This window comes from Thunnus thynnus, chromosome 4, assembly GCF_963924715.1.
Source record: "Thunnus thynnus chromosome 4, fThuThy2.1, whole genome shotgun sequence".
NCBI classification, from domain to species: domain Eukaryota; kingdom Metazoa; phylum Chordata; class Actinopteri; order Scombriformes; family Scombridae; genus Thunnus; species Thunnus thynnus.
Window position 1 is genome coordinate 14,295,968 of NC_089520.1, and position 60,950 is coordinate 14,356,917.

Below are 60,950 nucleotides of genomic sequence, written 5' to 3' on the forward strand. Positions count from 1 at the left end.
GATGTCACTCCCGTTTTCATGTTGTGGGTTTTCCACTTCGCTTTGAGCGCATCCGCCCGCCTCTGACGTCACCGCGAGCTGGAGGAGACACACTCTGACGTCACGATGACTGCCGTGACCATAGCCTCGATAAGGCATGAAAGGGATTGCGTCTAGGGATTTTTTGTCGCATAGACTGCACACATGTAGACTCTCTCTCTCCGCCCCTCTGGAGTATAAATGCTCGCACTGTAGGGTTAAGTGCACTTTGGGCAAAAATAGCCGCGCGCACACGTGGGGTCTTTGTGCGTAATTGGATAATTGATGTGCAGTATTATATAAAAAATATGATTGTCAATTATTGTTCTATCTTCTGTGTTATTTATTTCAGTCTGCGAATGCAAAACAATACTGGAAAAAGGTCAAATATGACACATTATACACTTTTGCTTATATGTTGCGTAAAAAATGTCTCCAGACATCGTAGCCCACTTCCCTACATAATCTCTATGTTATAGCTGCAATTAGTTTAGGTGCCTTAAGCCTTTAAATACCTGTTAAAATAGAATAGTGCTCTATAAATACATTCATTTGACTATAAGACACCCAAAATCTACAGAGTAATGATGTTTCGCTTATAGATTGATGTATTAATTGCCCTGCGGAATATCAGGTGAGCGGTTATCAGTGACGTTCATCGGTGACACTGGACATCACTATACAGACAAAGAATGTGTGAGTTGAGGAGAGAGGAGGGGAGGGGTACACAGGACATCAAATACCTCCCTTTTTTCAGCGCACCGTAACACCTTGGCTGTTCTTAAAACCTCTGCACTGTTCCAATAACATTTCATGACAATATTATTATAACAAAAAGGTGTTCAAGATTTTTTTTTTGAATATTTTTCAACTTGACAAAGTTGCAACAAAGGCGCAGAACCTGCTGATTTTTGTTCTGTGCATGAATATTTTAATGGCATAATGTTAGGCGGTCGCAGGTGCGCGTTTATCTCGAATTTCACAGCTGCTTCGGAGGCGGCTCAGTCAATTAGCACCGAGAACCGGAACCGCCCGTTTATAATCCGCGAAGTGCGTCTTTACCTGGATTGCGTTCGTGACGTTCCAGCCCGCCTCCCAAGCGGTGATTTTTGGTCTGACTTCAGACAACTCGTTCGTCGAACCTCCGTCCTTTGAGGCTGAGGGCGATGGACCGGTGCCGTCCCTCTGGTAATGGCTGTCCCCGTCCAGCGCCTCTCCGTCTCCGCTCGCCTCTCCTCCCGTCTCATCGGATGTCAAAATGTCCATCTGCATGCCTTGCCGGTGGTCGTAGTCCAGGTCATCGCAAGCGGCGAAGCCCAGAGCCTCCTCGTCGGTGGCGGCCTGGAACCCCATCCTGGCGAACATCCCGCTCACCTTCGCCTGGGATTTGTTGGATACAGCGGTGGCTGCATTTGACAGTTTATTAGAAAGCTTGCCTCTGATTAACGTCGCCATTTTTCCCTCTCTCGACTCTCAACGGTCTGCAGCTTAATTAGTGTTTTTTTTTTTCTCCTCCAGTGAGTAAAAATTTGAGGCTACTTTGGGTTGCAGCTCTTGATTCTCTGCATTAGACAAAGCCACGAGGAAGAAAAAAAAAGCGCAAGTTTAGTTTCAAGACACCGACGGCTCTCAGTTGCTATCTCCACTTCTTAATCAGTGTACGCCTGCTGCTCTTGATTATCCCCAGGTTCATGTCACCTTCAGACGTCGCTGCTCCGTTTCTGCATCTTGGCACTGCGCTCTGATGCTCGACGAGTAGCGCACCTTTTCAGTCTTTGAGGCAGTTGAGCGGTGTGCGCAAAGGCTTTACGCACGACAAAAAAAAGGCGAGCCACAGGTTTCTTTTAGGGCCTATAATATCGTTTTCTTTTGGGCTATAAGGTGGCAGGCAGCCTTTTGCATGAGTTGGTTGTCGGTTTTCAGGTGCCTTTACTGATGCCAATGCGGTACCGTGGAGCCCAGGGGGGGAGGCAGGGAGGAGACACGTGTCCTCATCAGCCTGCCAATGCAAAGCACGTCTCCAGCCCTCCCAGTGCCCCACCAGGAGAAAACGGGAGAGATTTGCTGCATTTCTAGGGGAGGTGCTTGCAGTACCCCAACCATCCCTTCCCCAACCCATAATCTATAATACCTCATCCAGACATCCAATGACATTCCGGGGGCCTCAAATCTTGCATAACTTTACGCATATAAAAGGAGGTTGAAATGGTCGAAACCCCCAACTCTTTGGACCAGAATATATAAGATACAAAACTAGGATTTGTTATTAAAAAAAATCTAATTTTGCGCCATCTATTTCTTTTTAACGAGAAGAGGACGTGGAGCATCATCATAGTCACCCAAGTTATTTTTGGGATTATCGGGTTTAAAAACGTCCTGGGTTTGTTGATGATGAGAAAAAATATATTCGTACATTTTATTTTTGCTTAAAAAGATGGTAAGATGTAGAACTCGAGACTGCACATATTTTAATTTAGCTTTTGCAAGACGCAACCTCTTTTTTGAAAAAAAAAAATGAAATGGAAAGTTTAAGATTTCCTTTCATTGCACCGGTTTTATTTCCAGTCTGAAGTCTTCATTCGGGTCGCTCATTCATTCATTCATTCATTCATTCATTCATTCATTCATTGAGTGACTTTGATTGTGTCTGAGAAGAGGATGTGACATGCCATGGCGGTGTTCCCGTTGAGAAAATGTAGGCTGCAGCCTGCAACGAGATTATTTACTGTAAAATAATATGCAAGCATGAAATGTTGAGGATGTGGAGCAAATCAAATTATTGCTTGATTTAGTCTGAGGTGAGAATGTGTTATACATTTATTTTTATTCTTAAATCGAGCTTTTTTCTGATGAAAACGTCATCATGATGTGTGTTATGAAGTAAACTTTCCTGCAGAGCCACAATCTCATACATTTATTTATTTTTCTTTGCAACATTTTATTCGTCTCTCTAAAAAAAAAAGTAGTTAAAAGGTTTAAATGCATTTCAAGTTTTTTTCCCCCCATTAATGTAACCTAAGTGATTATAGTAACCGAGGCCCGTGGTGCTGTAAACAGTTTGTTGACATTGCCTTGTCACTAGTACTTTGTGTCCACCATGTTGAAGGTTTCCTCAGGCTGCAGTATCATAGTTCATCACCCTGATACAAAGCCGCGGCCTAACTCGGTACACTGAAATAGCCTCAAACACACAGTCTACTGTAACACGGTCTGTTGCTGTATACATGTAGGATATTTACTTGAGAAAAAAAAGACCCATTAAAAGCTCCGAACCTGTTTTTTCAATAGGCTTTAACCTGATAAGAGCAGTGATAACAGAAGAGTAAATTGTCATCTCATCAACAAAGTCAATCATGTTAGATTTCTTTTGCTCACAGCATCACTTAGATTAGTCTGAGAGGCCTGCAGTGAATTTGTGCCAGCGATTCAAAGGAGCATAAAATGACTTTAAGTGGCTACAAGACCACAGATAAGCCTTTCTGTACTGTCATTTTAATATTTGGAAAATAAGTAGATCCTAAACGTGTATCAATTAACCCCTTTGGTGCGAATTAAAATTGGGAAAATGAGCAATTAAACCTCCAGTGCGCACAAAGAGAAACTGAGAGAAAACATTTGTTTGCTTTCTTGTTAGTTTTTAAAAAAATATATCATTTAAATGATCTTGAGCTGAAATCCAGAATAACACCAATCTGCGCCACAATGATTTCACAGACAGGTTCAGACGGGGAGGACAGGCCGAGCTGCTGTGAATCACTATTAAACCTCAACACGGATTTTAAGCGACAGCGTTTGAATCACAAAATACGAAGCAAATAAAGAGGCGCTCCTGCTGTGTGTGTGTGCGTGTGTTTGTGCGTGTGTGTGTGTGTGTGTTTCTTGGTTGTAATTTTCAGCTGTGGGAACGAAAATGGCTGCTTTATCCTGTCTGAGTGAAAGAGTTAATGACAGAGGCTGTTATCAGCGGACTGCAGCCCTCCTCTGATCTGCGCTCTGCGCTGTCTGATGGAGTGTGCTGCAAGATGAAAAGAGCAGCTCTGACACCAGCAGCCAGCAGGTTACAGCGACTGGACACCTTTCTACGACCTGCTGTACACATAATAATAACACATATAATAATAATACAAACAATGTTTTATTTTGCTTGTCATGACTGTGTTGGTATTTAGACTGATTTCACTTCATAACCTACTATGATCACACGATTGAGGACAAAATATCTCTTCTGTCACACCGTGTAAAAGGCAAGTTTTGGTCCATGTTATTGTTTCTCATCCTGATGGGATCCACAAGCTTGGAGGTTTCAGACGTCCCTCATACATATAGGTAACAATAAGATCATCTGTAAGTTCTTCTCAGGCCTTGTTGTGAATAATTTGGAACATTTTGATCACAGTTTACTTCGGTGTCTCTGATCTGAGAGAGCTGGTTATCTTTCATCTGCAATGAGAAGGAAAGTGATTTTCTCAGTTTATCACCCATCCCGAGAGTCATTGGGGGGGTCACGGTGCCACGTCCCAGGAGGATCCACATCTCTGTCGATACAGATATGGCCAATCAAAGCTCTTTATCTGCGTCCGAGTTTGCGGCTGCTTTGTGCTCGGGCCGCATGTTCCACGAAACAAAAGACGGAAACGATATCCACCGGTGAGGCTTTTCTTTTTTTTTGTGATAGAAAGCCAAATCCAAAATGGCATTGTAATCTCGCTGTGTCCTCATTCATTTCCTCCTGTGTCGCCCCCCCTCATCCCCCCCCCCCCACCTCTCTCTCTCATGCACTCTCACGTACGCGCGCACGCACATTTTCCTCTCCTCTCCCTCCTCAGTATTTCACCCACGGCTCTCCTTTTTCACATTACACACATGGGTGAGCTGGCACAAGGTTCTCCTCCTTCATGTATAACCCCCCCCCCCCCCCCCCCCCCCCCCCCCCCCCCATCCCCCCCAACCCCCACACCTCCCTCCTGCCGCCGACGTGAACCCAACCCCCCATCTTTCCCTCCAATCACAAAAATAACATTTAATTTTTTTGCGGATTTTTCCAAAATGGCATTCTGATAAGTAACAACAAATAAAAAACTGGGCAAAGTAGGACCACAGCCTTCTGTTGGTAGAAAAAAAACAATTAAATGAAGGTGAAAACAGCATATTTCAGAAAAGATGTGATCCAGATGAGGTGATTTTTTTACTGTAAGCCAAAGATTTCTATCTAGGTTTCGTTTCCATGGCATTGACTGCAATCAAGTAGGTCTACAGTAGCCTGTGCCTTTCATTGTGGGCTATCATTACCTCATCCATTAAATGTTTTCTCTGTGTGTGTGTGTGTGTGAGAGAGAGAGAGAGAGAGAGCGAGAGAGAGAGAGGGAGAGAGGGAGGAGTGTATTACATGAATTGATTGACGCACGACCCAAATTGAGCCAAGAGAGTATTTCAGGGAACAAAAAGGTGTTGTAAAAGTAATTTTTTTGTATCGGATAAGATTTACAGATCTATCAGGAAACCGAGGCATTAATCCTGTATACGTTACCTGTCATTTAAGCCATGATTGGCTGACTGCTGGCTGAAAATACCACCCAAACACTTCTCAATTAATAAGGGACAGTGAAAAGGCACTCCAGGCTCTCTCGAGACTGTAGAGGAGGCACATTAGCCCACATCCGACTAATCAGAGGACCTCAGACTCCATTAATATTTGCATCACAATCACAGGTAGCACACTGTCTGTGTTATCGACTGGATTATTGTGCTGTCTGCGCTCAACAGTTTTGTGCAAATCGTTTTCAAAGAGGAGAGAAAGAGAAACATTTCAGTGCCTGCGCATGATGCGGTCGAGATTTCAGCACCACGGACAGCGTTTGGGTGTTTCTGTCCGGCCTCTTTAAAGGGAAAATCCACCCTAAACAGAATTAATAAGACTTTATTGCAGTGATTTTCAAGCATTAACGTCAATGTGTGTAAACATAAACAAGTAGCAGAAACGAGAGAGGCAAAACTTGAGTTTTTAATAGCATGACATGACACGTGATGACATAATGCTTGATAAAAGTGGTTACAATGACTTAAGCTTGGGCTGAACCATCAATGTGTCTTGTGAGCTGTTCCATTATTATTATTATTATTACAGCTAAAGGATTTGTGTCCAGATGATGTTGTATTTGCTGTATAATTACCTTAATGTATCTGTTTACTGTTCAGTTTAAGGAGAGACTGCTTTAAAGTAAAATATTAAAATGGAGGATTATAGATATAACCCCACTTTAAAGGATTTTCCTTTAAATAATCACATTTACCTACACCCAGTCACATTTCAAGGAAAAAATATAGACTAAATAAGAATAATACCAACTAACTCATCTAATAGTCTAGACAGGTGCAAGTCTAGACATTTCTGGGTGGGGGTGCTCATCAAAATGGGGCTACATTGATGTTATGTTACTATATCACTCCATATAGTGGTTAGAACAATGATAATATGCCATCTTCCCTCTGTTCACCCTATCCCATACAAAAATTATTTATACCAAATCAGGCGCAGACATTTCATTCACGAGCACATATCTGAATGTAAAAGTTGTACAAACACGTGCTAAAACCGCCATAGCTATAACTGAAAACAGCCTGTGATCCATGCAAACATCATCACATTCATCTTCTCTGTTTTCACTCTCCTCAATATGGAGCTGCAAGCCAAACCATCAGGCAAATCACAGCCGCCGCCCACATCCAGAGAGAGAAATCCAGGTGGCCCGCAGTGGCAGACCACTAAGAGCCTTTTCATTACTCCTAATGCGCCTGTTTAATGGCTTATTATGGGCTCCCGAGAGACTTCCTCGAAAAAAGGGGTTTGCATTAGTCCTGCATGATGGCTTCTGCCTGAGAAAAGAACACTACAGTGACAAATAGCACCAGAAATTCTTTTACTCCTCTATCTATCTATCTATCTATCTATCTATCTATCTATCTATCTATCTATCTATCTATCTATCTATGGTAGGTGAATTAACAATACTAAGTATGTCTATTTGTCTTTCTCTCCACTTGGGGAAGGCAAATTTAATCTTTCAAATGATTTGTATCAACCTAAAAAAACTGTATCTATAGGTGAGTTTATTCCTCTCAGCCTCCGTGTGTGTGTGTGTGTGTGTGTGTGTGTGTGCGCGTGTGTTTGGTAGGAAACGCTCCCCAGACGCCGTTTTGTTGTTAACCCACAGTGACTCTGCTCTCTCCATCAAACCTTTGACGCGGGTCGGGTTCACCCTCCTGCTGCGACACATTAACATTGTAATTGCCTTTTTTTTGAGCACAATAAACTGAGCCAGTCCGCGGGGACCTGCAGGGCCCGGGGGCTGGCACAAAGCTATGCCATCGATTTTTCACATACACACACACACACACAAAAAGAAAAAAAAAAACTGTGCATGCATGTTTTTCTTTCCCCTTTTTTTCATGCTGAAAATCTGCAGATGATGTAGGGTATCTGATGTACATCTGACATTTGCCTTGGGGCAGGGGTGGAGGGGGGCAAAAATATGGAATAACAGGCCTAATTATTATTCGTAATGGTCTAAAAATGACTTAAAACATTAATATTATTATTTATTATTATTTTTTGGACATATTTTGTTAGTGCAAGTGAGTAGTTGAGCAAGGAACATGTTTCCTTTATTGATCAGGACATGAGGTAATGGAAAATCATTAATATCACACCTAATCTACAGTGAAACCTCCTTCAGTTGGTAGTATTGATGTGGTTGTCTGTGTGCATATTTGCAAATGCATGTTTAATAGAGAGAGTGTATGTGTGTCACCCAGAACATGTACAGTATAGTGTGTTTATGTGTGTGCATATGTGCAACTTATAGTCTGTGTGTGTGTGTGTGTGTGTGTGTATGTGTATGTGTATGTGTATGTGTATGTATGTGTGTGTGTGGTCTTGTCACCCAGAGCAAAGTCAATAAACGAGCAGACCTCAGTGACCGGTTAGCTGACATCTAATAGTTTTGTTCTCATTAAAGTTTTATGCTACGGGAGCAGCTCTGCTCTCACTGGGATTCCCACACTTGTATCAAACTGCACTTTGACTGAGAAAGTTGAAATGTTCACGTTGTTTCATCCTGCTGCTCTCGGCAGTCAGAATTACACATGGCGACTGGGAGTTTGCCACCAGGACAACAAGCCTGATGAGCACAGATTGTCATGTTTTCTGTGCACTTTCTTTAATTTTAGACTTGGCCTCATGCACAAAAGAAAACAAAACAATTCAACAAAAAAAAACAAAACAACAGAAATCAAGCAAAACAAATGGTCTCCCTGTATCCATATGTATTAAAACATAGCATATCAGATAAAGGCAGAGTTTTTGAGTGTTAATGAATAAACATTAACTTTGCTAAAAACCAGTCCTTCTCCAAGTTACAGTTTGCTTTTGACGACCTCCAGATCGCTCTGTTTAATTAAAAATAAAAGCTTGTAAACTCCAAAAAGACAAAATGTGTGCATTTCACAAGAGCACAACCGTTTGATGTTACTACACATATCCATGCTATAAATGGAGATCTCATTAATACAGTATGGCATTATAAATACTTAAGAATCAGATAGCAAATTATATGTCACAAAGATATTTGAAACAAAGTTTTCAGGGGCTTTAACAAATTAAACATACAGCGCTCTCATACTGTATGTTGATGATATATGCTTTTAAACTGGGCTAAGTCAAACACCTTGTATGTAAAAATGTAGTGAAGTTAACATTCATCTCTCATGACATTTTCAGGAAAAGCTTAACCTGAAAAATATAAAATGGACAATATTATAAAAGGCATTTTACAGACTGACACTATTAAAGGAGACATATTATGCTTTTTGTAACTTTCTGTTATTTATATACTGTTATGATGTTGGGTATCTATGTCAAAACTTGAGGTTAACATATGTCAACATGCTTCCTACAAGTCAAAAGCCGGAGCTTCAACTTGCTCTGAATGCTTCTTTTGCAATGTTTTTTTTTTTTTTTACCTTGATGACAAGCTGACGTTGGCTCATCGTACACGCCCATAAACAGCCGTCCATTCTGTTGCCTTGGTTGCTAAGGTTGTTGCTAAGGGCTGTCCATGCATTGTTTGCGTTGTCCACTCTCATATTTCGGATCAGATTCAGACTCGAACATGTTCGGGTGTGTTTGAGAAGTTGGCATTTCGAGTAAAGAACAAGAAAAAGAAGTGAAATCCTACTAATACGGTTTGTTTAGTAGGATTTCACTTTCACTGAGAGGCAGCTTCCACGAGCTAACCAATCAAAAGAGAGGGGGGCCTTAAAGAGACAGGAGCTAAAACAGCCTGTTTCAGACAGAGGCTGAACTGAGGGGCTGCAGAAAGAGCCAGTATAAAGATAAATAAGGAGTTTTTTTTAACTGTACTCATGCAAAGATATTTCAGTAGAGCCCCAGAATATAGACATAGGCCTGGAAATGTGCATAAATTGTTTGTTTGCTTGTTTTTACAGTTATGGATAAAATTTTTAAGTAGTCACAAATATATAAATGTTACAGCACCCAGCAAAGCAAGACTGGTTCAGGAGGAGGCTGGTTTTGGTCATACCCAGGTGCAAGTAATACTTTAAATTTGCTGCTATTAGTGTTATTGAAGTCTATCTTCAATTTGACTTCATGTCAGACACATATCCATATCAGTATAAAAATAATGATAATAACTTTATTTGTATATATAGCACCTTTCATACAAGAAATGCAGCTCAAAGTGCTTTACAATAAAATAAATTAATTGCACCAAGTGCTTCACATGAAAAGGACATAAAAAGAACATAAAAGCATGTAAAAAATACATGAATGTAACATAAGATGGAAAATAAAACCCACTTGATAACATTAATAAAAAACAAGATAAAATAAAGTGAAAATACAATACATAGAATGTGCACTTCAGTGGTAGTAATTTCAGACTTAAGTAAAAACTAAGAAAGTATTTCTCCACTTGTATACAATCTGTGAATTGACGCTTAGGTGTCTGAAGCCATAAGAAAACAGAACTTCCCTTTTATAATAAAATACAATACGAGGACAACAACACGGAGATATAATCATTGTAGTTCACAAGACCACAGTGATTAAAACACATACAAACATTTGTTCCACTTCTTGTAGGCTCAGTTAAAACCATTATGATTACATTTTTTTTAATCAATTAATTGACACGTACATTTGTACAAAGAATTCCTCAACAACATTACTAGTCACAAACATATGACTTGCACTCGTCCATCTTGGGAGTTGGAGTAAAATTCTGAATCCATCATTAAATGCCACCTGAAGCTTTTTCATTTTTGCTTTACTATAACTGAACCACAAGCGGGTTGTATAGAGTGGAGCACAGTAGGCTTAAAAAGGGCTGTTTTAACATCATCTGTACACATATGAAATTTGCATGTCAGCATATTGGCTTGTACATAGAGTTTTCAACACTGGCGCTGCACATTGTCGTCATCACATAGATCATATCTGATGATGTGACCCAAATATCTTAGTTTGTATAATTAAAAGAAGTGTCAAAATCAGTTTAGGATGTGTAAGGGGCAGAAACAAAACATTTTGTTGTATATTGATTGCAACTATTAATTAAGCAAATGCATTTTTTAGGATATTTTTTCATATTTTGACTCATTGAGCTACATGCATTCAACACTCATCCTTCATATTTCTAAAAACACATTTTTACTTATGTGTATTTTGTTTAACAAGTGTTTTTTTTTTTTGCAGGAGCATGAATCACTTTCTTTCTTTTAACTGGCTGCTGCATCAAAAGATGAGATGAAACAAATAAAGCCTGGCAATACAGGGAATCCCTTCTTCAAATTAGCATTGATGCTTTGTTTATTCTAAACGCATCCCTGTGTTTTTATTAGTATAACCCATCCATTTCCTCTCCCCATCCAGCCTGAATGATTCATTGAAATGCACATCTTGTTTGCAATTGACTACATTCACAACCTGCTGAAAGCTTTTTGTTCTGTCCCTCTGATGTCGGCAGGCCTTCCAACAGCTTTGATTTAATTGAAACTCGCACTGCTACTCATGGAGAGTGCTCATAGCTTAATAAAGGCAACCGCTGGCCATGTTGCATACAGGTTTATGAATATAAACCATGTATGCTTTTGAAAATGGGTTTTTCCCTCCGTGTTCCCCCCCATCCCCCACAGTCGTACTGTGCAGCCACTCTGGGCTGTCATTAATTGCTATTGTCAGTGGCACAATCAAGAGCAGGAAAAAAAAAAAAAACTCCAGCACTTATCATGAGCTCAACCACAAGATCCACACATATACACACACACAGGAACACACAAAAATGCTCAACACACACCAGGAGAATAGATGTTACTATTGATTTCTGGGCTGATGTGCGAGACGTCGCACAAATACAGAAGCCAGGCTACAAAAGGTGTTTTTGTCTTTCAAGAGCTATAATCGTTCTGCAACACCAGGCCAATGACTGGCTCTGTATTTAGACAGCAGGTCAATACAGCTATGGAACAGACAGAAATGTTGTATCGCTTTAATCTTCAGTTTTATCTGAGCCACTCCTGCCTGCAAGACTCCTTTTAGAGCCCAAAGTGGCTTTGAAAGCACATAAAGAGACCAGACACTAAATGTATAAGATATGGAATATTCTGATGAAAACAAGGTGCTGAAATGTTTGTTTTCAATCAATGTTACTCGTTTTAACCCTGTTAAAATCCACTTTCCCACTTTAGTGGCTTTAAAGGATAAATCAAGTGGTGTTCTGTATTTTTGTTATTATCTATGATAAATGGCTAAAACCTAGGCTGAATCGATCCTACTAACCAGTATTGCCTGTGTAAGCAAAGTCTGATATAGCTTCTTCCTCTGTGCCATAGACCTCCATTGTTGTTCAAAAACAATGAAAAACATGTCAGTGAGCCACAGCCAAGCTACAACCTCCGGGGCTGAAAAATGAAGCCAACATGAAAGTGCCAAAAACTGCAGTTCCTTGAATGGCCACCTGATGCTGGCTCCAAATGTAGTCCCCATACACCCCCAAGTTAAAATGCCCAACTTTACAGCACAAATAAACATGTTTACAGCCTGGTACAAACAACGGTTTTGGTCTCTATAGCTAATTTTCCCTTGTATGACAATTGTAGATGGGGTGAATTTTTATATAACTCACCAGTTTAAATTTTATTAAGGCTTAAAGTTATGCATAATTAAGGCTGTGGCCACGTTGAGTGACAGGTGGGTGCCGTCACAGGCAAGTCGCTACCAGGGCGACAATGTTGCTTAGGTAACTTAACCATGGTGTAACTCCAGATTCACAGAGTATAGGCATAGCCGTAGTCGTCGCCGTTTTCAGTTTTCAGTTCATGAATTCATTTTGGTCTTGTTCAGCGTTTGGTTGTACTAAAAGAGTGTTTTTCCGGTAAGTACATTTTGTTTTAATGGTTTTAAGCCTGTTGTTTCGCTAGTGAAAATTAACATTAGCATTGGCATTATCACAGTTAACCATAGACTGTAAATGCACTGTGCTAACCAAGCTAGCAGCTAGCGTTAGGGTCAGCTCAAGGCCTCAAAATAGGAGTCCACAAACCAATGGCTGACATCATGGTGGTACGTCCTTTATTTTTTACAGTCTGTGGCCACAGCATGGTACTGAGTGACATGTTCTTGCATTAAAATGAACATGGGCACTGTAGTTTAATTTTACGAGATAACACATACACCATCCTCCAAAAACTACAGTGCCCACCTTTTTCATATGAAACAAACCTTCCCTTTTGCCCTGCTTTCCCCCTCTCCTCCCCTCCCCTACCATCTTCCTCCCTCTCTTCTTCCCTCCCTGGCTGTGTCCTCTCTCCTCCATCAGGCACCTGATTACAGATAATCACCCAGAAGACAAAAAAAAACACATTTCCCAAAAATTTAGTGTGATGTTTTTGGCATCTTGGGGTACTTTGGGATCTCTGTTAGTCTTTAAGACAAAGTTTTGTGGGCTTAAACAATACTTGGCTGCAAAGCAAGAGTTTGTAAGTTGCTCACTGGGGTTAAAGAAGTTAGAATTTGTTTTATCTGTAAGAGTGAAAACTTTTTTGATTTTTAATCTTTAATCTTTTCTGTTTCCTGACTTTTATGTCAGGGAGGAAGAACTCACTCCAAGCATTTTAGCACAAACAAAAATGTTTTCATCCATGATGATGAAACTAAAACTTGTATTCTTATATACACTGTTTTGACGGCTCAACAATCAGTTTTAAAAAAAAAAAAAAAAAGCATGCGCAAAAACTCAGCCAATATGGTTTACTCAGATTTGATTGACAGTGAACAAACAACCCAACAACTGTCACCAGATTGTGATTCAAATATTGCGAAATTCTGATGTGACGTCACCTTTTTCCACCTGAGTCCCGCCCACTTAAAACCAGTGAATGGAGCCCTGAAAAAATTAAATACAGAAATCTCTCATGTTAAATAACCAAAACATTTTCTTGTTGGACCCCATTACTCATAGTAAGAAGCTGATCAAAACAACACATAGTGATGTCTCACACACTTGTGCTTCTGTCTTATTTTGGACACATCTTTCATTCACTCTCATTGACAGACCAGAGGTTAATCCAGCCTGTTGGTTCCTGCTGGAGTTGTGCCACAGTGAGCCGTGTCCCCGAGGGCAACTGCAGTAACACGTCTAATACAAACCTGTCAATATACTCAACTTCTCTCACTTCTCTCAACAGCGGCCCTCAGGCTTTCTCTCCCTGTGTGTCTACAATTCAGCACTGATTGCTTTCTGATCTCCCGCTTGTACTGTTTAAGCACAACATTGGGGAAACACATGCACAGCTGCAGAGGGCACGCAGGCCAGACAGGGACCACACACATACACATTTTCAGAGATTCAGATTATTTTCTACATCTCAGAAGACTCTGTTAAATGTCAAATGAGCCTTTTCATAACGGTAATTTGTCAACTAATTATATTTTTTATATTTTATATCATATTCACTGAATATTTCTTAATTCAATAGCTTTACTGTGCACAAAGGCCAAATGTTACGACTTTTATATACTTACAGCAGCCATTCCCTGTTGACATTAACAGTGAAAGGACATTGTGAAAACAACAGATATATATAGAAAAGGCTGATGTTGGTGATTACTGTATATTATGGGCTCAAAATAACTCCAACCTGTGATATGCAAAGCAGGACGTCTCCATTTCCACGCTCATTTCTCTTCACTCTCCCTCTATCTTCGGGGTTTGACAGAAACACAAATCAGGTCCTGTCAGCAGCCTCCCTGCTGTCTGACCACAGGCTGATGTTTTGGTCTCCAGTCTGCACGGCTAACAGAACTGCATGCACCCCTTTAATGTGTTATTTGGGGGAAATGGTTAGATTTCATTATCCTGGGAGTGCTGTGGGTCTTATTTGACAAAACCCGAAGCTCTGTGCCGGTGGGTTAATAAATTTTATTCAAATCCTGGCAAACATTTTCCAAAGCAAAGTGCAATTCTTTCATTAATTTCCTCCCTAGATGCTTTCAGTTCATGCCAGCATGGTGCAGCATGAAAATCAACTTGCAGGGAAGGATGACATCTCTTTAAGTTGAGGTAAACAAGTAAACACAAGTTTCCTACAACCTCTTAAAAACACCAAGAAGGAACGATTTTAAAAAAACAATCTTCTCTCGATTAAGCGTGTAAATGTAACTAAATGAATCAAATGTTCCCTTTATTTGATTATTTATTTCAAACATTTTATATATCTGTAAGTGGCTCACTGGAATAAAGGAAAGTGATCTTAAAACTGACGGTATACTTCGGAAAATGATCAGTTTTAATGCAGTGTTCACAAGTTACAGTTTCTCTGGTATGGTCCTTTAATATCAAAAGAACACAAAACAGGAACTTTTCATCAAAAACTCCTCATAAATGTGCACTAACACGGAGTGATCTATTTCTTATCCTGCTCTAAAAAACCATTATTTTGGCTACAATCCTTTCAGCACTGTAATACAGATGAACCTTCTGTAGTTAGTCCAAACTCCGACCTGTGATTTTGGATGAATCTGTCTGAGACATGATCTGCTGGTGGCCAATTGTTTATTTCCCTGTCACATACAAATTATTTGAGCATCTACTTTTACTGTTACTGTTATTTCTAATTCTTGTTTAAATTGCCCAGATGATACTATGTATTCAAATGCCTCATTGTGCGTATGATGTGATATGTAACATTTAAGGAAAATGGATTAAAAAAAACAATGTATATGTATATGAGGTTGCCATCCTTTGAAGAAGGAATTATGTTGGACAGTTTGTCCAATTAATAAATGCAAAAACACACACACACACACACTTTAAATGTTCTGTTCATAATATTCCTTTTACATTACACAACAATCAGTTCAGCCTGTGTTTGGCATTCCTATAAAAACAAGTAAATATTCCTCTGGTCATATCATTTGCAACAGAAGAGAAGCTATCAGATCGCTCCTCTCCCTAATTCAATCTTGAATGTAGCTTATCACGTTCCCAGCATGATCTGAAATGGTTCTCACCCTAAGGTGGGTGAGATAGCATCTCTATTGTGCGCTTCTGTTTAGTTGAGATAAACAGCAAACAATATTAAACACATCTCTCCCTGCACAATCCATCTCTCACTCTCACTGCTGCTTTATTGCATTTCAATCCTGCAGCTCTCTGTACTCTTCTGTAATGTGCCCCACCACCCCCTCACCCCCTCTACCCCTCACCATATGTAGTGGTATCTCCCAGCAAACACTGGTGTAGTTTGTGCCCCCATTAGTGGGTGTTTCTGGCTTCTCCAGTTTGCAGATGGATTAGGATGAATTTCAGTCTGCTCCTGTACAGTATTAGTTAAATGACCTCCCCTTCCTTTTACTAGATTTGTTTGTCTCTTTCAGGTATGATTAGTCAATTAATCAATTCACAGACAACTCATCAGCAACTATTTTAGGATTTTTTGGCACTTTTTGCCTTTATTGGATAGTTTTTGGCAAAGAGGCCGAGAGGAAACAAGGGGAGAGAGATGGGTATGACATGCAACATAGATCCTTTGCAGCACATGAACCAGGGACATTGTGGTTATGTGGCATGCACAGTAACCATTTGCCTACTGGGGCACTCCCATCAGCAACTTTTTTGATCATCAGTTGGTCACTTGAGTCATTTTTCAAACAAATAACCGTTATCATCAAATCAAATGTGATGCTTCCAGGTTCTGAAATGTGAAAATGTGCTACTTTTCTTTGTCTTGCATTATATGTAAATTGATTCTATTTGGATTTTAGACTGTTGGGACAAATAAAACATTTTATGACATCACCTTGGGCTCTGAGTGATGGATATTTTTCACTTTTTTCTGTTTGTTTTATAGACCAAACGATCCATTGAGAAATAATAGATCGACATTTTAGGAAATATGCTTATATGCTTTCTTGCTGAGAGTTAGATGGGAAGATACCACGCTCATGTCTGTATGGTAAATATAAAGTTACTGCCAACAGCTGGTTAGCCTAGCTTAGCATAAAGACTGGAAACAGGGGGAAACAGCTAGCCTGGGTCTGTGCAAGGTAAGAAAGTCCGCCTACCAGCACTTGTAAAGCTCACTGCCACATTGAATCTCATTTTTTAAATTTGTACAAAAGCAGATGAGGAAAAACAAGACATTGTCTTTAAACGAGGAGTTATGTAACAGACCATTTTTTGGCTGCCAGGCAGCAGATTAAACAAACAAGATTTAACATTGTAATTAGTGAGCTTTAGATGTGCTGCTGGGCAGATTTTGTTACATCTAGACAGACCCAGGCTAGCTGTTTCCAGTCTTTGTGCTAAGCTAACCAACTGCTATCTGTAGCCTTATATGGATGTAGACAGATATGAGGGTCAATCGTCTCATCTGACTCTTGGCAAGAAAATGAAAAAGCAGATTTCCCAAAACTATTCCTTTAACAATTATGCCTCTTATGTCCTTATCAACCATTCACCTTTCCTCATGCTCTTATTGTCTCCTTCATATCTCCTCTTTTTTATCCACCACCCTTTCTTCTCCCTATTTCTCTTATTTTAACTTCATCCTCCCTTTACCTTCCCTTTTTCCTGCTTTCCACCCATCCTCTCCTCCTCTTACCAGCTTCCTCCCTCTCCTCTTCCCTCCCTGGCTGTGTCCTCTCTCCCTCTGGTCTGTTGTGATCATACCTCCACCAGGCACCTGACTGCAGATAATCACCCAGAAGAGGAAAAAAAAGCTCAGTTTTTATCTGCAGCCACAGCTGCAATTCATTGTAGAGTGATGAATGAAGGGGAGAGATTAATAGCACCACCACCCCCCCCACTCTCTCCTTCTCCTCTTTTTTTCCCCTTTCCTCCACTTTCTGTCAATGCCGTCTCCTACAGCTGGTGCTTTCTGATGGGTGAAAAGGCCTAGCTCGATTTGAATGCCCCCATTTTGAATTTACTGAGCAGCAGCTGTAAATTATGGGCTGATTTAGGAGGCAAAGATGATCATGTAATAGATTAAGTCTCATACTAGATTTTACAGGCTGAAAAAGTGTCCCCCCCTTTTTTCAATTCTGGATTATCACAAATGTCTTACATCTTAAAATGAGCTTTACAGTTAAGATTTCAATGTTAACCTGTGAAACTACTTCCTGCAAGTTTTACCACACTTTGTTTACAGTCAAAAAAATAACTCCTGTGTATTAAGAGCCATTTTAAGGGAAGGTGAGAGAAGCAAGGTGCTATTAAAAAGAACCTGTTTGCTCTTTCAATTACCAAAAGGACAATTTTGACCCCGAGGCAGCACAGCTCACAGCGTGATTCAAATGGCATGGGGGAGCAGCGGTTTGCAGGGCCCTGTGTAAATGGCACACTGGCAGGCTGAACAAAAACACTTTACCGTGGCCAAGACAGCGGGGAGACAGAACTGATCCAGGCAATAACCTGTACTGACTCCCTGTCCTTTTCTGCAAACGTCAAACAGGAAGAACTCTACATCTTTTTGATTTCTCCTCTTTCTAACAGCTACTGATGTCAAATCGAAGGAAAGACACTGATGCATATTACCATAAAATTCAGTCAAGTTTGAAGACTTTTCAAGAGCATTGTGTGTAACATGCTTGAAGAAGCACTCGGTACTAGCTGTTGAAAGTCAGACTATCAATGTGTGTTTCATGAGCAGTTACTGTAACCTCATATTGCTGTGCAGCATTTACTGTTTTGTATTAATTTAATGAATTGCAAATTTGTTTGGCAATATGTAACTGAAATGTAAAGGGCGTCCACCGAAGGTTTAGTTGTATGTAACCTTTTTATGGCTCCAGAGGGAGCTGCACAAATAAATGATTAATTGCCTCAAGTGATGTCGCTTGAGGCAGTGTTGGTTGGTGCTGAAAACTACAAATCTAAAAACAAAAAAAAGAGAAAGAGGAGAAGTTACCGGACGTCTGTAACCAACGTCTCATCTCTGCTTGAGGCTAAAGTAGCTGCAACTTGCATAAAACACCCAAGTCTCTGAATGAACGGTTGTCAACCGAGTTGCATTGTGGGTAGTGTAGGTGCCAGGTTTTGATAAAGAAGAAGAATGTTTGGAACAATTGTACATCGATTTTGATCCTTTTTTTAAACTGTCCATTGTGAGTTTGACAGTGTTATATGATTGATTATATGATTGAACGCTAAATTGGTTGAGATCTCTTAAGGACGCTCCTGGATTTTTAACTGATCTTGAAGTCCTGAGTCAAAATCTACGTTCATTGATTATTTCAATTAATATTATGCGTACATGGTGAATATATGCGTAAACCAAATTAGCACAAATTGACTGACATGCAGCAAACTCGGGGCCAGGTAATATTCTAAAATAGAAACACTGTAGTCTTCAAGTTGCACAGGAAGTATTCAGTAGGGGCCCAACGTGAGGTTAATCCAACCCCGTACATGATGTATCCCTTTATTTTACTATAATTAAATATTTTCATGCATTAAACACCCACTTAGCTATTATTTTTAAATGTTGTAACTCATGTGTCTGTACAGTAAATACATTTCAAAGAGTCACAGTTACAGTTTTGGGTAATCAGAGAACATGTAATCTGTTTGCAAACAGTGTGACCGCTCATGTGTGTCAGTCAGAGGGAGAAAAAAAAACAACAACAGATGACTTACTGATGTGAACTGATTACACAACTGCCCCCTGACTGAACGTGTATGTCTGATGGATGATTTCCTGCTCATGGGAAGGCAGGAAGTTTTTCCAGGTTGCTCCCCCATAACGCAGCTGCATCATTTAACAACAGAGCAGAAAAAATGTGGATGAGGTCTGTTTGCAGCGTAGCCATGTGTGCATATCACCAGATCTTATGTGTAACAGTCACAGAAATGGAGCAGATGTGATTTTTTTATTTTTTTTTAATTTGCATTCATGACAATTTAAAGAAATATTGCCACTAATTCAGTATGACCAATAGATAAGATCAGACCTTTTTAAGAGGCAGAATCTGGTGTAATTTACAGTAATAAATGTTAAAGCTGAAGATATTTTTGAATTGAATAAACATTGCAACAAATCCCCTTGTTCTAGAAATTTAAAACATTTCCTTGCATTGGTGATTTGGTGAACAATCAGCTGAAGGACAATTAAATCGAGACCTGTTACATTTTTAAAAAAGTAGACAAACTATCAACTAGAAGTCAAACTCTTCAGAAGAATTCTTCAGAAACACTGAAATTTCAGATGTTCACATATATTCTAAAGAAAATATCTTAAAGAAAATGTGCAATATTTCCATGGAGCTATAATATCAGTACATTTTATTCAGTGATTGTGTTCATTTCAGTACTTATTGTTGGGTCTTGAGTTTCCATTTTTGAAAAACTGTGACCTTTTCTTTGAAATTATTCCCAATGTCAGAGCAGGGAAAACTGTGGATTAAACTAATTTAAATGTATAAGCTATTTTAAGATCTTTGGTGACTCTAGTTTCATTTTAAAGAAAATATGTATAAATTCAAAATACTCAAAGATTAAATAAAAAAAATATGCAAAAAAAGGTATTCAGATTTAAAAAAGACATTACATTACACCACGGTATCTGAGATTATCTCAGTATCTGCTCATTAGCTCCAATATACTGCCGTGTTACTCTATAGATCATCTAAGATCTGTCCTGTAAACGCTCAGAGATTATTTCCGCCTCGTGGAGTGGCATGGCTCGCCACTCCACTGTGTGAAGGGGTGTCTGGGGACGTGGACACGGGTCGCAGGCAGCGCCGCATCAGGGCATCGAGCTCCAGCCGAGTGGGAATTCATGTTGATTTTCATGCTTGGCTAAGCCTGTTTTGCCAGCTGCCATTTATGCTCAGACATTCATTCTGTATGAGTGACTGTGTGTGTGTGTGTGTGTGTGTGTGTGTGTGTGTGTGTGTCCTATTTTGGCCAGCATAGTATGGCATCCAGCTTAAAATAGAAACAGTGTCATGATTGGCAAAGCATGATCATCACAACCTACTCGAAACAAAATATAACTCACTTTTTGTGAATAAAACTGTAAATATAAAGACAAACGCAGGCACTACTGCGTTTTCTTATTCCTGACACTTCAAAAGCAGAGCTGAGAGCTTTCTCTTTCCTGCCTGAAATAATTCAGCTTGGCCTCTAATTCATATTATTACTGAAATTGCCTCAAATTTGTTGCCATGGTTATTTCTCTCCTCTCTTTTTTAAGCTTTGTGCCTCCTCGGCGGCCAATGATTAGAGCCAACAGCGGCTGGAAAGAGTCTGGGTGTGTGGTGACAGTGTGTGTGTGTGTGTGTGTATGAGTGTGTGTGTGTGTGTGTGTGTGTGTGTCTGTCTGTCTGTCTGTGTGTGTGTGTGTGTGTGTGTGTGTGTGTTTCAGTAGGGGGACAGATAGGCTGCAAGGCAGTGACCTGGTAATAGTGAATGTATCCACAGGCCATATTCCAAGATAGTTGCCATGGTCACAATAATTGGGAGGCAGGGAGAGAGAGGAGGAGCGAGTGTGTGTGTGTGTGTGTGTGTGATGGTGTCTCAAGTCTGCAGACAGACAGAGAGAGAGAGAGAGAGTCAAAGAAAGAAAGAAAGAGAGAGAGACAGAATGATTGACTTTAAGAAAAGGAGGCTCGGGGCAACACTGCAGACTAGCAGCAGGAAACGGTACTACATCACCAGCTGCTGACAAACACTTCTCACACATTATTCAAGGGGTGGACAAAATAACAGGAACACCTTGCTCTATTGTAATGCAGTACATGTCAACAACAACACAAACTACAGTCTCAAAATTCAATTCAATCAATGAATCAATGACAGTCACAACATAAACTAAACATTACAAGTTTCTCAAATGTAGTATTTATTAAAGTATACTGTAGATATATTGGATTGTTATTATATTGCCATGTGCCCATGTTACTTTCTATCTTAAAGTTGCTTACTGAGTGCATACATGAAAGAGTCTCAACAGGCCTCCACATTTTCGGGCCTAAAGAGCATTTGCAGTCATTTTGGTATATTTGGGATGCTCAGAATCATTTATGCACTGTTACATTTGTTGAGGACTGTTTTTTAACCAGAGATTAATACACTTTTGGTGGGCTGAATTCAAAATATTTTTACTTGTCTATAAATCACTTACTGCTTTAGGGCCAATAGACTTCCTAGGTCTGTTCCCAGGATTAAAACAAAACATAGTGAAGCTACATTCAGCTATTATGCTGCAAATAAACTGGAATAAACTTCCAGAAGATCTTAGATCTGCCCCGACTCTGGCTCTACATTTAAAAACAAGCTGAAGACTTTTATGTTCATATTTACCTTTAATTATTGTTAATAATTGCACTATGACTTTTATTATTTTTTATGTCTTTTATACTTGCTATGCTATCTCATTTTTTTAATCTATTTTTGAATTGCCTCAGTGTATGAAACATGCTATACAAATAAAATTGTAAAAATATTACTAGACTTATCCTGTAAGTTCCAGCCTCTTTTTTTGTATTTTTAAAAATGAAATAATGTAGCTGAGTGTGTTTTTCGTTGCTCAGCGTCTCTCTCTCTGTACATCTGCTATCGTCCCAGTCTGTCTGAGACTGAACGAGGCGCTCTGTCTCTCTGTCACAACAGAGCAGCAGCATCATCATCATCCTCTGACACACTGAGATCACAGGGGTGTCCCCCCACCCTCACTGGGACACACACACACACACACACACATACACACACACACACACTGGTGACTGGCTTCCTAACCTCCGGTATCCCACTGTCCACCCACATCCCCCTCTCTCTCCATCTCTCCTCCTTCCTCTCCTCTGTGGTCAGGGAAAAGCCCCCTGGAGGGAGTGGTGCAGCGTGGGTGTTTCTCCACCACACTACTACGCATGCCAGAAAGTAAAGCAACCTCCGGGACAATGCGGTGATGATGTGTCGGGGTGTGGGGTTTGTGGGTGGGTTTTGCTGCCTGAGCTCGTGGCTCTGTATTGGATGTTGGATCTGCGTGTGCACGGTCACGATTCTGCATGGTGCAAAGGAGATGTTAGACGTCTGAGGGCACATCTGAAGGACAGAGCTGCACGTACAAGGCGGCTATTCTCCTCTGCTCTCCTTTCCTTTTATCCTCACCTCTCTTTCCTTCGCTTCTCTTCTTCTTTCTTCAGCTGGTTTTCTTTCCTCTCATCTCTCTCCATGCTTTCCATTTCCTCCTCTCTTCTCATTTTTCCTTCTTCTTTCTTCTTTCTTCTCCTCCTCTTTTTTTTCCCTCTTCTCTTCTCATTTCTTCTTCTCTATCCCATTGTTCGTCCTCTCCTCTTCTCTTTCCTCTCCTCTCTTCTGCTCATTTTCTTCACTTTCCTCTCATCACTCTCCATGCTTTCCTTTCACCCCGTCTTCTCCGTTTCCCTCTTCTTTCTTCTCCTCTCCTCTCTTTTTTTCCTACTGTCTCCTCTCTTCTCCTTTCTTCCCCTCCATTGTTTTTCACCCCTTCCTCTCCTCTTTTTTTCTTCTGCTCCTTTCCTTTTATTTCATCTCTCTTCATGCACTCTTTTCCTCCTCTCTTCTGATTTTTCCTTCCTCTTTCTTCTCCTTTTTTCCTCTTCTCTCCTTATTTCTCTTCTCATTTCTTCCTCTCTATCCTATCATTTTTCACCTTCTCTCCTCTCTTCTGCTCCTTTCATTTCCTTTCCTCTCATCTCTCCCAATGTTTTCTTTTCCCTCCTTGTTACTCATTTTTCCTTCTTACTTCTCCTCTCCTTCCCTCTCTTTTCTTCTTCACCTTTTTTCCTCTCTTCTCTTCTCCTCTTTTCTCCTTTGTTCCTCTCCGTCCTCTCCTCTCACCTTCCTTTTAAATCTTATTTATTTATTTGAAGGGGACAACACTCATTAATCAACAGGGAAAAAAAGAACTGTAAATGAGCCAGATTTAGCCTAAAAGACTATTTTTTCTTCTGTTGTCCTTGGCCAGATGTTAAAGAGGCAACCTAAAATTGGAATAAAATTACATCCTTTAAAATTCACAGTACACAATATAATTTATACAATTTATACACATCCACCAATCAAACAATGTCACAACACAATAGAGAATACATACTAAGTAATTTAAGTTAAAAAAAAAAAAAAGAGGGGAAGGATGAGGACATAAAGACACAGTAGAAGCCAAAAATTCAAAGAAAACAAATGCCAACTTATATAATATTACAGTATGTGGGGCAAGCGTGAGTGTTTGATTTGAGATAGTGTGTAATGGTGTTAGGGGGTTGGTGGAGGTCTGGATGGCAGTAGTGCAGAGGGAGGAGGTGGGGAGATGGGATGTCATGAGTCATGTTAAGGAGGGGAAGCACATCCCTCCTCTCTCCCTCCCTCCCTCCCTCCTTTCCTCAGTGGGGTTTTTCAAAATGAAGAACACCACAACAATATAACGCTGCAGGCAAAAAGCTCTCCGTTGTCACTGTGTTGTAGCGATAAGGTTCGTGTTCCGCTCAGTAGCTGCTGTCAGCACACAGACACACACACACACAAACCCCCCCATTTTCTTCTTTGAAATGTGAAAGCATCAGTTTGTGCTTATGCAGACATGTAACAGCCAGATTTGTTCAGTGTGAACATGCTGTCAGTCTGAAGTGTCACTGTTTGTCTGTGTGTGTGTGTGTATGTGTGTGGTAACCCAGGGGATGGAGCAGTGCTGCCAGCAGTGTGTGTGTGTGTGTGTGTGTGTGTGTGTGTGTGTGTGTGTGTGTGACAAACATCATCAGCTGTCTGATTCCTGCCACAAACACAAAAGCCACTGCAGCGACAAATCAGCAGCATTTTCTGCCACAAAAGGCTGTAAAAGGTTGTCAGAGAAATCAAAAATACGACTGAATACGCCAACAAATAATATAAATATAATATAAATAATATAATCATTAAAATGAAGTGTCAGAAGAAATGTAAAGATTCATGCTTTTCCTTTACCTCCAATCACATATTAAATTAAAACTTGATTTATTCCACTCCTCATTGTAGGTTATATTTTATCTTGGTGAACATTGATTTTATGCACTCAACATTTCCTTATTTCTGAGTTTGTAACATCAGTGAACACAGACCAGACATGACACAGACACAGTGTCGACGCTTCCTGAAATACGAGGGTCACGTGACTGATGAGGGGAGTTGAGCTGGGAGCTATTACAGTCTTATCTCTGCACTGAATGTGGGTTTGTCAATGTTGTTTTAAGAGCTTTTATTCTAAAGGAAATGTTACAATGGACACATTTCAGTACGAACTGATAAAAATAATGTTTGTTTGTCTTTTTAAAACTGCAGCATAGAGCTGCTCCTCTTTATTATCAGACATTTTTCCAGGTAGTGAACGAGCTGGTGTAATTCTTTTACTGGGCAGCAGACCCACGTATTAAAGACTTTGAGGGACAACTTTGTGGTAATAAAATTTTAATGCAGAATTTGGAAAGTATTTTATATTGAAATTTAAAAAAAAACTACAGATTAGAGCTGCTATTTAATTAATCATAAACTATTTTGATAATTGATTAATTGTTTGGCATCTTTTTTTATGTCCAAATTCTCTGGTTCCAGCTTCTGAGAATATTTTCTGCTTTCTTTAATCCTCTCTGACAGTAAACTGAATATCTTTAGGTTGAGACAAAAAAAGACATTTGAGGACTTTTGGAAATCAACATTTTTCACCAGTTTCTGACATCTGATGGACCGAACAACTAATTGATTAATCGATAATGAAAATAATCATTAGTTTCAGTCCTACTATAAATTATGTGAATATTCGTGATGGTAATTTTTTGGTAAACTGGCTTCACTTCTCTTTTTTTAACCAACTGATTGGAAGTTGATGGCAAAATGTAAAGCTTTATATTCAATTTTGCCCTCAATTTTGATTATTTAACTAACCGTAATATTTATTAGTGTAGTTATATTTTTACTCCATAACTGTCTCACCTCCTCATCACAATATTAATTTTGTAGATTAAAAGAAATAATTGAATATATTTCAAATAGAGTAAAACATTGTGAAAAGCTGAAATAAGCTCAGATCAGTCGGGTTATCTGCACCGGAAGCAGCCTCCTTTAAGCATATTTGTACTGATGGATATTGAAAGATAAAGATGGTCTTTTCCATGCAATCATTTTATCTTTAATTATGTGTTTTACTAATAGCACTTTTTATATGGAAATGTGATTATATTAACACCACATACATATTGTAGGTTTATTTAAAGCCGCTCTGCTTTTAATTTGGCCCTTTTCCTTACAAAAAAAGGGGGGTTATTTGAATATCTTTGATGTTCCTTTCAGTGTGTCTTCCTGATGCAGATTCACAATCAGCTCTCCGCCTGTCTGTCAGCTTTCTGCAGCAGAGATAGTGCTCTCTTCATTACGCGCTTCATTAATTTAAATGCTAATTGATTCTGCGAGGGCCTTTCAGACCAAGGGCCAAGTCCTGTCTTCCCCCATTGATTGTGGTGGTGGTGGTGTGTGTGTGTGTGTGTGTGTGTGTGTGTGTGTGTGTGTTGTGGGGACTCGCTTACCTTATGGGGACAAAAAGCAAATCCCTTTAATGTAAATCCTTAATTTAAAGTTAAGGTTAGTTTGGGGTTATATTAAGGTTAGGATAAGTCAATGTAATATCCTCAGAAGTGATGGAAACACGACTGTATGTGTGTGTGTGTGTGTGCGTGCGTGCGTGTGTGTGCGTGTGTGTGTGTGTGTTTGTGTGTATGTGTGTGTGCGTGCGTGTGTGTGTGTGCACCTGCTGGATCCTGGAGTGACACATCCTGACAGAACAGCCTCTCCTGCCTGTCTGTCTGCCTCAAGTGTGGCACTGATATGGTTTGAGTGCTCCGAGCCAGGGAGACAAATGCTACACACATACACACACACACACACACACACACAAAAAAAACACTCACAACCAACCGGACTCTTGGAAGTTTCAGGGCCTGAGAGGTGAAAATAAAAGCACAGAAATGCGAATAAAGTTGGCCTGCTGTATGTAACGACTGCATGGATAAAACAGAGGATGCAGGGGCAGTTAAATGATCCGTGCTCTGTTGCTAGGAGACACTGGGGCTGGATGGTAGAGATAAACGCTGGGATCCACCCCTGGCAGTGAGCAGAGGGTGGGAAAGAGTTTCAGAGAGGAGGGAGGGGGGAGGAAGAGGGTAAAAAAAGGGAGAGGGGAGATAGGAGGGGAGGGGTGAGTCATGTGACACAGACAGAAGCATTTTTGTTTATGACAGATAAGCTTCCTTTCTCCTACTGTTCCCCCTTTTCCTTCTGGTCTGCTCACAAGAGTTGGTCAGAGTTTGGGCCTCTAAGCTCCACATGTCCACTCTTACACATCATTCAGCTACTTAAAGCAATAATGTGACATTTTGGGTGACACGCTTATTCGCTTTCTGGTGGAGAATTAGACGATTATTTATTATGTTTTGAATAAAAACTGCCAAATTAACAGCGGAGTGGCTTTAAATAAACCTACAATAATATGTATGTGGTGTTAATGTAATCATTTCCATAAAGAAAACACTATTAGTAAAACACATAATTAAACATAGCACTCTCACATCTGTGTGGTAAATATGTAACTGGATCCAGCAGCTGGTTAGCTTAGCTTAGCATAAAGATTCAAAACCCTCAAAATGATTATTTTCATTATCAATTACTCTGTCGATTATTTTTTCAATTAATCAATTAGGTGTTTGGTCTGTGAAATGTCAGAAAATGGTGAAAAATGACAAGATGACTAAAGAAACCAGATAATATTCACATTTGAGAAGCTGGAATCAAAGAATTTTCCATTTTTCTTCTTAAAAAATTACTCAAAATAATTAATTGATTATCAAAATAGTTAGCGATTAATTTAATAGTTGAAAACTAATTGATTAATTGACTAATCTTGCAGTCAAAAGGTAACAAAATCTGCCCTCCAGCACCTCTAAAGCTCACTAATTAGCACTTTATATCTTGTTTCTCGAATTTGTACAAAAACTAAAGCGTTATATATATTAGAATAGAATAGAAAATACTTTATTGTCTACTTTTTGCATGCAATAGGCAGACATTTCTTTGGCTTGCATGTGCAAAAATCTGCTATTAAGAAGAGTTTAGACATGAAAAAACCCAGTTCACTGTTTTACTGTTTATGTATCAGACTGTTTCTTGGATGAGAGCAGTGACTTCCTGGAGACTCCAGAGACTCCATGTTGACCAGGTTAAGAACTGATTACAAAAAATATGTTTGCTTAACTTTTAGGTATGTGTTTTCACATGTTGAAAGCCTGTAGGGCAGACTGGTTGGGTGGTTGGGGGCAAATCTGGGCTATTATTGTAGGGGTAGGGGTGGATTGGGGTTTTGTTTACTTTTGTGCTATTGCGCAGGGGTTCAAAATGTTCTTATCAAGTCAATTATTCTTTTTTACACTGTCTGTCTATCAATAACATTGTTGAAATTACAAAATAAGTCAAAATTAGGCAAATGTGAGCCTATAAAATCCAATTCAAATGTGTAATTCCATGTGTAATTTGTAGCCTAAGAAAAATAAAAACTCCTTCTCAGCCCTTTTAAACCGCCACATTCCCAGAAATAACACAGAGCACACGAAGCTAACACCGACTGATAATCATGTCTTTGAGCTTTGACTTTTAGCACAAACTCTTCATTCACTCAAATTATTTCTATCAGTGCTCACTTCAGTGCGGTCCTGTAAAAATCTGTCAAATTATTAGCTGAGCATGCTCTCTCCATCCGTTTCCTGCCTCACTCCAACACACCATTATGGGCAGAGATTAGAGTCTAAATTTGAATGCGAAACTTTACTTTTGTGCAAACTGTCTCATCAGTGGTCGAGCCCGTGGCTGGTGCCAGGAGGGGAACCGCGGCTGCCACCATGTAAGCACAGGAAAAAGCTTCATGGAACACTGTCATCCCTCATCAATCTGCTCGACCCCGGTCAACCCGGCACGAAAGACAAAAGAGGCAGAAGAGTGCTTCCTCCTTCAAATGTGAGGGAAGTGGTGTGCTCGCCGTGATTAGTTGTGAATGGGACGCAGCAGTGTGATTGGTGGAGAGAGCCGGGGGTCAGGCGTTCTGCCAGGAGCTCATACAAGGCTGCTGATTGCTATTCATCCACTGATTACAGTAATTTAGATCTGCAGCAGGCCAAAGGGGGCCTGTGTCTGGCAGGCTGGCTGCTGCTGCTGCTCTGTCTGGGGGGGTGCAGTTTGGTTTGCTTAGTGATATTTTTTGTTGTTGTTGTTGTTGTTGTCAGAAATGAGTGAATGAGGCTGGGAAAAGAACCAAACAGAAAAACATTACAGCTCCAACAGAAAAAGAAGAAAAAAAAAGGTGTGATTTATGTTCTCTGATCTGAAAGTCTTGGAGGGTTGATGAGAGTGCTGACAAAACATAAATGTCCTTGTTTTTATAGAGGGAGGATGTGTAATTAGTTATTAAAATATATGAACTATATGAAGGATTTTATATCAAAAAGCTATAAATTAATTTTAGAAAATGATGCTGAAAATCACCAATCAATATTTCACAGATGTAGAAAAAATAACCATCATGACAGAAATCATTTTGTAAGAATCTCATTTGGGATTTAAACACTTAATTCACAACTATAATGAATTCCCCACATGCTGCATGTCTCAAATGTCTAAAAAGCGTAGCTCTAATTTTGTGAAATAAAAAAAAAAACAAAAACTGAACGTTATATGATTCATCAGTTTTGTTCCTTTTGTCTTTCAAATGCTCGTTCACCTTGAATAATCAAAGTTGATGAGGCAGTTAGTTGCAAATGGTTTTTTTCCAGGAACTGTGGCGATGATTAATCAAGGAACGGAGCAGCACTGGCCTCTCCACCCGCACACATTACGAGGTTAATCTCTCTATTGATTATAGCGGCAGAATGAACCAATACTTCACTACACATTTTCTCTATTTCCTTGTATGTGTGTATGTGTGTGTTTGCTTCTTTCCGTTGATACAACTGTAGATTTATATGAATGATGTTTGTTGATACCATCTTTTCTACCACACCCATTACCCCATATTGAAAAAATAAATCATGTTAAACACAATATTAGATTCACATTTATTGACAAAAAAAAAAAAAAAAAAATTCAAAAGTTGTTCTTTCTACAGCAAAACCTAAGGTATTTTCACAGGAGTATTAAAAACAATGACTTGTGTAAAGGGCATAAATATACATTCTGACGTCTGCGGACAGACGTCTAAAAAAAAATCTTCACCATGATAAAAGCTGGACGTTGTTTCAGTGATGAAGACGATAAAAGGTCCACAACCACACTTTGATCACAGCAGGAAACAAATGTCCCTGTAACTGGGGATCAGGACTCCCTGGGTAATTATAAAGATAACACTGTTTCAGAGATATCTTCTATATCTTTACCCCACATACACAAACACATTCACATATATACAAACACAGACAGAGTCCATAGAGAACATGTGTAAGTGTGAACTTGTGGCCTCCTGTTTTGGTGACTCCACATCATGTCCGTGTGTGTCATGTGTGTTTAGACAATATGTGTCCATGTGCACTGCTCCCCGGGTGTTTGGACTCACACTGCTCGCCCTCTGGGATGCCGCTTCAGAGGTGACCTAGTTCTCCTGATTGTCAGCAGAAGGCAGTTTCATCAGCTCGCTTTGTGCTGAGGCACTGAACTGTGCCTTGGACCCTGGGACAGGCCAATTGGACTTGTGTAATGAAGCTCATCACACACATGCACGCACACACACACAAGCACACACACACACAGATACACACACATGCGTACACGCTCCCGCTGCTGTCATCGTGTTCAGGGCAGCAGAAATTATAACAGCCATTTATTACCTTCTCCTTTATCAAAGAAATGTGATTCCTCGGTGCCGTTTCTGATGCGTTCGCCGCAGTGCCATTATGGTCCATTATGGGGAGGTGACAGAGATGGAGCAGAGGGTGTTGATAGATGTTGGCCGGCTGTCATTACTCCGTCTATCGAGGGGAGCGTGCGAGACACTTCCCACAAAATGGCCACGGAGCACCAACATGGCTCCGATGGCGAGGAGTAAATGATTCACATCTGACGATCGGTGCAAAACGTTAAACACATTCATTTGCTGCTCGTGTGCGTTCGGAACAGCTTTGAGTAGCAACACGATCACAACGAAACTGGACTACCGCAGTGATGTCACTGCCTCTTCACAGCAGAGTGTGTATGAATGAGCAATATTTACACATGACATTTATCTTACGTATTGTTTAGGAGGAACAGACATAAAGAGATCCTTCAAAAAAACAAAAAACAAAAAACACAACTGAGCATGAAGAAATATGTACAAGAACACAGCAAATTCCCACACTGAGTATGGGCGACTTATTATGAGACACTGTTACACTGAGCGCAACAAATCCACATTATCCTACAGTCTCTCTAGCCTACAGAATACTCATCAAACACAGAAGCAACAACGGTGTCACATTCATATAAATAATAGTCCCAGTTTACCCCAAGAGTCACTTCAGCACTTTCGGTTCCATTCATGTTTAAAAATGAGAACTGAAGACCAGCTTCACTGTCTGACCTTAACAACTCCCTTTAGAGGTACGACAACTGTCCTTGAGGTTGTGACACCAAATCCCCTGGTGTCCAATAATAAAAAAAAAAAAAAAGTCTCTTTGTGCACGGTCCTGTACAGGTTAGGGGTCCTTGGAAGTTCATGGATTTTTATAAGGCCCAGGAGATCGCAGGGTTTCACAGATAAGATGATAATCAGTTGATCAGGGTCTCTTTCCCTCTTTGAATGGCACAGATGAAGAAAAGAGCCGAAGCAGAGAAATCCTTTGTTTACTTTGTGATCAAAATGTCTGAGCTGCTTAATGGCCGATAGAGGGAACAAGCAGACGAGCAGGAGAGAGAAAAAGCGACTGAGGAGGATCAGTTAGCTGATTAATTGATTGATCAGTCAGTAACTGTATGTTTAAAGAGAGCTGATGTCTCCAGGTAAGCTTCTGTTCCACTAGCTTTGGATTTTCAATGTATTTTCCCCTGTTGCTCTTTTTTATTATCAGTATTCTTTAAAAAAACAACATGATACAAGGATTTTCTGTCCATATTCTAAGCTAAACGAATATCTTCTACCGTCAGTATGTTAACATGTGCTTAAATAACTGAGTTACAGTTGACCTTCTCCAGTAAATTGATTTCTTAAACCTCATGTAAACAAGAACCCTGGTTGCCATACTCGGGGTAGGTGATTACATCTTTTGATTTCTTCAGGAGAACGCTTGATTTCTCTGCCATATATTCTGGTGACTGTGTTTCTACTTGTCCTTTTACACGCGCATAACAAAGGCTTCAGACATGGAAAGTGACAGTAGAGTGGGCGGATGAAAGCAGAGATAATTACACAGAGGGATGTGTTCTAGTATTTACAATTATTCCATCTAAAGTCAAACTGATTTGCATTCAGCAGCTACAGCTCCCGTAAGTCTATCTACACTATCAGAACCTCTGCGGCTGCAGTTGTTGAATGTTAAAATAGTTGTTGGAAAAACAATTTCTGGAGATTTAAGCTGAAAATAAATGGACCTTCTGGTGATTGCAGCTGCCTCCAAGGTCAAGAATGAGTTTTCAAATTCAAAATAATTGTTTTCTTGCATAAAATAAGAAAGCGTCCAAAGGAGTAGATACCAATTCAGCTTAAAATATGGACAGAAAAACCCCAGTATCATATTTCAAATTTTAGGGAAAATACATCCCAGTCTGGCTGAGTTATGTGGAGCAGAGGCCAGCCCGGGAAGGGGGGGCGGCTCTCCATAGCCAGAGGTGCTCTGCATCCCCATCTGCTCGCTCATGGTTGGAGATGATCGCTCAAGAGAAACTATGGCGAAACAAACTGCCCGGCCGCTCGCTCTCGCCTCTCTTTTCTATGCGGCAGGTTCTCTGTCGGAAGTAATGAGTCACGTCAGCAGCTTTGCTTGCAGCATCGCCGCCCTGCAGTAACGCAGGAGAGAAATGATGGAGAAAAAGTAAAAAAAAAAAAAAAAGGAGAGAAAGGGATGGACAGAGACAGAAAGAGGAAGGTAGAGGGGAAGAGGATGAGGGCAACGTGCGTTCATCTGATCATAGATTGTTTTTAGATTCTGCTCCTGGCAGATCTGTTTCTGCTTCCTCCATCTGTCCATCTGTCTCCTTCTCCTTGTTGCTCTGAGGATGAAAAAGACAAGGAAGACAGTGCTGTGTGGATTTTTTTTTTTTTTTAGGGTCTGCCTTTGCCCTTCCTCAACGACCTGTTTCCAGATCTGTCCGTCCATCCATCCATCCTTCCACACCCTTCATGTCACAGCCCTCTGCCACCGTTGGGTTTCAGCTTGATGACCCACTCTCCTCCAGAGTTGCTGTTGTACAAATCCAGAAGGTGTGTGTCTGGATCCAGGCAGTGCTCACCTGCAGAAAACACACACAGACACACTTAGATTTTTAAGAATCTAAATTTAGGATTCATTTTATGAATTAATCAGGACTGCGACTAACATTTACTTTCATTATCGATTCACCTGCAGTTTATTGTCACAATTAATCAGTTTGGCCTATTAAATATCAGAAAATAGTGAAACGTCCATCTCAGTTTTCCTGAGTTCAAATTGATGTCTTCAAATGTCTTGTTTTGTGTGACCAACAGTCCAAATCCCAAAAATATTCACGTCACAATTACATAAAACAGAGAAAATCAGCAAACGTTCACAAGTGAGAATCTATAACTAGGAGTTTGGGGCATTTTTGCTTGAAAAATTAATGAATTGACTATCGAAATAGTTGCCAGTTATTTTTCTGTTGATCAACTGTTCGATTAATCGATTAATTGTTTAAGCTCTAGAATCAATTCAGGACTTGTGTTTATATCAATGCATATGTATAAGTCAGTAGTAACATGCAGGTTCAGAAGTTTTCCATCACAAAGTTGAACTGACCGAACAAGTTTTGTAGTCAACTCTTACTGTTCAGCTTGTCAGGTCTCCTGTGAGAGCACAGACATGTGTGTAATAAGCATTTGTCTGCTCTGATAACTGCAGATGCACTGCTCGTGTCTCTTCGGTGCTTGCATACTTCATTACATAAGACCTTGCTTCCCTCATCAGCTCAGTGAGCATAAAGACATGCAAATGTAAGCGCTGCTCTGATCAGAGAAAATGGTGCAGCCACTTTCACTTACCGATATTCCCTCCCACCTCGTACAGGGCACATTCTGGGAAGGCTACAGAGCCATTTCTGTCAAAAGACATATAAAACCGATGCATTATATTCTGCTTTCCATAAAGGTCAATAAAGCACATAATGTCTCATTCTTAAAGGAAATATTGTGACAAGAATGACACCATTGCTTGAAAAGAAGTGTAAACTTACAGTAACTACTTGGTGACAAAACTTAAGTTATCATTATATTGTATCTTTGGAAATCTAAGCTGATATTGTTTATGAGTAACAACAGATAAATGTTTTGTTAAATATTGTTAATGTGTGAAAAATCTACTGGAAGCCAGATTCAAACCAGTCCTGATTTGATTTATATTTCTGAGCCTCTGCTCTCAGTTATAGAAACAGAGTGCAATGAATTAATTACTGGCTAAATACAAAAAGTGCACACAGCATTAAGATGAGTAGGAGGCCGAGGTTAGTATGTGGTCATTAAGCTCTGTGCAGCGCTGTACCTTCGCATTTTGCCCTTTCCGTTGTCTGGGCTGCGGATGAATTGGCGGTGAAACTGGGCGAGCAGGTCTGAGGCTCGGGAGTTTACGTTGAGCTGGAACTCCATGGTGCTGCTCATCAGATCTCCGACATGGATCTTCACTGTACGGCACGGCTGCAGGGCGCAGACATATATAAAGAAGATTCATTATCATAAAAACTTTGGATTTGACTGCAGTGAGACAATTAAGTTTCCCCACAATAGACCCTGTTAAATCTTTTCAGTGATATATTAACATTACATTACATTTGTTGTATTAAATGATGGCTGTAATTATCAATCCTGTATATTTTAATGGTTCCAAAATCTGACATTTGCTTTTTCCCTGGTGGACAGAAAGCAGAGTGTATGAAGCAGCTAAACCAGCTGACCTCTGAGGTGTTTTTATCAGGTTTTTCCCGGCTGTCCGTGTGGATCTTCCTCAGCAGGTTCTTGATGCGGCGATCGTAGAACTGGTAACGACGGTTACTGTTCTCGTTCAGCTTACGGACCTGGCTCATGAGGAAATTAGGGATCTGAAGAGAAAAGGAAAATGTAGCAATATTTTTAATCTGTATTTTTGTGCAAAGAAATATGATGAATTAAATAGTTGTGACTAACATCTCATTTCAAAGTCAGTTTTTGGGTGAGTAATGCACATTTAGTAAACTAAGAAAACAATTTTAAGACTTAATATCAGTACATGTAGAAAACTTATAGTATAATGGCTTCTAAATCATTCAACAATTGTATTTAATATTTTGTTAAATCAACAATCCTCTCCATCACCTACCGTCCAGAGCAGGTCCTGGTAGCGTATGAGGAGTCTCATAACATCAGCTGCCTTCTCCGCCTGTCCTTTCTCTGCTCCCTCAGTCAGTCTGCTGGGAACGGCCTTGTGGAGGAAGAGGTTGGGAGCCATGATGGTTGCTACGGCCCACAGGTTCATCCTGTTCCTCTTCTCTCTGGAAACCACCTTACTGAGGAACTCAAGGAGGGCCTGAGGGACACACAGGTGGAGACACACATACAGATATGTGAAATCAAATGCATTTTGACTCCTTTTGGAATTTATTTTTTATCAAATTGGATGCAGAATGGAGGTTGAGCTTTCACAGTTGTACAGAGTTGAACGACTCTCTTTTACTTTCAGCTGAACAACGTGCAAATGTCTGCACACAGTTTGTTTGAGGGGCCACTTATACTGAAGCACAAAATGGAGTAAAGTGAATTATCACAGTGACTGAATCATCTGTAACACACCTCCACTGAGAAGCATGTTAATGCACAGTAAGTTTCAGCTGCCTCCACTGGAGTCAAAGTAATTAGTTCAGGTGGGTTTTATGCTTCTGGATGCTGTAAGCAGAGCTGAGCTGACTGCACACTTGTGTCGGTCAAAGTGATTCATGGTTAATGCAAGCCGTTATATAACAGAGCAGAGTGTTTAAAATGTGGATTAAGAGCAGAACAATATAGTAATGCATTATGAAACAGCGCTTTGGTCTGTTCTGTTTCATGGGGGTGTAAAATGGGATGAATTTTAGACAACCACAAGAAGAGCATGTAGGACTGAGGTGAAAAATTCTTATCATGGCTCTACCTCAGAGGTTGTCTTACAAAGCCCAATTTTACACCTCTGCCATCAATCACGAATCATGTGAAAATCGTACAGTGTTTTTACACTTTATAAAAGTAACTACTTTCCAATTTTCCAAAAATGTTCTGCCATGTTCTCAACTATACAGATAAAACAAGAACTACAGTAAGATTCACAAAAGAAACTGGATCACTGCCAGTAAAACAAAGGTTTTTTATATGACTAAAGCTGGTTTCTCCAGTAGAAACCTGGTTGTGATTAAAAAAAAAAAAAAAAAAATTGAGATTTTGGAGACTATGCTTATTTGCTTTCTGGCAGAGAATTAGATGAGAAGATTGATACCACTCTCATATCTGTACAAAGCTGGAGTCAGCAGCCAGTTAGCTTAGCTTAGCATAGAGACTGGAAAATCTGCCTACAAGCACCCTTAACGCTCACTAATTAACATATTATATCTTTTTTTAATTTAATCGTTTAGTCTGTACACAAACTGAAGCGTAAAATGTGCTGTTTTACAGGGGGTGGGTGGATATGTGGGGCACTATTTCTTGGCTGGGAGCAGTTGCCTGGCAACCAGTGGATCATCCAAGAACTTAGTGGAAGTGGCGGTAGCCTTATGTTTACTGTACATGTATGAGAGCGCTATCAATGTTCTCTCTTTCCACCAGAAAGCAAAAAAAGTGTATTTTCCAAAATGTTGAACTGTTCCTTTAACTGGTTTTAATGTAAAAATGATGTTGACAATTCAACAATTAAGCTACAAAACAAAAACATCTGATTACTTAAGTGCATAAAAACATCAAAACATCAGTATCAAATCTGCTAAAATGAAACTTGAATGTCTGTCTCAGAGCGTCATGGACTATTTCTGTCTTCACTTCATGACATGCATTATTCATTATTGTTGTGGAATGTATGTGTGTGTGTGTGTGTTTGTGTGTGTGTGTGTGTGTGTGTGTGTGTGTTTGGTCTCTACCTTCAGTGTGCTCCTGTTGGGCTCAGGCAGTAGCAGGATGAGCAGGTTCAACATGTGGAGTTTCTGTTTCAGCTCTGTGATGTCTAGAGGAGGGAGGGAACCAAGGTAAGACAGGTTGAACACACACACACACACACACACACACACACACACATGCTCACACTCTTCATTTCCTCTGTGTTTGGCTAAGAATAATGGGATGTCTAGAGATTAATGGCATTGTGACAGGTGGCCATTAGGTTTGTTAGCTTATGTCTCTGTGGTCACGTCGTTCATCACTTTGCTGATTCTCCTCACCAACCACAGATCAGTGAGTCATCAATCAGATTATATTAATATCAATACATTTTTTATTAAGGTGAAACTAGTATGAAAACAGCTGATCTTTCACACTTCTCTGTCACTGAGCATGTATTTGCGGCACAGCAGCGACGCCTCTTTAAAGGCTATCAACTTGTTCATCTTAATGTTGATTTCTCAGTCGGAGCAGAAAAGATAAGCGTCACACAGTGCTGTCATCAGGGTAAAGAGACTTTAGGTAATTATGATGTGAACCCTGCTGAGCTGTCTGGAAAAGTGGGCAGTAGATTGTTGAAGACGTGTAGAGGAAGAAAAGGGGAAATGTTGTGTGCCTGATTTATACGGGAATTATCTTAAACTTGACCAGATATAAGACACTTGGAGATGATCTAATACATCATGAATACATCACAATCACTCACTTCAACAGCACTAACTATAAAGGAGCAGTGTAACACTGTTCTGAAACTGAAAGGTCTCAGGTTTCATACCAGCAGCAGACATGTGTCATGTCTCTCTACATATTAGCCTCACCCAAAATACTTTACCTATAATGTGTGTGTAAATGTGACATAACCCTGTTTGCACATTCTGTTCAATGCTTACTCAATATTCATCTAATAAGATTAAAAATTGTGTGTACTTTGCATAATAACAACACAACAATCCTGATATAAATATTTCATTTGGAAATTGGGATCTTTTAATTTGCTACAGCTGCTGGTGTCATCTTCATCACATGTTAAAAGCTGAAAGTAAAACCAATTGTTACGTAGTGTATTCATGTCAGGTCTGTGTCCACTGACCTCTGACGGCGCTGAAGGTGTTGAGGTACTCGGCGGTGAGCAGAGGAGCAGGAAGCTCCCGGATGAACTTCTTGAGCAGTGCGGCAGCATCGTTTGGACTCACCTCATCCCAGCTGACCTGCCCTGAGTAGAAGTTGGACTCTAAGTTCTGCTGTAACAGCTGAGGAAAGAGAACAAATAGAGATGTTCAGAACAGTTAATTTAACACTTTTCTGTTATTTTATTACAGTGTCACTAATACTGTAAAGGTCTGTTCTTATGAACACAGACGCAGTTGTTTGGGCGGACTGTGACTGATCATGAAGATCAGTCATGAATGATGAATTATGGCTTTAGTGAGTTTATACATTACACACAAAGTTTTCAGTGCTCGTAAATGTTACATTTTCTGTATCCACAAGTCTTGATGAGGAGAGCCGTTGAGCTGACGTGTCTCCGGAGCTGCTATTTGAAACTCATTATTACTAAATGAACTCTTCATGACTGTGGACCTTCAAATACAGGTATACTGGATACTTGCATTGTTTACTGTGTCCATTTGTGTATCTAAAAGCAGGAAGACAGTATGTTGGGCTCTGCTAACAAGATAAATATATCAGTAATATAAAATATATCAATACACTGATTGTCGAGCTTTTATTCAAATGTGTAAAATTTACAAACATTTTAATGGTGTTTATATTTTAATTTTGTAAAAAAATAGTTTGGGGAACTAGAAATACTATTATAGTAGTATATCACCTTAAAGTAAAGAATAAAAAAAATCAGTGTCAAAATATGAAGTTCAATTCATTTTTCATGAATGAACACTGTTGTCAAATCCATAATCAATTAGCAAGTATTTGATTGATATTTCCTAGTAAGTCCTATAAGTTCTTCTCCCTCATCAGCGCTAAATGGCGCCCTCTTCTGGCGGCTTTGATTTAATTGATTCACCAGCTACTGTACATGTAAGGAATTAAATACAGTATTATAAAGGGTGTCTGGCAGCAGCAGCTGAAAAAAAACATTATTGATTTAGTCTCATAAGACCTTGTTTTTCTAAATGTCAGCTGTAGTTAAACTCAAGCTGGTTGAGTTTCCTCACGGCTGTTCAAGCATTTCTGACATTTTACAGTGTGAATATTTTGGCTGCACTTTTGGTCAGGACACTTTTTTTTCTCTTGAGACAGCAGACACAGAGGATAAAGACAAAATTGAAAATGAAACACAATAATTTGGTGCTATGTCAGCATTGTGTCACTGAAATAGTTGTGGATCTAGACGCCGCACCTTGATTCTGGACTGAGACCCTGGAACCCGCAGGATCCCCTCTGAATCCACTCCTTTCTTCTCCAAAAATGTCAACAACTGCAGAGACAGAGAGAGAGAGAAAGGAGAGAGAGACATTAGCAAAGAGTCGGGCCTCGGTAGATAAGCATCTCTTGCTCACCTCTGCTGGTTATTCTCAGTAACTGCTGCGGCATACAGGGTGTGGTCAAAGCATTTCACACACAGAGGACATTGAGGTTGTTTTATGAGCTCTATCTGAAGATGTGGTTTGTAGATTTAACAGATGCGATAAAATGTGCTGAACACATGTTGTGCAAAATGTGATCAAAGATGCAAATTGTCATCTTGTGACAGACCTGCAGTGAATAGCAGCTAGAACACATTTTAGGCACTTTCAAAAACTCAAATGAGTGTAGGAACAGATAGTACAGACAGCATATGAAGCCATGTTGTTCATTTAAATAGGTTTTCTATTATCTTCCTCACACACTTCATTTATCATATCAGTAATGGTGAAGGGTCTGTTAAGGTCATTTTTACACAAAAAGATGAGGGTTCTCACCGACTGCAGGAAGAGAGGAGTCATGGTGTTGGGCCTCACTTTCTGATCGTTCTCCAGCAATGCAGCCAGCGGCACCCCGAAGAGCGTGCTCTCTGTGAAAGACCAGCGTGTCATTTAGTTGTCTATCTTTCTCTGCTTCACATTAACATTGAGCCAAAACAGGATGAGGCAGACATTCTCATATATTGTGTGTGTGTGTGTGTGTGTGTGTGTGTGTGTTTGTGCCTGCATGCATATTTACATGTCATTGTTAGCGTATCTGTGTGTTTACGAGCATGCTAACATACGGTAATTGCAGTGTGTCAAACTTTGGCTGTTAATCAAAAATGCAAAGATGAATTATGACTGATTCATTTAGTGCTTTAAGAATGAGTCATCCTTGTTTGTTCTAGTTTTCAGTGCTATCTTTTTTTTACAGAATCATGTACTATGTAAAGGATTTTGTAAAGACACAAGAGCACATTAAGATTTAAAACATGTTCACTCATTTTGTAAGTCCTCATAAAATTAACAAATCACATAAGAGTCTTAAAGAAAAAAATGAGGAAAAAACTAAATTTGGACCTGTTAACTGTTCACGTGGGAAAGAAACAGTTTGTGTTTAGTCAACGAGTCAGGTATCTGTTTGAGCCATTGTTTTGCTCTGATTTGATTGGCTCACAGTCAGAGGCAAAGTATGAGAACAGACAAAAAGTAAACAATGCTAATAGTTAAAATGTCATCGTCTACAAAAAAACTAGCCATCTTCAGTATTTGTTTGTCTTTCCTCTCAGTGCATGCCACTTACAGTAGCACGTAGGTGCTGCCATACCTGGGATTTTCCTCTTGCCGGTTTTGTGCCTTTTGACCTCTAGCTCTAAGAGGTCGCACAGCGCCGTCATGTCGATGAGAGCCAGCTGACGCACCTTCTTCATGTCAGTGTGGGAGAGATCTTGGATACGAGTCACTCCTAGACGGCACTTGGGGCAGATCACCCGCTGAGAAGGTGAGAGTGGAGGGAAGGAAAAGAGGAGAGGAGGGATTAGAGTTGAGAGTTAGACAGTAGAGGTGAAGAGGGAGAGAAAGAGGAACACATTCAGCAAAAAAAAATAGAAGAGCAAGAGAAATACTGTTGTGTCTTTAAGTAAACATAAACATTTCAAACTCACTAATTCTTCTTTTGGCCTGAAGCAATTCAATTCATTCACAAAAATAAATCTGCTGGACTCTGTTACATAACAATTCTTCTTTTGTTCTGGGATAATTCCTTCATTCCTTTATTCTGCTAAATCTTGTTACGTATCTAACCAACAGTGAAAAACTGATTAACAATTGCCTTACAATAATATTTGTGTGTGACAATGTGTATTAACAGCTTTACATTAACTTCTAAACTCGAACCCAGTCTGACTCAAAACGCAAAATATTTTGGTCCAAACAGAGACAGAAATGTACAATGATTTCTGGTACCAACTTAATTTTTCCCTGATCTGTTGCCACTAATTGTATTTTTCGGTTTCGGTTTTCGGTTTCAATACTTAAATTGAACACAATCCGATCACAATCAACAAGAGATGCACTTCTAACTGCCTGCAGACAAAGTTAAAGTGTTATAACTACTTTTAGCAAAATATACATGAGAGGGTTGAAAATTTAACATAAATGTCATGTTAAACCCCTCATATTGTATATTCGTCTTACAAATTACATCTAAATTGTGTATTTTAAGTCTATAAAGGCCTTGAGTTAAACAGAGACCTTTAAAATTCTCACCCTGTCAATTGCTAAACTATTAATAGGAGTGCTTGTTAATCATGTACGTAAGTATCTGGACTTTCTAAAGAACAATGTGATTCTTTTTAAATCTACAAATAGATTTTGGATTTAGACATGTCAGTATTTTCTTTTTTCATAACTTCACTGGAACATTTACAAAAGTTCCCCTAAAATTCCCCATTTGAAATAGCGTCTTATAACTTCCTCAGTTTTCCTGAAGGTGCTTACTGGCAGGGTGCCGTCCTCTTTCCTGCGTTGGCTGTTGTTCTGCGGCAGTTTGGCCTGTTTGAGGAAGATGACAGCCTGTTCACAGTAAGCCACATCGGTGATGAAGAATTCCTCTTTAGGAGCACCTCGCTGATGCTCTGGTGTCACAGCTGATTGAAAAACACATTCATAGATACGCACACAAACACACATACACCAAACTGTTAGTTCATTTAAGGAAGTTCACTGGAAAAATGCATCTCATAAAAGAAATTTGAATTTGCACGCCATGAGCGACGGGAAGGAAGACAAGCAAAAAATCTCCACAAATATGAGGAAATTCTCATGAACACACAGCTGACCTATTTTCTAACTCCTCCTGTTGTGGCACTTGTAATTGTTTAAGTGTCAATACGCAGAACTACTGATGACACAATTCAATGTGCCAAAATTTGATCTGTAACAGTATTATACCCAGTTTTGGTATTAGCCATGTATCTAAGATGTGCATATGGTTCACTGTTGCTTGTGTACAGTCAGATGACAACTGTATTTTCACTGTTAAAACATCTACAACTGAATTACAAATGATTTAACAGTTAGTAAACATCCAGAAAAGAACTGTTTTTCTGTTAACCTCGATATTATTCACAAAATACTGAGATTTTGGTGAGTGAACTCTGTACTGTGAGGACAGGGACCTTCTCCAGCAGCAGCAAGCAGAGATGAGGAGTTGCCAGGGGATTTATCTGAACCAATTAGAAGATAGATTACAGAGCTGTGACCTGATCCAGACAGACAATCCCTCATCGGCTCCTCACAAATCTGCTGCTCACCTGACTTCTTCAGGGATTTTTTTAAAGATATTTAAGACAATTAATTTGTAGTTAAACCTGTGTCTAATCTGTAAGATGATACAGATGAGGAAGTTCACCAGTTACTTCATTCAAATCTAACAGGGGGCTGGTTATAGGTTGAAGTCTTGTTCTGACTCAATAGATTATCAAAACAAGTTCACTTTTACTTGTTTGTTATTCCCTTTAGTTACTTACTTACTTATAATAAAGTGACTTTATTATACAAGTCTTACCTGATAGTGGTGTTTTGGCAACCGATGCCATACTGTTTTGGGCAAGGTCTTCACTATGCTGAGACTCAGGCAGAAGGGTCTGGTGAAAGAGAACATTTATTGACATGTCACAAACACATGTACAATACTTTCTGTAAAGAGCAACAGTCCTGTAACATTTTCTCCACCACTGGGAATAGGAATTGTGTTTTTTTTGTGTCTGCTGAGCAGATGGACATGGCTACAGAGAGTGTTTCCATTAATAACAGACTGATAAAGATCTGAGAAACAGTGTCTCTGTTCCTCTTCTCAGGGCTGCTCAGACAGCGAGGACAAAGCATGGCCTTTACATGTGATTTGCTTTTATTGTCACAGGTCAGCCCCTCTGCATGGAACAAGACAGCAGAGTACACTGGAACAATGGAGAGTCCTAACAGTCATCAGGGTCATTGGTATTTTTAAAATTTTCTACATACAACTGCAAAACAGGTGGGCTATGTTTGTTGGAAACTTGTGTAATAGCAAAACAGTAATCCTTATATCCTTCTATTTTTAGTTGAACTTATTTTTTTACTCTATTGTGATACTGTATTGATCATCAAAGGAACAATTTCCTTGCATCTCTTCACCACTATGTCCGAGGTTGTAGTCAGTTACAGAACAGCCTCTCATAGACTGGTAGAGGAGTTGATTACTTTAAATAGTTTGTAAAGTATTTCAAAGTCCTGACCTGAGAGATGGGGGAGTTGAAGATGTCCCGAACGTCACGTGGTGCCGTTTTATTCCTCTTGCGTAGGGACAACGTGTAGGAATCCAGTCGACGCTGGACGGCCTCAGCCTGAGTCCGTGTCAGAGTAGACAACAGCACCGCGTTGTCTACATCCTCGCTGTCCTCGCTGATGAGGTTCGACAAACCAGCATCAGCCAGCCACTGCTCCTCCTGTTCACCCTCTGAGACACACATACAACAAACACATTAAGATCCAAACAAGCTACATGTAAATACATAATGACAACAGCAGCCAGATGTGGGTAAAATGCAATTTAAAATACTAATACAATACTAAAGTATAACTTTGATGTAATTTCATCTATAAAACTTCCTTTCATCCCTCCATGTCATAAAAAGTCCTTGTTAACGATTAGCTAGATTCAAACTAGTGATTTACTGAATTGTATTGTTTCATTAAAGTTTAAGAAATGTCTTAGCTAGTAAAGAATTTCGTCATCTGGGAAACATCTGTAGTGTTGTCCAATCAAAAGCAATCGCCATGCAAACAGGAAGTCAGAATAGCATCACAAGCTTAACTTAACTTTAAAAAAATATCAGTTTTAGGGAGGCAGACGATATATTAATCTTAACTGTAAGTCTTTTGTTTTGAGTTACTTTGTTTAATTTATATATGTATACATGGAGAAATATGTGTTGTGTATGTGTTATGTATGTGTTTCAGAGTTAGTAATATTTAGAAGTAAGTTTAGAGGGAGTGGGAAACATCTCCTTATGCTAATCTGGTTGATGTAATTAGGTAATTTGGTAAAATGTTAGTGGCATTAACATTTTGTAATTTTAAGTATTTTGTGTTATTTTTGTGAAATGTAATTTAAAATCTCCCTAGTTTACAGTATTTTATCAAGTGATAGGTCAGAAGTGTCAACAATATTCCATATTATCTCTTTTACTCGTCACTCAGGTCATGTTTTAGCAAGCTAATGTTAGCTTTGTCAGCTAGTTCAGTTAGCTATGCAACAGTTACACCTGGCAGTTACTGGCTGTAAATGCTTTAGCAACAGCTAATCTCTATGTAAGAACTACTTTGTTTAGTGTAATTAAGTGATGTGTAAATCTCCCCTTAGTTAACACTTACATTACAACCAGGCTCAGTTTGAGCTTAGTAAGAGCTGGTCCAACTGGCTCTTGGACACTAGATACAATAACTAGTGAGTTTTTTGTTTTTTTTTAATTTAACAAGGTAGACAATGAACATAAAATTGTTTACCCTTTTAAAAATAATGAGGCTTTATTACACACAGACACCCACAGTTATGCACCAAAATACAGACTTCAGAGGGTTTGCTCATAAACAAATTAAAACAGTGCTTCTGTTTAACATAACATCAAAAGCATCTATTAAAGGGTAGAATTAACACAATCAGATCATTTGAATGCACATAATAAAAGGGCATTCCCAACAAGTCAGCCTTCATGAATGGGTATTTAGCTGGTGCATATGAAACGATCCCTGCTACAGAGTGTTTGATAGTGTTGTCATGGTGATGAGCGCTACTTTGCTGCATGAGAGAAACCTGATATGTTGCCATGGCAAGCGCATCATTTCATGGAAGATCTCAGTAGCAGCTGTGTTAAAAATCAAAGGTCTGTAATCCAATCACCTAAACTCATGATGATGTTTTTATCTACTCTGAATCTATCAGCACTGGATCTGCAGTATTTACCTTCTGACTGTCTGGAATCTCTCCTACTGCAGTCGAGGTCTGCGTAGCCACTCCCCTGTCGGATGGTCTCCACCTCACTCCAGAACGAGTCCAGGCAGAGTTTGTCGGGGTGCTGCTCCTGATCCTGGGAGGACGCTGTGTGCGTGCTGTGTGCGTGTTCAGCGGCTGCCTGGTCCTGCGGGCTGGCCCAGGGCTCCACGCTCATCTCGGTGGGGCTGGGATCTCTGGCACAAACATACACACACGTAAAGAAATCACACGCTTGCATGCAAACAAACGAGCAGAAACACAAAGACACATACAAACACGGGAGGAATGGTGAAGACTGAGGCAGCGTGGGGAGGATGAATCAGCCAGGGGAGCCCGGAGAGATGGAGAGACAAAAGGAGCGGGATGGAGGGAGGGCCGGAGTGAGGAGAGGAGATGGCGAGAGCGGACACAAAGGGGGGTCTCTATTGTTCTTGTGAAATGTGGCCTGGAGGCATAGTACCCTGCAGATCCACTAGATGTCACTGTAATAATGTGAGATCTGTTTTCCTGAAGGTTACACCCCTTCATCTACTGCAACAGATCTGTGAATGTAACCCACTAACAATAGAAGATGACACATGCAATGAACAACTCAAGAAAAATGAATCATAAGTCATCTACATATGCTCTCTGTTTCCTTTTATAACACAATTAGGGAAAATACAGTCTGCTTTCCCTGTGTGGGACATACTCAAAACAAGGGAGGGCACTGTTCTTTAACAACAATGGGACACACTCAGCTGGCAGACACACTCGCAGCCTCAAGCACTAAAATGTGACCTGTGGTTTACAGACACAGGAAGTGGTCAGCTGACTCACTCCATCGGTGTGCACTGCAGTTCAGTCACATTCCTCAAGTATGCAAATCTCACGAGACATCCATCTCTGGAGAATGCCAGATGGCTTATCAAGCCAACATGAACGCAGGGAGACAATGAAATGATAGTTCCGCCATGTATCAGAGCCAAAAATACCCATCATACTTTCAGTTATGCGATGAGCTTATCAAGATGTTCGTCATAAGAAACCTGTTGTGAGCAAGAGATTTGAGTTTCAATAGATACTTAATTAGTTAGTTTCTTTTCTAACAGCAATGGAGAAATAGAAAATTGTATTTCTGTGGAAGGACACATACTGCACTAGACAGGGTTGTATTAATATCTCCAGAGTTATATTGCACCATGCACAGACAATCTGAAAAACATAAAGCAAGAAATAATGCTGACAAATGTGACTGAAACAGTTAAGTGAAAAGTATCAGACTGTATTCTAGGTGTGGTGCTGTTACATAATACTATAGTACAACTATTGTTTTACTGCTTTAAAGCCTTCACACTTTTCAAAACTGTCAATTGGTATTAAGTAAAATAGGTCATTGATTTGCTGCTCTCTAAACCAGTGTGGTTACATTCCAACATACAGCGGAGTAGTAAGCAATGTGATGTGACAGTGCCAGTCAGTCCGATCTTTACCATGTTTTCAGAGCTTTTCTCAAAATTGATTACTCAGAGAGACATTGTGCCTCAGCGTATCACATCACAACCGTGAAATAACTGAACTAAACCAAAAATTAAATGCACTGCAAGAAATGATGCATAGAGCCAAAGTAGTGGATCAGTATCAGCAATGATACTGAACACATCCGGTATATGTCAGACAAGCCAGATCTAGGCTGACAACTTACAATCATTTTCTTAATTAATTAATTAAGTGATTAATTAATCTGTCAGTATTTGTTTTCTTTCCAATTATTATGACTATTTGTTTAGTCCGTCCAGCAGAGAAAGCAACAAATCCTCTTATCTGGGAAGCTGGGAGCGATAAATGTCTTAGATAATTAATCTATTATCAAAATTGTTAACTAATTTTCTGTCAGTTGACTCACTGATTAATTGACTAATGTTTCAGCTCTTGATGGATCCAGTTTAAATACAGTGTTTTAGTCACTGTAAGACTGCAACATTGTATCTTTTATAAACCTTTTAACAATGTAATTTAAAATTTGCACAAACTGAAAAGAATGCGGCTGTATGAACATCTTATAGTTAATAAGTGATGTTGAGTTATGCATTAAACAGGAATGATCCGATCAGTTTCATGCAGATTTTATGTTAAAGAAGAGAATGTGCTCTAGTTTTATATCAGCCAATATCAGCTGTGTTTCAGTACTGGAATCTGAATTAGGAGTGAGAATGTGGTACTGGTGCAGTCTTAGTACGCAGATGTACTGTATATTGTATATGCACATAAAAAGGCTTTTATTCTCACACAACATCTGGCTCATATCCCACCCTCACACACAGAGATGTTCAAAGCCACAACATGTGCTCACAACCTGTTACTCATATGGATAAAATACATGAAGCTTGAGGGATGAGAGGTCTGCAGACAGCTGAATCATAGCAGTGCAGACTTCTTTCCAACAAGAGAAGGTTTTTGTGCCATCTGCCACACAATTTTAAAAATCAAATCAGGTTTTAGATGTTAAGTCAACAGAAAAATGTCAAAATAGAGTCACCACATAATCTACACCATCCATGACTGCAGGATTTTGAATGACATGTTTATGTTATGATGTCGCTTTTCACTTTACCACCAACAACTTCACTGTGAGTGTAGACAGCACTCTTATCTTTCACCAGAACATTTATGAATCTGGTTCTGCTCATCCAGCTCCAACTCCAGCTGTTTCTCATCACACCTACCTGGCTTTTTTCTTGTGGGAGGGTGGCTTCAGGTGCCTGTTCCTTGCCGGGCTTTGCGCTGGCCGGAGCCTGAAACGGTTCAACCTGGTGCGGGGAAACTGCATGTTGGTCCCGAGCCTGCTCACCACTACCTCCTCTCTGCCTCCCATATCCACAAAGCTAAAGGAATCCAGGAATTACAGTCCGGCACAAAACCTAGCTTTATCCAGTCCCGGTGGTTGAACAGCATGTGAGTGTGTTGTAAATCTGTCCGCTGCTCCAGTTTCTCTGTGTGGTGACAGGAAGTGATGTTCTAAGTCTTTACTGGGGCTTGGAGCATGAGTGGCGTGTTTGTGAGCTGAGTGGAGCTGGAGCTGGAATGTGGGAGGGACTGACGGCTACGTGAACATCAACACATCATTCGCACCTGTCTCCTCCCTTACCACCCTGAAGTGACACACCCTGCCTGCATGCCTGATGGCCATCAACTTCCTCTCGGGTTCAAACAGGAATGTAATACCTGCTACACTTTAAAACACCACTTAAAAACACATTGGCTGAAACACTTCAATGACTTGCTTTGTGCAAAATGGATGTAAACAATACACCCTCTAAACAAACAAGTGAAAGCAAATTTATCTAACTATGTCTCAGGCAGTTTATTGGCATCTTAGGGTAAGCTACTTGAGCTAATTAATCAATGATTCTTTGTTGAAAAGATGAGGCGTGTTATCACCTCTTTGCTTTGCTGTTACTGTTTGAGTCCTGAATTAAGTTAATCAAATAGACCAAAGGATGAAAATGTTTTCTCTCTTTCATACTCTGTGTCAAGATAGCATATGGAAGTGGGCCATTTCAGGCAATGATGTGGCACTGCTGGCCTTCTCCTGGCCCGGACAAAATGTATGTGAGCCTGAAATGGCCCACATGTAAAATAGCTAATATGGCCCAAATATCCCAAATCAAATGTGGGCCTTTTTTGGTAAAGATGCGCTGCTCTCAAGTATGTGTATTCTGGATGTGGGCCAGTTTTGGTTTATCTGTTTTTTTCTTGGTTGACATACAGCTTGCTTGTGGCCCAGATCTGGGTAACAGGAGCGGACCGCCCAAGTGCCATCAATCCATGCGGTATGTGGGCTGGATGAAAGTGCTGAAATTGCTGGATTTGGGCCACAGCAATTTTGCTATCTGGGTGGATTGCAAACACGCAATCTCAAATCAAAATAGCGCATACTTGTGGTGTGACAGCTGGTGACGTGCCATGTTAAATCCATTCATGCCTTATATGCACAAGACAGCTAAACTATTGCACCATTCTTGACCGCATGCAGTCACTGAGATCCTAGTTTAACTTCATACCGGGCCACAACTAAATAGTTGATATAAATAATTGTCAGGTGACTGTGTGGATGTGATGTATGTGTATAAGCATGAAGCAGAGTGAGAGAAACATCAGAGAAAGTTTCTCAAGTTCCTCAAGTGCAACAGGTCTGTCAACATTGCCTAGAAGTAGCACTACAACCCCCCTTCCCCCCAACCCCTCACCAAATCACTGACTCATCATCGCTGTTGTCATGCTGATGACAGCCTATATATCAGCCGAGGATGCAAACAGACAGAAAACACCTGGTAAGGTAAGGAGAAAAGTGAGAAAAGCATTCCAGTGGTTTTGACACGTGGGTAAACTTAGTGAAAGCCCAATATTTTCACTTATTAAACGTAAACGCAGATATGTGTATTTTAAGTCTGCTAATGCAGGACTTAGGTTTAACTGTTTTGATAAAAGCTTGATGAACAATTTAGCAAATGTAATGTATTTCCATGAAAATTCAACTGAAACCTGCAGTGCAGCCTACAAAGAACCTCAGCAGTTACGTCGCCCTCCACAGTTTGACTCTACTTTCAATCTAAAAATGTAGCTGCTGTAAAGGTTTCAATCTTTAGCATTATAGAGATAAAAAAAACCCATCTTGAGCCAGACTCAAAATAACTCTTAGGGCCCTATTTTAACCGTGCAAGTGCAACGACAAGCAGAAGGTGGTAGGTCTTAAGTGCATGGATTGTGTGGGCGTCTACATGCGCGCCTGCTATTTTGGTTTATGTATATGCAGCAGCGCAACATGCAAAAGTTCTGAGGGAAGGTGAATATAGATAACCGGGTGTGGTGATTATTAAATACTCTCCCAGACAATCACATCACTGCCCTCATAGCTCTAAGACAGTTGTGCCAATCACAGTTAAACGTGATAACGACAGCTCAACAAACGGAAAGCCTTTCTTCAGGAAATGTCTGGGTGGTTCAGAGCGTCACGACATGAACACACATCACCACAAATCTGCACGCAAAGAGAGATTTTCAACAGTTAGTTACTATAATAACGATAGAAATAAATAACGAAGAAATTGATTTGGCAAAGCAGTTTATATGATTATATCAGACCAATGCTATTATAGAATATAATTCCATTGTGTCTCGTCTTGTACATGGTCACATAGTTTAGTAATTGATGTTACACAACAGCGATTCCACTGCAGTGTGTTTCAAGGATAAAACACGAGACAAAGACGAAAAGGCTGATGAACTGCTAACCCGACATCGCCTTCATAAAAAAGCAGAATATTGCGTCATAATTCATAATGTTATAATGTAGCAACCTGTTGTCATCAAGTGATTTAGTGAAGGTAAACACAGTGAACAGCCGTGCATAACAGCACTGCGCTCTGGCGCGGCACTTCTCAAAGGCTGCGGCTTTATCAATATATCAGTCCTGCTGCCTTCAGATGCTGCAGGGATTTAATGAAATGAAGAAGAAGCTTTGCATACATACAGTTTAAAGCAGCTGTGGACAGTAGATACTATAAGAATCACCCATATTCATTTATAGATCAATGCAGACTGATTTACTGACTTTCCTGCTTTAACCACATTAAACATTATTTTCTGTGCCGATTTTGGTTGGAAAATATTTAATTGAAATACATTATTTATATTTTAAGTATTATTCGGTTGTTGCAGCACGTCTGCAGCAAGTATTTACTTTGATCCTGTTGATAAAATCACCAAAGCAGCGGAGGATTGACGCTGCACCACAAATAGACGCAGTTCTGAGGTGGTTGTTTTCAGGGCGACGTCTAGGACCGAATTTCAACCAAAATACAACAACTGTCTTTGTGCTGCTTCATTTGAATGAACCTCCCACCTGTCTGCACCTCTCCTCCTCTCCTCCCACCTGTGAATCGTGCGCTCTGCACTGCTCACCAAAATACCACACAGGCGCGCAAAGGGAGTTTCAAGGTCAGGAAAATAACAAACAGTCAAAGCGTTGCTTGCGCCAATCGTTGCGCCTCCATGAAAATACAGCCCACAAACTCATAAAATTACCTCAAACTAGCCAGAAAACATGCCATGGAATACCCCCAGAGGACAGAAAAGAGGAATAATGAAAGCTCAGAAAACTTTCCAAGTTGTTGTGCCTCCAAGAGGAAAAGCAGCACTGACTTATTTTTAAACCTGCTAATAATAGTCCGTGGCAGCAAGTTATAATGCTCAGTAACTAAACACAAACACATGCTTCATGCTACTTTTGTAAATAGACAATTGAAAACGGGGACTACTGAAAATGTCAGGGTGCTGGGATTGTTTCTTGTTGAATGGGCCTCACCTTAACAAAGAGAATCAACAGGAAACCATCCACTCTTAGAGAAGAATGGACAAAATGTCAAAGTTGTTGTCAACACTTAATAGTCAGCAGCACTGTAGGAAATAACACAAAGTAACCCCAACCAACAACTCCAGTAGAGGAATACAGTAATCCACTTGAAAAAGCGGCTCCTGTTGAAAGCAACAGTGTTTAATCCCTGTGGCTGAATTCCACAGCAAGCCTCTTAGCTTCCAGAGAATGCAACAGTTGGCGCATACGGCCTTGAGAAAGTGTTACTTCTCAAAGCCTGTCACAACATGTAGGATCTGTCCTATCATATGAAAGATTAAGTTTACAAAATGCTAAAAATAGATTGATGGTTTTGAATCACCATATTAAGTCTCCAAACCCCCCAAAAAACATACAGTAACAAACAGCAAATGAGGATACTAGAAGTCACAATCACAGCATAAAGTGACTGACCAGTAAAAACAGGCTTTCTATCAAAGACTTCAAATACCTCAAACCTTCAACTTGGCCTATGGAATCACACAGGAACAATGTTATAACCTTGCCCAGCACCAAAACCAAATTTATCCTAATAGTAGTACAGTAGCTTAATCTAAACACGAACCTCAAGCCCCAACAGCCCATGAGTCCACAGCAGCAGCAAAGGCCCAATCCTACCTGGCCTTGGCCCTCCCGATGGCTCGGCCCGAGAGCAGCAGCAGGACCGCCGAGCCGCTTCTCCCCCACGGCATCCTGCTGTTGTCCCCCCAAACTGCTGCGAGCTGTAGGAAACAGCAGCTGCCTGCCCCTGGCAAGCTGTTTCCTTGTAATTTCTTCAGTGCACAAACACATCAGAACAAGGACAGTCTCACTGCGTTGGCAGGAACGTCACTACATTGCATCCTGGGGCAGGAAAAGGAGGTCTGCATGGGGGGGCTGAGGAGGGAGAGCAGCTGAGTGGTTGAATGGCTGATTGGGGCTGGGACACAGACAGTGGGTGTCTGAGTGGCTGGTTAGATGGACGGGGCTGGAGTTCTGACGGCGGCAAGCCTAAGTGCATGGAGCAGAGGATTCAACAGCTGCGTGTGTGACTCGCCGGCTGACAGGATGGCTTGACATACAGTTTGGATAAAGTTACAGCTGGGGATGCATCATTTCCACCAGTGTAATAAAGAGAGGGGGAAAACATCCTTTGTATTAATGGCAACATGCTCACTTATTCATTTACTGATTTACTCAAACCCAAGCACAGGAATCTGTAATCTCTTTAACCTGACCTCTGGCCTTTTGTCATTGGTTTTCATCAGTAACTGGAGGTGATGATCTAGTTTACGACTTATTTACAACAGGGTTTAATATCAATGAATAGCAGTAAGGCCTCAGCTTTACTGAGAGGCAATTGGCCCAATGGTGTCAACAATTGTAGGGATCAGGCCTACATGAGGAGGAACACAAGGAAGAAAAAGAGCAGACTCAGATGTTTGGTTGATGGGACATAGGACAGGCACAAACGACACAGAGTCAGTCATATATCACATGTTTTGGACAACGGTTGAAACATGGTGTAAAACCAATATTTAAATCTGACTTTCTTTAAAATTATAAAGCTTCTAGGTGTCACATGTCAGTTGAGACCATGCGTGTAAACTGAAGAGCAAAAACATGGTAAGACACAATGTTTAGTCAATATGCTGTTCATAGTTAGTTGTTAGCTGTTAACAAACTTCTGCAAATATAGTTACTATAGTTATGGGCAAAGTGTTTTCTGCTGCCTGTTATTAAAATTGAATGATCAACATTCATTAAATTTCCAACCCACTTAAATGCATGCAATGGAACGCAATTTTATATATTTCCTTATTCCTTTTATTTTTGAATTCTCAATTAACGCCTTCATATGTCCTCAGTAAAACATGCCACCTTTGTGCATTAAAATCTGATATACAGGAAATGCATTGCATTGCATTGTCTTGCCTCTTTATTTAACAAAACGTTCTTCTTAAATTGGTCAGATGACAGATACAGGGAATGTGTGAGGAAAACTACCTTTAAGCCGCCATTTGAAAAGGGCATTTTACACCCAACATGATCGAGGAAGAGATGCTCACTCCCTCTTGTATCCATTTTTGTGCATATGTGGCTTTGAGTGTCCTCTGTCTTGTCCTTAAGTTGGATTTCTACACAGGTAGGTTGGTGCACAAAAGGTTACTTGGAGCTGAAATGAGCTAAAACAGATGTTGGGTTCATTATGACGGTATAATCGACCACAAATTTCAATAAGATTTGCTCAATTTGTCTCATTAGGAGCGAGAGCCTTGAGAGCTCATTACTGAGGATTGGACTTTGATACACAGCAATGTTGGGTAAAGCTTCTAAGAAATCTATACAGTGTTTCTAGGAACATAAGTGAGATCAATGTGATAACTATTATGTAAGAAACTTTGAACAAATCTGCTACACTTACACACTGTGGACAAAAAGTGAGTTTGTAAATAGCAGGAAAAATGTATTTAATAGTAGAACTGTATGACAGGTCTCTTCTGGTCCCTGTTGAATTCCCGCTGTCATGGATGACCTTTTGTTTTGGTGCATGTACTCATCACGCCAAGGAAAGAATTCCAATAGAGTTTCATTTTAAAAATTTGATCAATATTTGAAAAAAGTGCAGACAAATAATTGATACTACGGTTGAGTATAAGGCCTCTAATGGTATGATTATAAAGAGAAAAGGGTACCTAAAGTAGCTACTTGCAGTCTTACTCACTTCATATTATTTTAAACAAACAAATGTTATTAAGTCAATCTAAGAAGATTTTTGGTTTTCTGCACTGAATATGTTCCTCCATAAAAATGCTCCCATATCAAATCAAAAATGAGATAGCTGAGATCTAGTGGTATATAACTGGTAAAGTGAATACAATATCAATTAGCATTTTAATTTGGTGTGGCTGAAATCACATTAAGGCCTCACTGTTGTCGACTATAAGATATCTAGTGGGATCAGTATAATCTTTGCTCTACGCTGCTGGCTCCTTAGCTCTTTGGCAGTTTGCCCGGTCACTTCTTAGACTTCGTTTGTCTCTAACCAGATCAACACAGATTAGGGAGACCACAAGGATCCATCTTAGGATTTTGCCTTCCACACCACCAGCTCCCTCACACTAATTTATTTCTCTCTCCTCTCCTCTCCATTGTTTTTGACAAGTGTGTCAACCGGAGCTCTCTGAAGTCTCCCCAGTGCTGTGTATCTCTCCCATCTTCATTTCCTCCCAGGTTAAATCTAATAGAGCCCCTTTTTCTGCTCTCCTGTAACTTCAGCTGTAAAACTATGCCCTTTTTTCCTTCACTACAGAACCCAGCGCCATCCTTGCCCCATCCTTCCAAAACTGTCTCTTTCCTTTCGCTCCAATCATCTCTGACTGTCATTCCTGATAAGTCTAGACCCTTCTCACCTTCTCTGACAATCCTGCTAAGCTCACAGATACGCCTGGAGGAAAAGGAGATTGGAGAACGTGATGGCATGTCTCGGTGTGACTCTGCAGATGGCATGTGACAGCCAGCTCAGCCTCGTGCCCTGCTCATCCACCTCTTGGCAAGCAGGGCACAGAGCCTCTGCGGAGTGAAGGGGAAGGGAGGTGAGGACAGGAAAGTGGAGCAGAGTAGAATGCAGGAGAGGAAAAAATGAGGAAAAGAGAAAAGAGGGCAAATGATGACAGAGGAGGTCAAAGGAGAGGTGGGAGGATGTGAGAGGAGTGGAGGAAAAGTGATAGGAAACCCTTGTGATGTTTCTTTGTCAGCTAATTCTACTAACCGACGACTACGTTTCTCTTCATAAGAGAAAAGGAGAAAATGTGGCTCAGACTGAGGCCAGATTGATCAACACTGCCAGATGGACTGACCTACAAGCAAATGGTGACACACAGTCAGAATGACGCAGCACGTCACTCGTACCAGTAACTCCACACACAACGTTAAAAACTTGGTTACATGCCAGCATATGTGCAGCACACGTGTACAGACACACAAGCACACAGAAACAATGGAGGTGAATGTATTGCGATGCAAAATGGTGCCATCAAATGCTGAAGTTCATTTGATGCAACACTATCCCACACAAAAAAAAATATAGTAAAGCGCAAATCTGTAGCGAACAGTTTGGTCACGAGTACAAAAGATTTTTATGGGGTGAAAAAAATGAGCCATGCACGTGCGATTTTCATTGTATACATACACAGATACAGGGCTGTGTTGCAGTGATCGAATTCCTGCATTGCACCCAAAGTCATGTGGGTGTTTCCGCTCATCATTATTTATGGCTGCAAAGTTTGGCACATTAATTCATCTGGGTGGTGTAGCTCATCTTGTTCTGAAAGCACAGATGGGAAGTGAGTTCGAAAAAGCTTCAGTCATCTGGGCTCATAAACATATCGATGCATCATTCAAAATACGTCCGCGTCCAAAGGCTGTAAAAGAAGAGGAGCAAAACATCTTGCAAAATTCAAAATTTTGTTTGTCCAACTAAAAGTGAACAGAAGCCATGTCAACACTGTGCATCAGTTTCTGTCAAAAACCAGGCAGGGTTCTTGTCACTCAATCAATCAGTTATTTCCAAATTAGCTGAAAAGATTCACTTTAATTGTGTGAGAAGAAAAATGAGATTAAACAAACAAGTGCTCACTGCTCAGCATGCAGTAGTAACAGTACAGTAGTACAATAGTAACACCAACTGTCGACCCTGACCTCCACACATGCAAAGATTTTTACATTTCTTGTTTGTTTATGTTTACTATGAAAGATATACAGGCCTGCTTAGTCTAGAGAGACAATAACCACCTTTGTTCTGATGGCAACAGTTCATATTCCCCAAAAAGAGGACGTGACACATGACAAAGAATTTCCTTCCCCATCATCCAGCACTCATTCAGTAGCATTATTTTGTTGTTGAGCTGCAATCTTACTTGAAATATTAGGTATCCTCTAACTTTATTACTTACAGTGAAAAGAAGTCAATAAAGCAGGCGGTGAGCGCGTTCCCCACAGAAGAGCTATAAATGGACATTTGACTTGTTGTTGAAACCTTACACGTCATGTGATCATAACAGCTGTGATAAATGATTGAAACACTATCTGCAATGTGTAACCGTATCTCTCCTAATGATCTGGTCAAACTAACTTCCTCTGCCATATTTCTTTCACTGAGCCATTTCACAAACACTGACCGTCTTTTGTCAACCAAAAGTCAGCAACTGCATCAATCAGAGGGACAGAATGATTCACCATTTACTTCCTTAACTTATTTCTGTCATAAATACATGTACTGTATGCACGAATCTATATTCTCTTGTTTTGGAAACAGATCCTGTCTCGTGTCAAACCAAAACAAACAAGTGTCGTCATGTAAAGTCACTCGTAGCAGCTGTCTACCTGAGCTGTGCGGGGATTAAGCTACGAGTAATGAAAGCTGGAATACCCTCTTTTCTCTTGCCATATGGAGCAAAAGTGGATTACAAGGGCAGTAGTACTTTGCACTGACTCTTACTATTTAGACTTAGAAGCTGACACACTTTGACCTGGCTACTAAAAGTCTTCAGATCCTTTACTTAAGTCAAAGTACCAAAACATCTATACGTGTAAAAATACTCAAATACAAGCAGAAGTTCTGCATTCAAAATCCTACGTAAAGATAAGTGTACACACAAGTATTATCAGCAAAATGTGGGCCACTAATGATGATTAATAGGGTAGGAAAGAAGAAAACAAAGCTCTGCTACAAACATTCGTATTCTCTTTTTTTTTTTACTTTTCTCTCATAAAGGATGAGAAAATAATGAAACAATGGATCATTGACCTCTTTGGGTCTTGAGCTCCTATTCAAATGAAACCATATGAGGAATGTAGAGTGGAAATTACTGAAATTACTCTTTGGTGGAGCTGATAGCAAGTCACAAACAAGGGGCCACAACTTCATTTTTGCAAGGGGTCACAAGCCAAAAAGGTTGAGAACCACTGGTTTAATCTTGAACTATACATTGTTCTGCCCTTGTTCTGTGCCAAAATATATTCTAGAGTTTATCTCTAGTCAAAATGAGGTTTCAGCAGTATTTCCCAAAGCTGCAATTTTTTTTTTAGTACAGAATTTCTCTGTGTGTGTTTCCCTGGATTGTGTTTCCATGAGCTGTGGTGGATGCACAAAGAGGGATTTTGCACTAAAAATACTGTTACTTTGGAAGATACCCACTTGATTTGCCTGACTCAGACTGCTGAAGCCTCATATTAACGTAACATAAACTGTATTTTTCCATGGAACGACTGCGGTTTTAGTTCCCCGTCACTTACATTGGAAGAGCAGAAAGGGATCTCTTCATAGCCAGTATGAACGGGGGCAGGGTGTTGTTGTGGGTGCTTACAGCGAGCAAAACTGGCTCAATGGACACCTGACTATTGTTTTAAGACAGACTTAAAAAACTGTCAACCTGATCTGAAAACCACAGCTGTCAAATAAATGTAACGCAGCAATACATATTTGCCTCTGAAAACAAGTATAAAACAGCACAAAATTTAAGTGAAAGTACCTCACAATGTACATACTTTCCACCCCTGCATGCAAATACATCAGACATCACTGTGTGGAGCAAAGCTGCACATGCAGGCAGAAAAAAAAACGCCCATAGCAACAAGCCTCGATACCCTAGCAACCAGAAACGCTTCCTAACGGGAGAAGAGAAGCACAAAGCCAAACGGCAAAATTACACACAAAACACATAACTGCACAAAACTCTTATTATTTCGCCTCTATTTCAAATACACGGAACCTGTGGTGTAATATAACACCAGTGTTTCTACCGGATAATTCGCGGGTTTTAGACAAATAGTAGAGGACAGCTAGCTAACTGGAAACAAAGACACCCACTAACGGGGAAGCAGTGTACTCACCTGGGGAAACACCGTCGACACCTCCGACGTGCGAAGGCTCGACCCAGCGTGGAAAGAGGATTTTTCCATGTGGTCTACAACAGCAGTGATGATGAGTCTTGGTGTGAGCACAGCAGCAGTGACAACAAACAGATGGCAGGAGTGAAGCTCGCCTCGCCTGGTTAGGTGGGATAAGATGAGAGAAGCTGCTCCTCTCCTCCGCTGACCGTCCACGTTATCCTTCTCACCTTGCGGCTGACGTCAGCACGCCAGGCCTCCACAGCAGCACCGCCAGATGACATGTCGTATGTTTACTGTTGACATCATCCAACTGTGCTGACACTTATTTGTAAAAAACCTAGTAAAATATCATTGTATTTGCCACACTGAAATGAAATAAATATAATTTCTTATTAAATATGATATATATGGGAGATTCCTTAGTTCTTAAACCTGTAGGCTACTGTAAAAGGACAGGTTCACAATTTTCCAAGTCTGTCTTAGAGCAATAGTCAGGAGCCCAAATGAAATAGGTTTTTCTTGACACAATCATTCTTCCTGTTCACACTGACTGTTAGGAGATCTCTTCATAATACACTTACAATGCAAGTGATGGGGGCCAAAATCCACAAGCACAAGCCTCAGCCGTCCAAATGAATCAAATCAAGTGGATATTTTTCAATGTTACAGTCTTTTTAGTGCCAAAGTCCCTCTTTTTGTTACAATAATTCCACTGCAGCTCAAACACTGTCTGAGGAAACACAAAGAGGGAATTTGATGCTAAAAAGACTAAATGTGGCAGATATCCACTTAATATGACTAACTCAGACTGCTGAAGCCTCATATAAGCTTCAAATAAACTTTTAAACACATTTTTGCACAAAAGGATTGCGTTGACACACTGTGGATTTTGGCCCCCATCACTTACACTGAAAGCATGTTTGACAGAGATCTTGTAACAGCCAGTATGAACAGGACGAATGATTACAGCAAGAAAAATACCTCTTTCAAAGTTTATATGGGCACTTGACTGTTGTTTTAAGACAGATTTGAATAACTGTGAACCTGTCCTTTAAGTCAAGTCAATTTTATTTGTATAGCTCAGTATCACAAATCTTTGCCTCAGGGGGGCTTTACATTATGTAGACACAGCAGTTCAACATAATTTTATGATTGCTCATACATAATGATATTTTGGAGGAAACTGGAGGAAATTATTTTGCTTAAACGCAAATGATATGCTGCAAGCCAAGAATATCATTCAAAACTATGACGATAGGAAACAGAAAATGCAAATATATATTCATATTTCTAAATCTTTCACGTCTTTTATTCATTATAAAATTTAGAAATTATACTCAGTCTCTCATAATGAATCTACCTCATGTATTTGTTTGATAGACGTAAGTGTGATAACTTCACTGTTTTTTCTACTTTTTGGTATGTAGATTTATTGAATATGTACATATCTCATAAATAAAACACACAACTCCACTTTGTTTAAGATTTGAAGTGCCTTTAGTCAGTGTGTATATTATTATTACACACATAATAAACCCATCATGTTCATTTCTCACAGCTCTCATATCACTCTGATAAATAAATCACTCAAACTGTAGACACAGTAATGCAGCAGGAATGATTTATTTGTAGATATCACATTCCTTACAAACTGTAAACGCAGCGTGACCCATTCACTCCATCCCCTGCATTGTGTCTAGTTGCAGCTTTTAGGTGGAAAGATCATTCCTCCTGGACAGATAAATTCTTTCTGGCGTCCTGTTTTTGTTTTCATTGTCCTCTCAGCTTTCTTGCAGACAGCCTGGTTCATTCCAGAGCTGTGGATATATGTGTGTGTGTGTGTGTGTGACGGTGTGTATGTGTGTGAGAAAGCGAGGGAGAGAGTGAGAGAGAGGCGGGGGATGTGAGGGGGAAAGACACACACAGATAAACAGAAAGAGACAGAAAAAAAAAATCAAAAGACATAGAATCACAGTGATAGAGAGTGCAGAGGGTCAGCAAAGCAGCCCACTCTCTTCCTGCTATTGTTTCATCTCAGGGACCCACATGAGGCTCGTCTAGGCGGCTACGCCTCCTGGACATCAGCTTGCTCCCCCTCCCGTCGGCCCACTCCTCTTACAGCTGCTCCACGTTGCCATGGAGACAGAGAATATGCCTGCAGATGATTGCATTCGCTCTTGAGAGGCATTCATGGAGACAATAAGGCACAACCTGAAATTCTGATTGTTAAAAGAGCAATGTGGAGACAATTCACATGTGGCAGCAGAAGAGAAATGTCACAGCAATATTGTTTTTGTTTATTCGCAGATTG

At 40.1% G+C, this 60,950-nt stretch overlaps 2 protein-coding genes across 5 annotated transcripts in view; both read right to left on the reverse strand.

The window, feature by feature from the left end:
- Positions 1-2,328, reverse strand: part of slc32a1 (solute carrier family 32 member 1) — a 5,056-nt gene extending 2,728 nt beyond the window's left edge. The window contains exon 1 of the mRNA XM_067586830.1: positions 1,081-2,328. Within this exon, the coding sequence (XP_067442931.1) occupies positions 1,081-1,473 (393 nt within the window). The 5' untranslated portion in view covers positions 1,474-2,328. The remainder of the gene's footprint in view (positions 1-1,080) is intronic.
- A 27,361-nt stretch (positions 2,329-29,689) lies between these two features.
- On the reverse strand, positions 29,690-58,869 carry LOC137181262 (rho GTPase-activating protein 40). Of its 4 annotated transcripts, XM_067586833.1 has the most exons (16): positions 52,385-52,506; positions 48,078-48,344; positions 45,343-45,566; positions 43,616-43,836; positions 42,907-42,985; positions 41,838-41,986; positions 40,666-40,831; positions 39,855-39,946; positions 39,293-39,370; positions 38,021-38,180; positions 36,915-36,997; positions 35,135-35,341; positions 34,734-34,877; positions 34,325-34,476; positions 33,829-33,884; positions 29,690-33,062 (listed from the first exon to the last, which is right to left on the reverse strand). In XM_067586833.1, exons 2-16 carry the CDS (start codon positions 48,224-48,226, stop codon positions 32,956-32,958), a joined length of 2,067 nt encoding a protein of 688 aa, XP_067442934.1. In that variant the 5' UTR covers positions 48,227-48,344; positions 52,385-52,506; the 3' UTR covers positions 29,690-32,955. The 4 variants fall into 4 exon arrangements, with proteins under 4 accessions (XP_067442934.1, XP_067442936.1, XP_067442933.1 ...); XM_067586835.1 differs by lacking the exons at positions 48,078-48,344; positions 52,385-52,506 and adding an exon at positions 58,640-58,869; XM_067586832.1 differs by lacking the exon at positions 48,078-48,344 and having other exon boundaries at positions 52,332-52,731.
- Between the last annotated feature and the right edge of the window lie 2,081 nt (positions 58,870-60,950).

Excerpts from the sequence above, each read along its gene's own strand:
- LOC137181262 (XM_067586832.1), bottom strand. The coding sequence starts at position 52,558 with ATGTGTTTGTGCACTGAAGAAATTACAAGGAAACAGCTTGCCAGGGGC. Across the intron at positions 45,567-52,331 it reads ATGGGCTGTTGGGGCTTGAG|AGATCCCAGCCCCACCGAGA; the intron begins GTTCGTGTTTAG and ends TGTTTGTGCCAG. Across the intron at positions 38,181-39,292 it reads GGTCTCAGTCCAGAATCAAG|CTGTTACAGCAGAACTTAGA; the intron begins GTGCGGCGTCTA and ends CTCTTTCCTCAG.